The sequence below is a fragment of the Hyperolius riggenbachi genome, chromosome 5 (assembly GCF_040937935.1).
Source record: "Hyperolius riggenbachi isolate aHypRig1 chromosome 5, aHypRig1.pri, whole genome shotgun sequence".
NCBI classification, from domain to species: domain Eukaryota; kingdom Metazoa; phylum Chordata; class Amphibia; order Anura; family Hyperoliidae; genus Hyperolius; species Hyperolius riggenbachi.
Genome location: NC_090650.1, coordinates 449,984,364 through 450,056,452, shown reverse-complemented (window position 1 = coordinate 450,056,452; position 72,089 = coordinate 449,984,364). Strand labels below are relative to the sequence as shown.

The following is a 72,089-nucleotide window of genomic DNA, read 5'->3' as shown; positions in this document are numbered from 1 at the left end:
TACTATACAGGGTTAGGGGTGGAGGGACACTGAGTGAGGGTATTATACAAGGCATGATGAGGGTGAGGATATTACTATACAGGGTTAGGGGTGGAGGGACACTGAGTGAGGGTATTATACAAGGCATAATGAGGGTGAGGATATTACTATACAGGGTTAGGGGTGGAGGGACACTGAGTGAGGGTATTATACAAGGCATAATGAGGGTGAGGATATTACTATACAGGGTTAGGGGTGGAGGGACACTGAGTGAGGGTATTATACAAGGCATGATGAGGGTGAGGATATTACTATACAGGGTTAGGGGTGGAGGGACACTGAGTGAGGGTATTATACAAAGCATGATGAGGGTGAGGATATTACTATACAGGGTTAGGGGTGGAGGGACACTGAGTGAGGGTATTATAAGAGGCATGATGAGGGGCAGGGTATTGTTATACAGGGTGAAGGGTGGAGGGACACTGAGTGAGGGTATTATACAAGGCATAATGAGGGTGAGGATATTACTATACAGGGTTAGGGGTGGAGGGACACCGAGTGAGGGTATTATACAAGGCATGATGAGGGTGAGGATATTACTATACAGGGTTAGGGGTGGAGGGACACTGAGTGAGGGTATTATACAAGGCATAATGAGGGTGAGGATATTACTATACAGGGTTAGGGGTGGAGGGACACTGAGTGAGGGTATTATACAAGGCATGATGAGGGTGAGGATATTACTATACAGGGTTAGGGGTGGAGGGACACTGAGTGAGGGTATTATACAAGGCATGATGAGGGTGAGGATATTACTATACAGGGTTAGGGGTGGAGGGACACTGAGTGAGGGTATTATACAAGGCATAATGAGGGTGAGGATATTACTATACAGGGTTAGGGGTGGAGGGACACTGAGTGAGGGTATTATACAAGGCATAATGAGGGTGAGGATATTACTATACAGGGTTAGGGGTGGAGGGACACTGAGTGACGGTATTATACAAGGCATGATGAGGGGCAGGGTATTGTTATACAGGGTGAGGGGTGGAGGGACACTGAGTGAGGGTATTATACAAGGCATGATGAGGGTGAGGATATTACTATACAGGGTTAGGGGTGGAGGGACACTGAGTGAGGGTATTATACAAGGCATGATGAGGGGCAGGATATTACTATACAGGGTTAGGGGTGGAGGGACACTGAGTGAGGGTATTATACAAGGCATAATGAGGGTGAGGATATTACTATACAGGGTTAGGGGTGGAGGGACACTGAGTGAGGGTATTATACAAGGCATGATGAGGGTAAGGATATTACTATACAGGGTTAGGGGTGGAGGGACACTGAGTGAGGGTATTATACAAGGCATGATGAGGGGCAGGATATTACTATACAGGGTTAGGGGTGGAGGGACACTGAGTGAGGGTATTATACAAGGCATAATGAGGGTGAGGATATTACTATACAGGGTTAGGGGTGGAGGGACACTGAGTGAGGGTATTATACAAGGCATAATGAGGGTGAGGATATTACTATACAGGGTTAGGGGTGGAGGGACACTGAGTGAGGGTATTATACAAGGCATGATGAGGGGCAGGGTATTGTTATACAGGGTGAGGGGTGGAGGGCCGCAGAGTGAGGGTATTATACAAGGCATAATGAGGGTGAGGATATTACTATACAGGGTTAGGGGTGGAGGGACACTGAGTGAGGGTATTATACAAGGCATAATGAGGGTGAGGATATTACTATACAGGGTTAGGGGTGGAGGGACACTGAGTGAGGGTATTATACAAGGCATAATGAGGGTGAGGATATTACTATACAGGGTTAGGGGTGGAGGGACACTGAGTGAGGGTATTATACAAGGCATAATAAGGGGGAGGATATTACTATACAGGGTTAGGGGTGGAGGGACACTGAGTGAGGGTATTATACAAGGCATGATGAGGGTAAGGATATTACTATACAGGGTTAGGGGTGGAGGGACACTGAGTGAGGGTATTATACAAGGCATAATGAGGGTGAGGATATTACTATACAGGGTTAGGGGTGGAGGGACACTGAGTGAGGGTATTATACAAGGCATGATGAGGGTGAGGATATTACTATACAGGGTTAGGGGTGGAGGGACACTGAGTGAGGGTATTATACAAGGCATGATGAGGGGCAGGATATTACTATACAGGGTTAGGGGTGGAGGGACACTGAGTGAGGGTATTATACAAGGCATAATGAGGGTGAGGATATTACTATACAGGGTTAGGGGTGGAGGGACACTGAGTGAGGGTATTATACAAGGCATAATAAGGGGGAGGATATTACTATACAGGGTTAGGGGTGGAGGGACACTGAGTGAGGGTATTATACAAGGCATGATGAGGGTAAGGATATTACTATACAGGGTTAGGGGTGGAGGGACACTGAGTGAGGGTATTATACAAGGCATAATGAGGGTGAGGATATTACTATACAGGGTTAGGGGTGGAGGGACACTGAGTGAGGGTATTATACAAGGCATGATGAGGGTGAGGATATTACTATACAGGGTTAGGGGTGGAGGGACACTGAGTGAGGGTATTATACAAGGCATGATGAGGGGCAGGATATTACTATACAGGGTTAGGGGTGGAGGGACACTGAGTGAGGGTATTATACAAGGCATAATGAGGGTGAGGATATTACTATACAGGGTTAGGGGTGGAGGGACACTGAGTGAGGGTATTATACAAGGCATAATGAGGGTGAGGATATTACTATACAGGGTTAGGGGTGGAGGGACACTGAGTGAGGGTATTATACAAGGCATAATGAGGGTGAGGATATTACTATACAGGGTTAGGGGTGGAGGGACACTGAGTGAGGGTATTATACAAGGCATGATGAGGGTAAGGATATTACTATACAGGGTTAGGGGTGGAGGGACACTGAGTGAGGGTATTATACAAGGCATGATGAGGGGCAGGATATTACTATACAGGGTTAGGGGTGGAGGGACACTGAGTGAGGGTATTATACAAGGCATGATGAGGGGCAGGATATTACTATACAGGGTTAGGGGTGGAGGGACACTGAGTGAGGGTATTATACAAGGCATAATGAGGGTGAGGATATTACTATACAGGGTTAGGGGTGGAGGGACACTGAGTGAGGGTATTATACAAGGCATGATGAGGGGCAGGGTATTGTTATACAGGGTGAAGGGTGAAGGGACACTGAGTGAGGGTATTATACAAGGCATGATGAGGGGCAGGGTATTGTTATACAGGGTGAGGGGTGGAGGGCCGCAGAGTGAGGGTATTATACAAGGCATAATGAGGGTGAGGATATTACTATACAGGGTTAGGGGTGGAGGGACACTGAGTGAGGGTATTATACAAGGCATAATGAGGGTGAGGATATTACTATACAGGGTTAGGGGTGGAGGGACACTGAGTGAGGGTATTATACAAGGCATAATGAGGGTGAGGATATTACTATACAGGGTTAGGGGTGGAGGGACACTGAGTGAGGGTATTATACAAGGCATAATAAGGGGGAGGATATTACTATACAGGGTTAGGGGTGGAGGGACACTGAGTGAGGGTATTATACAAGGCATGATGAGGGTAAGGATATTACTATACAGGGTTAGGGGTGGAGGGACACTGAGTGAGGGTATTATACAAGGCATAATGAGGGTGAGGATATTACTATACAGGGTTAGGGGTGGAGGGACACTGAGTGAGGGTATTATACAAGGCATGATGAGGGTGAGGATATTACTATACAGGGTTAGGGGTGGAGGGACACTGAGTGAGGGTATTATACAAGGCATGATGAGGGGCAGGATATTACTATACAGGGTTAGGGGTGGAGGGACACTGAGTGAGGGTATTATACAAGGCATAATGAGGGTGAGGATATTACTATACAGGGTTAGGGGTGGAGGGACACTGAGTGAGGGTATTATACAAGGCATGATGAGGGGCAGGGTATTGTTATACAGGGTGAAGGGTGGAGGGACACTGAGTGAGGGTATTATACAAGGCATGATGAGGGGCAGGGTATTGTTATACAGGGTGAGGGGTGGAGGGACACTGAGTGAGGGTATTATACAAGGCATGATGAGGGTGAGGATATTACTATACAGGGTTAGGGGTGGAGGGACACTGAGTGAGGGTATTATACAAGGCATGATGAGGGGCAGGATATTACTATACAGGGTTAGGGGTGGAGGGACACTGAGTGAGGGTATTATACAAGGCATGATGAGGGTGAGGATATTACTACACAGGGTTAGGGGTGGAGGGACACTGAGTGAGGGTATTATACAAGGCATGATGAGGGTGAGGATATTACTATACAGGGTTAGGGGTGGAGGGACACTGAGTGAGGGTATTATACAAGGCATAATGAGGGTGAGGATATTACTATACAGGGTTAGGGGTGGAGGGACACTGAGTGAGGGTATTATACAAGGCATGATGAGGGTAAGGATATTACTATACAGGGTTAGGGGTGGAGGGACACTGAGTGAGGGTATTATACAAGGCATAATGAGGGTGAGGATATTACTATACAGGGTTAGGGGTGGAGGGACACTGAGTGAGGGTATTATACAAGGCATAATGAGGGTGAGGATATTACTATACAGGGTGAGGGGTGGAGGGCCGCAGAGTGAGGGTATTATACAAGGCATAATGAGGGTGAGGATATTACTATACAGGGTGAGGGGTGGAGGGCCGCAGAGTGAGGGTATTATACAAGGCATAATGAGGGTGAGGATATTACTATACAGGGTGAGGGGTGGAGGGACACTGAGTGAGGGTATTATACAAGGCATAATGAGGGTGAGGATATTACTATACAGGGTGAGGGGTGGAGGGACACTGAGTGAGGGTATTATACAAGGCATAATGAGGGTGAGGATATTACTATACAGGGTTAGGGGTGGAGGGACACTGAGTGAGGGTATTATACAAGGCATGATGAGGGTAAGGATATTACTATACAGGGTGAGGGGTGGAGGGACACTGAGTGAGGGTATTATACAAGGCATAATGAGGGTGAGGATATTACTATACAGGGTTAGGGGTGGAGGGACACTGAGTGAGGGTATTATACAAGGCATAATGAGGGTGAGGATATTACTATACAGGGTTAGGGGTGGAGGGACACTGAGTGAGGGTATTATACAAGGCATGATGAGGGTGAGGATATTACTATACAGGGTGAGGGGTGGAGGGACACTGAGTGAGGGTATTATACAAGGCATAATGAGGGTGAGGATATTACTATACAGGGTTAGGGGTGGAGGGACACTGAGTGAGGGTATTATACAAGGCATGATGAGGGGCAGGGTATTGTTATACAGGGTGAAGGGTGGAGGGACACTGAGTGAGGGTATTATACAAGGCATAATGAGGGTGAGGATATTACTATACAGGGTTAGGGGTGGAGGGACACTGAGTGAGGGTATTATACAAGGCATGATGAGGGGCAGGGTATTGTTATACAGGGTTAGGGGTGGAGGGACACTGAGTGAGGGTATTATACAAGGCATGATGAGGGTGAGGATATTACTATACAGGGTGAAGGGTGGAGGGACACTGAGTGAGGGTATTATACAAGGCATAATGAGGATGAGGATATTACTATACAGGGTTAGGGGTGGAGGGACACTGAGTGAGGGTATTATACAAGGCATGATGAGGGTGAGGATATTACTATACAGGGTTAGGGGTGGAGGGACACTGAGTGAGGGTATTATACAAGGCATGATGAGGGTGAGGATATTACTATACAGGGTGAGGGGTGGAGGGACACTGAGTGAGGGTATTATACAAGGCATAATGAGGGTGAGGATATTACTATACAGGGTGAGGGGTGGAGGGACACTGAGTGAGGGTATTATACAAGGCATAATGAGGGTGAGGATATTACTATACAGGGTGAGGGGTGGAGGGACACTGAGTGAGGGTATTATACAAGGCATAATGAGGGTGAGGATATTGTTATACAGGGTTAGGGGTGGAGGGACACTGAGTGAGGGTATTATACAAGGCATGATGAGGGTGAGGATATTACTATACAGGGTTAGGGGTGGAGGGACACTGAGTGAGGGTATTATACAAGGCATGATGAGGGTGAGGATATTACTATACAGGGTGAGGGGTGGAGGGACACTGAGTGAGGGTATTATACAAGGCATAATGAGGGTGAGGATATTACTATACAGGGTGAGGGGTGGAGGGACACTGAGTGAGGGTATTATACAAGGCATAATGAGGGTGAGGATATTACTATACAGGGTGAGGGGTGGAGGGACACTGAGTGAGGGTATTATACAAGGCATAATGAGGGTGAGGATATTGTTATACAGGGTTAGGGGTGGAGGGACACTGAGTGAGGGTATTATACAAGGCATGATGAGGGTGAGGATATTACTATACAGGGTTAGGGGTGGAGGGACACTGAGTGAGAGTATTATACAAGGCATAATGAGGGTGAGGATATTACTATACAGGGTTAGGGGTGGAGGGACACTGAGTGAGGGTATTATACAAGGCATAATGAGGGTGAGGATATTACTATACAGGGTTAGGGGTGGAGGGACACTGAGTGAGGGTATTATACAAGGCATAATGAGGGTGAGGATATTACTATACAGGGTTAGGGGTGGAGGGACACTGAGTGAGAGTATTATACAAGGCATAATGAGGGTGAGGATATTACTATACAGGGTTAGGGGTGGAGGGACACTGAGTGAGGGTATTATACAAGGCATGATGAGGGTGAGGATATTACTATACAGGGTGAGGGGTGGAGGGACACTGAGTGAGGGTATTATACAAGGCATAATGAGGGTGAGGATATTACTATACAGGGTTAGGGGTGGAGGGACACTGAGTGAGGGTATTATACAAGGCATAATGAGGGTGAGGATATTACTATACAGGGTGAGGGGTGGAGGGACACTGAGTGAGGGTATTATACAAGGCATGATGAGGGGCAGGATATTACTATACAGGGTTAGGGGTGGAGGGACACTGAGTGAGGGTATTATACAAGGCATAATGAGGGTGAGGATATTACTATACAGGGTGAGGGGTGGAGGGACACTGAGTGAGGGTATTATACAAGGCATAATGAGGGTGAGGATATTACTATACAGGGTTAGGGGTGGAGGGACACTGAGTGAGGGTATTATACAAGGCATAATGAGGGTGAGGATATTACTATACAGGGTTAGGGGTGGAGGGACACTGAGTGAGGGTATTATACAAGGCATAATGAGGGTGAGGATATTACTATACAGGGTTAGGGGTGGAGGGACAATGAGTGAGGGTATTATACAAGGCATGATGAGGTGCAGGGTATTGTTATACAGAGTGAGGGTATTATACAAGGCATAATGAGGGTGAGGATATTACTATACAGGGTTAGGGGTGGAGGGACACTGAGTGAGGGTATTATACAAGGCATGATGAGGGGCAGGGTATTGTTATACAGGGTTAGGGGTGGAGGGACACTGAGTGAGGGTATTATACAAGGCATGATGAGGGGCAGGGTATTGTTATACAGGGTTAGGGGTGGAGGGACACTGAGTGAGGGTATTATACAAGGCATGATGAGGGTGAGGATATTACTATACAGGGTGAGGGGTGGAGGGACACTGAGTGAGGGTATTATACAAGGCATAATGAGGGTGAGGATATTACTATACAGGGTTAGGGGTGGAGGGACACTGAGTGAGGGTATTATACAAGGCATAATGAGGGTGAGGATATTACTATACAGGGTGAGGGGTGGAGGGACACTGAGTGAGGGTATTATACAAGGCATGATGAGGGGCAGGATATTACTATACAGGGTTAGGGGTGGAGGGACACTGAGTGAGGGTATTATACAAGGCATGATGAGGGTGAGGATATTACTATACAGGGTGAGGGGTGGAGGGACACTGAGTGAGGGTATTATACAAGGCATAATGAGGGTGAGGATATTACTATACAGGGTGAGGGGTGGAGGGACACTGAGTGAGGGTATTATACAAGGCATAATGAGGGTGAGGATATTGTTATACAGGGTTAGGGGTGGAGGGACACTGAGTGAGGGTATTATACAAGGCATAATGAGGGTGAGGATATTACTATACAGGGTGAGGGGTGGAGGGACACTGAGTGAGGGTATTATACAAGGCATGATGAGGGGCAGGATATTACTATACAGGGTTAGGGGTGGAGGGACACTGAGTGAGGGTATTATACAAGGCATAATGAGGGTGAGGATATTACTATACAGGGTGAGGGGTGGAGGGACACTGAGTGAGGGTATTATACAAGGCATAATGAGGGTGAGGATATTACTATACAGGGTTAGGGGTGGAGGGACACTGAGTGAGGGTATTATACAAGGCATAATGAGGGTGAGGATATTGTTATACAGGGTTAGGGGTGGAGGGACACTGAGTGAGGGTATTATACAAGGCATAATGAGGGTGAGGATATTACTATACAGGGTGAGGGGTGGAGGGACACTGAGTGAGGGTATTATACAAGGCATGATGAGGGGCAGGATATTACTATACAGGGTTAGGGGTGGAGGGACACTGAGTGAGGGTATTATACAAGGCATAATGAGGGTGAGGATATTACTATACAGGGTGAGGGGTGGAGGGACACTGAGTGAGGGTATTATACAAGGCATAATGAGGGTGAGGATATTACTATACAGGGTTAGGGGTGGAGGGACACTGAGTGAGGGTATTATACAAGGCATAATGAGGGTGAGGATATTACTATACAGGGTTAGGGGTGGAGGGACACTGAGTGAGGGTATTATACAAGGCATAATGAGGGTGAGGATATTACTATACAGGGTTAGGGGTGGAGGGACAATGAGTGAGGGTATTATACAAGGCATGATGAGGTGCAGGGTATTGTTATACAGAGTGAGGGTATTATACAAGGCATAATGAGGGTGAGGATATTACAATACAGGGTTAGGGGTGGAGGGACACTGAGAGGGTATTATACAAGGCATGATGAGGGGCAGGGTATTGTTATACAGGGTTAGGGGTGGAGGGACACTGAGTGAGGGTATTATACAAGGCATGATGAGGGGCAGGGTATTGTTATACAGGGTGAGGGGTGGAGGGACACTGAGTGAGGGTATTATACAAGGCATGATGAGGGGCAGGGTATTGTTATACAGGGTGAGGGGTGGAGGGACACTGAGTGAGGGTATTATACAAGGCATAATGAGGGTGAGGATATTACTATACAGGGTGAGGGGTGGAGGGACACTGAGTGAGGGTATTATACAAGGCATAATGAGGGTGAGGATATTACTATACAGGGTTAGGGGTGGAGGGACACTGAGTGAGGGTATTATACAAGGCATAATGAGGGTGAGGATATTACTATACAGGGTTAGGGGTGGAGGGACACTGAGTGAGGGTATTATACAAGGCATAATGAGGGTGAGGATATTACTATACAGGGTTAGGGGTGGAGGGACAATGAGTGAGGGTATTATACAAGGCATGATGAGGTGCAGGGTATTGTTATACAGAGTGAGGGTATTATACAAGGCATAATGAGGGTGAGGATATTACTATACAGGGTTAGGGGTGGAGGGACACTGAGTGAGGGTATTATACAAGGCATGATGAGGATATTACTATACAGGGTTAGGGGTGGAGGGACACTGAGTGAGGGTATTATACAAGGCATGATGAGGGGCAGGGTATTGTTATACAGGGTTAGGGGTGGAGGGACACTGAGTGAGGGTATTATACAAGGCATGATGAGGGTGAGGATATTACTATACAGGGTTAGGGGTGGAGGGACACTGAGTGAGGGTATTATACAAGGCATGATGAGGGGCAGGGTATTGTTATACAGGGTGAAGGGTGGAGGGACACTGAGTGAGGGTATTATACAAGGCATGATGAGGGGCAGGGTATTGTTATACAGGGTGAAGGGTGGAGGGACACTGAGTGAGGGTATTATACAAGGCATAATGAGGGTGAGGATATTACTATACAGGGTTAGGGGTGGAGGGACACTGAGTGAGGGTATTATACAAGGCATGATGAGGGGCAGGATATTACTATACAGGGTGAAGGGTGGAGGGACACTGAGTGAGGGTATTATACAAGGCATAATGAGGGTGAGGATATTACTATACAGGGTTAGGGGTGGAGGGACACTGAGTGAGGGTATTATACAAGGCATAATGAGGGTAAGGATATTACTATACAGGGTGAGGGGTGGAGGGACACTGAGTGAGGGTATTATACAAGGCATAATGAGGGTGAGGATATTACTATACAGGGTGAGGGGATATCATTATAGTAATATCCTCACCCTCATCATGCCTTGTATAATACCCTCACTCAGTGTCCCTCCACCCCTAACCCTGTATAGTAATATCCTCACCCTCATCATGCCTTGTATAATACCCTCACTCAGTGTCCCTCCACCCCTAACCCTGTATAGTAATATCCTTACCCTCATCATGCCTTGTATAATACCCTCACTCTGCGGCCCTCCACCCCTCACCCTGTATAGTAATATCCTCACCCTCATCATGCCTTGTATAATACCCTCACTCAGTGTCCCTCCACCCCTAACCCTGTATATAGGGTTAGGGATGGAGGGGCAGCAGTGAGGAGTGTATTATTATACAGGGTGAGGGGTGGAAGGACACAGAGTCAGGGTGTTATACAGGGTGGAGGGCAGCAGAGTGATGGGTGTGAGGGGAGTATGATGACACACAGTTAGGGGTGAGGGTATTGCTATACATGGTCCGGGGGGAGGGGCAGCAGTGAGGAGTGTATTATTATACAGGGTGAGGGGTGGAAGGACACAGAGTCAGGGTGTTATACAGGGTGGAGGGCAGCAGAGTGATGGGTGTGAGGGGAGTATGATGACACACAGTTAGGGGTGAGGGTATTGCTATACATGGTCCGGGGGGAGGGGCAGCAGTGAGGAGTGTATTATTATACAGGGTGAGGGGTGGAAGGACACAGAGTCAGGGTGTTATACAGGGTGGAGGGCAGCAGAGTGAGGGGTGTGAGGGGAGTATGATGACACACAGTTAGGGGTGAGGGTATTGCTATACATGGTCCGGGGGGAGGGGCAGCAGTGAGGAGTGTATTATTATACAGGGTGAGGGGTGGAAGGACACAGAGTCAGGGTGTTATACAGGGTGGAGGGCAGCAGAGTGATGGGTGTGAGGGGAGTATGATGACACACAGTTAGGGGTGAGGGTATTGCTATACATGGTCCGGGGGGAGGGGCAGCAGTGAGGAGTGTATTATTATACAGGGTGAGGGGTGGAAGGACACAGAGTCAGGGTGTTATACAGGGTGGAGGGCAGCAGAGTGAGGGGTGTGAGGGGAGTATGATGACACACAGTTAGGGGTGAGGGTATTGCTATACATGGTCCGGGGGGAGGGGCAGCAGTGAGGAGTGTATTATTATACAGGGTGAGGGGTGGAAGGACACAGAGTCAGGGTGTTATACAGGGTGGAGGGCAGCAGAGTGATGGGTGTGAGGGGAGTATGATGACACACAGTTAGGGGTGAGGGTATTGCTATACATGGTCCGGGGGGAGGGGCAGCAGTGAGGAGTGTATTATTATACAGGGTGAGGGGTGGAAGGACACAGAGTCAGGGTGTTATACAGGGTGGAGGGCAGCAGAGTGAGGGGTGTGAGGGGAGTATGATGACACACAGTTAGGGGTGAGGGTATTGCTATACATGGTCCGGGGTGAGGGGCAGCAGAGTGAGGAGGGTATTATTATACAGGGTCCGGGGTGGAGGGCAGCACAGTCCCTGGCCCTGTCACTGCTCCGCTCTCCGCCCGTCTCCCGGGTGACCTTCAGCATCTCCCCTCCTCTGTGGCCCCTCCCCCTGCTCCGCCAGCCCCTCCCCCCGGCTCCCAGCACCCCCCGGTCCCCGGGTACCTGTGGCGGCTGTGGCCAGGCCGCCCTCCCCCCAAGCAGCTGTCCCGCCCGCAGCGACCTCCGCAACACCAAACACGCCGCCGCCATCTTCTCCCAACGGAAGTCCCGCCTCCGCCGCAGCAGCCGGCTATGACGTCACTTCCCGCCGCCATCTTACCGCTCCTAGCGGAGGTCGGGTGCTCCTCCTGACGTCACACATCCGGTCACATGACGCCGCGCGGCTTCGGCTCTGTGCTGACTGATGCGCCTGCGCAGAACCCTCCTGGCTGCGGGAGCGATGGCGCATGCGCGGTACTGCCGCCCTGGCAATGGAGCCCGGCTGAGAGAGAATCACAGCATTACCGACACTTTATTCTGCCTAAACTGTTCTAAACAGCCGGGGAAGAGCTCTGCATGATAATAACAACCCATACCTCCCAACATGCCTAAATAAGGCCACACCCCTAAGCACACCCCCAACACACACCCCTAGTCACAAAGTTTGTGAAGATTTTTTTTTTTAAATTAAAATCTATCCCCTTAGATTTTTTAATACATATTCCCAGGCGCATCGCTAGCGCTATTTGTCCGTGGCCCGTGCCACGAATATGGCTCTAGGGTGCCACGAATATATATATATATATATATATATATATATATATATATATATATATGAGTGCCCTACTTCGGTGCCCCGAATGTCTAGGTAAACGCGGCCGCCGTTCGCTCTTGCGTCATCAGTGCTCGCCGCTCCCGACATTCCTGTTTGTCTGTCTTTGGCTGACTGTCTGCCCCCTGCCCAATCACAAGCGGAGCACCTGGCAGGGGGCTGGAGAGAGCATGGTAGCTCCGCCCCCTGCACGATGCATATGCGCCGTTCGGGCGAGTCCGACTTCTTTTACCCGCACATGGCGCCATCCTGGCGTCTGGCTGCCACCTGCCAGCCCGCACCTCACCACCGCCCACAAGTGCCCACATTAGAGTGACCAAATTTTTGTGGGTCCAACCTGGGACAGGGAGGGGGGGTGCGGAGAGGGGGCGGCGCGTGCAGCATTGTATGGGCGGAGCTAACGTAATGATGTAACAGCGAGGCATAAGAAAGCAGTGTTTACGCCATGATGTGGACAAACGAGACTTTGCATCATGGGTGTGCAGAAACTGTGTGATGCTAATAGTATACTGTAACCACAAAGCAGCAAACATAGCCATCTATGACCGTTAAATAATAAATGCAGTAACAGTTACCCCGGACACCAGAAAATAAACACAATGGGCAACATGTCAGTACAAAATAAACGCAATGCGGGCAACATGTCAGTATAAAATAAATGCAATGCGGGCAACATGTCAGTACAAAATAAACGCAATGCGGGCAAACATGTCAGTACAAAAGAAACGCAATGCGGGCAAACATGTCAGTACAAAATAAATGCAATGCGGGCAAACATGTCACTACAAAATAAACGCAATGCGGGCAACATGTCAGTACAAAATAAAGCAATGCGGGCAAACATTTCACCAGAAAATTAACGCAATGCGGGCAAACATGTCAGTACAAAATAAACGCAATGCGGGCAAACATGTCAGTACAAAATAAACGCAAAGCGGGCAAACATGTCAGTACAAAATAAACGCAATGCGGGCAACATGTCAGTACAAAATAAACGCAATGTGGGCAAACATTTCACCAGAAAATTGCGTTTATTTTGTACTGATATGTTTGCCCGCATTGCGTTTATTTTGTACTGACATGTTTGCCCGCATTGCGTTTATTTTGTACTGACATGTTTGCCCGCATTGCGTTTATTTTGTGCTGACATGTTGTCCATTGCGTTTATTTTCTGGTGTCTGGGGTAACTGTTACTGCATTTATTATTTAATGGTCATAGATGGCTATGTTTGCTGCTTTGTGGTTTTGGTATACTATTAGCATCGCACAGTTTTATTTGTGTCTTCAGTACAGGGCTACGGGTGCCATCTTGCCGTAGCCCTGCCAGCGTGGGAGATATGCAGGGGGAAGGTGGTCCCGGGAGGAGCGCGCCAGAGGCCGGAGACTTCTGCCAGGTGAGTAAATGCTTTTTTTCCAGGTAAACTTTGCCTGCCTTGCGTTTCTTGTCTGGTGAAATGTTTGCCCACATTACGTTTCTTTTCTGGTGAAATGTTTGCCCGCAGTGCGTTTCTTTTCTGGTGAAATGTTTGCCCGCAGTGCGTTTCTTTTCTGGTGAAATGTTTGCCCGCATTGCGTTTGTTTTCTGGTGAAATGTTTGCCCGCATTGCGTTTCTTTTCTGATGAAATGTTTGCCTGCATTGCATTTCTTTTCTGGTGAAATGTTTGCCCGCATTGCGTTTCTTTTCTGGTGAAATATTTGCCCGCATTGCGTTTCTTTTCTGGTGAAATATTTGCCCGCATTGTGTTTCTTTTCTGGTGAAATGTTTGCCCGCATTGCGTTTCTTTTCTGGTGAAATGTTTGCCCGCATTGTGTTTCTTATCTGGTTAAATGTTTGCCCCCATTGCGTTAATTTTCTGGTGAAATGTTTGCCCGCATTGCGTTTTTTTTCTGGTGAAATGTTTGCCCGCATTGCGTTTTCTTTTCTGGTGAAATGTTTGCCCGCATTGCGTTTATTTTCTGGTGAAATATTTGCCCGCATTGCGTTTCTTTTCTGGTGAAATATTTGCCCGCATTGCATTTATTTTCTGGTGAAATATTTGCCCGCATTGTTTCTTTTCTGGTGAAATGTTTGCCCGCATTGCGTTTCTTTTCTGGTGAAATGTTTGCCCGCAGTGTGTTTCTTATCTGGTTAAATGTTTGCCCGCATTGCGTTAATTTTCTGGTGAAATGTTTGCCCGCATTGCGTTTTTTTTCTGGTGAAATGTTTGCCCGCATTGCGTTTTCTTTTCTGGTGAAATGTTTGCCCGCATTGCGTTTATTTTCTGGTGAAATGTTTGCCCGCATTGCGTTTATTTTGTACTGACATGTTGCCCGCATTGCGTTTATTTTCTGGTGACATGTTTGCCCGCATTGCATTTATTTTGTACTGACATGTTTGCCCGCATTGCGTTCATTTTGTACTGACATGTTTGCCCGCATTGCGTTTATTGTCTGGTGAAATGTTTGCCCGCATTGCGTTTATTTTCTGGTGAAATGTTTGCCCGCATTGCGTTTATTTTGTACTGACATGTTGCCCGCATTGCGTTTATTTTCTGGTGAAATGTTTGCCCGCATTGCGTTTATTTTGTACTAACATGTTGCCCGCATTGCGTTTATTTTGTACTGATATGCTTGCCCGCATTGCGTTTATTTTGTACTGACATGTTTGCCCGCATTGCGTTTATTTTGTACTGACATGTTTGCCCACATTGCGTTTATTTTGTACTGACATGTTTGCCCGCATTTCGTTTATTTTGTACTGACATGTTTGCCCGCATTGCATTTATTTTGTACTGACATGTTGCCCGCATTGCGTTTATTTTGTACTGACATGTTGCCCGCATTGCATTTATTTTGTACTGACATGTTTGCCCGCATTGCGTTTATTTTGTACTGACATGTTTGCCCACATTGCGTTTATTTTGTACTGACATGTTTGCCCGCATTGCGTTTATTTTGTACTGACATGTTGCCCGCATTGCGTTTATTTTGTACTGACATGTTTGCCCGCATTTCGTTTATTTTGTACTGACATGTTGCCCGCATTGTGTTTATTTTGTACTGACATGTTTGCCCGCATTTTGTTTATTTTGTACTGACATTTTGCCCGCATTGCGTTTATTTTGTACTGACATGTTTGCCCGCATTGCGTTTATTTTGTACTGACATGTTGCCCGCATTGCGTTTATTTTGTACTGACATGTTTGCCCGCATTGCGTTTATTTTGTACTGACATGTTTGCCCGCATTGCGTTTATTTTGTACTGACATGTTGCCCGCATTGCGTTTATTTTGTACTGACATGTTGCCCGCATTGCGTTTATTTTGTACTGATATGTTGCCCGCATTGCGTTTATTTTGTACTGACATGTTGCCCGCATTGCGTTTATTTTGTACTGACATGTTTGCCCGCATTGCGTTTATTTTGTACTGACATGTTTGCCCGCATTGCGTTTATTTTGTACTGATATGTTTGCCCGCATTGCGTTTATTTTGTACTGACATGTTTGCCCGCATTGCGTTTATTTTGTACTGACATGTTGCCCGCATTGCGTTTATTTTGTACTGACATGTTTGCCCGCATTTCGTTTATTTTGTACTGACATGTTGCCCGCATTGCGTTTATTATGTACTGACATGTTTGCCCGCATTGCGTTTATTTTGTACTGACATTTTTGCCCGCATTGCGCTTATTTTGTACTGACATGTTTGCCCGCATTGCGTTTATTTTGTACTGACATGTTTGCCCACATTGCGTTTATTTTGTACTGACATGTTGCCCGCATTGCGTTTATTTTGTACTGACATGTTTGCCTGCATTGCGTTTATTTTGTACTGACATGTTTGCCTGCATTGCGTTTATTTTGTACTGACATGTTTGCCTGCATTTCGTTTATTTTGTACTGATATGTTGCCCGCATTGCGTTTATTTTGTACTGACATGTTGCCCGCTTTGCGTTTATTTTGTACTGACATGTTTGCCCGCATTGCGTTTATTTTGTACTGACATGTTTGCCCGCATTGCGTTTATTTTGTACTGACATGTTGCCCGCATTGCGTTTATTTTGTACTGATATGTTGCTCGCATTGCGTTTATTTTGTACTGACATGTTGCCCGCATTGCGTTTATTTTGTACTGACATGTTTGCCCGCATTGCGTTTATTTTGTACTGACATGTTTGCCCGCATTGCGTTTATTTTGTACTGACATGTTTGCCCGCGTTGCGTTTATTTTGTACTGACATGTTTGCCTGCATTGCGTTTATTTTGTACTGACATGTTGCCCACATTGCGTTTATTTTGTACTGACATGTTTGCCCGCATTTCGTTTATTTTGTACTGACATGTTTGCCCACATTGCGTTTATTTTGTACTGACATGTTGCCCGCATTGCGTTTATTTTGTACTGACATGTTTGCCCGCATTGCGTTTATTTTGTACTGACATGTTTGCCCGCATTGCGTTTATTTTGTACTGACATGTTTGCCTGCATTTCGTTTATTTTGTACTGATATGTTGCCCGCATTGCGTTTATTTTGTACTGACATGTTGCCCGCTTTGCGTTTATTTTGTACTGACATGTTTGCCCGCATTGCGTTTATTTTGTACTGACATGTTTGCCCGCATTGCGTTTATTTTGTACTGATATGTTGCCCGCATTGCGTTTATTTTGTACTGACATGTTGCCCGCATTGCGTTTATTTTGTACTGACATGTTGCCCGCATTGCGTTTATTTTGTACTGACATGTTGCCCGCATTGCGTTTATTTTGTACTGACATGTTTGCCCGCATTTTGTTTATTTTGTACTGACATTTTGCCCGCATTGCGTTTATTTTGTACTGACATGTTTGCCCGCATTGCGTTTATTTTGTACTGACATGTTGCCCGCATTGCGTTTATTTTGTACTGACATGTTTGCCCGCATTGCGTTTATTTTGTACTGACATGTTTGCCCGCATTGCGTTTATTTTGTACTGACATGTTGCCCGCATTGCGTTTATTTTGTACTGACATGTTGCCCGCATTGCGTTTATTTTGTACTGATATGTTGCCCGCATTGCGTTTATTTTGTACTGACATGTTGCCCGCATTGCGTTTATTTTGTACTGACATGTTTGCCCGCATTGCGTTTATTTTGTACTGACATGTTTGCCCGCATTGCGTTTATTTTGTACTGATATGTTTGCCCGCATTGCGTTTATTTTGTACTGACATGTTTGCCCGCATTGCGTTTATTTTGTACTGACATGTTGCCCGCATTGCGTTTATTTTGTACTGACATGTTTGCCCGCATTTCGTTTATTTTGTACTGACATGTTGCCCGCATTGCGTTTATTATGTACTGACATGTTTGCCCGCATTGCGTTTATTTTGTACTGACATTTTTGCCCGCATTGCGCTTATTTTGTACTGACATGTTTGCCCGCATTGCGTTTATTTTGTACTGACATGTTTGCCCACATTGCGTTTATTTTGTACTGACATGTTGCCCGCATTGCGTTTATTTTGTACTGACATGTTTGCCTGCATTGCGTTTATTTTGTACTGACATGTTTGCCTGCATTGCGTTTATTTTGTACTGACATGTTTGCCTGCATTTCGTTTATTTTGTACTGATATGTTGCCCGCATTGCGTTTATTTTGTACTGACATGTTGCTCGCTTTGCGTTTATTTTGTACTGACATGTTTGCCCGCATTGCGTTTATTTTGTACTGACATGTTTGCCCGCATTGCGTTTATTTTGTACTGACATGTTGCCCGCATTGCGTTTATTTTGTACTGATATGTTGCTCGCATTGCGTTTATTTTGTACTGACATGTTGCCCGCATTGCTTTTTTTTTGTACTGACATGTTTGCCCGCATTGCGTTTATTTTGTACTGACATGTTTGCCCGCATTGCGTTTATTTTGTACTGACATGTTTGCCCGCGTTGCGTTTATTTTGTACTGACATGTTTGCCTGCATTGCGTTTATTTTGTACTGACATGTTGCCCGCATTGCGTTTATTTTGTACTGACATGTTTGCCCGCATTTCGTTTATTTTGTACTGACATGTTTGCCCACATTGCGTTTATTTTGTACTGACATGTTGCCCGCATTGCGTTTATTTTGTACTGACATGTTTGCCCGCATTGCGTTTATTTTGTACTGACATGTTTGCCCGCATTGCGTTTATTTTGTACTGACATGTTGCCCGCATTTCGTTTATTTTGTACTGATATGTTGCCCGCATTGCGTTTATTTTGTACTGACATGTTGCCCGCTTTGCGTTTATTTTGTACTGACATGTTTGCCCGCATTGCGTTTATTTTGTACTGACATGTTTGCCCGCATTGCGTTTATTTTGTACTGATATGTTGCCCGCATTGCGTTTATTTTGTACTGACATGTTGCCCGCATTGCGTTTATTTTGTACTGACATGTTGCCCGCATTGCGTTTATTTTGTACTGACATGCTTGCCCACATTGCGTTTATTTTGTACTGACATGTTTGCCCGCATTGCGTTTATTTTGTACTGATATGTTGCCCGCATTGCGTTTATTTTGTACTGACATGTTGCCCGCATTGCGTTTATTTTGTACTGACATGTTGCCCGCATTGCGTTAATTTTCTGGTGAAATGTTTGCCCGCATTGCGTTTATTTTCTGGTGAAATGTTTGCCCGCATTGCGTTTATTTTGTACTGACATGTTGCCCGCATTGCGTTTATTTTGTACTGACATGTTTGCCTGCATTGCGTTTATTTTGTACTGACATGTTTGCCCGCATTGCGTTTATTTTGTACTGACATGTTTGCCCGCATTGCGTTTATTTTGTACTGACATGTTTGCTCGCATTGCGTTTATTTTATACTGACATGTTTGCCCGCATTGCATTTATTTTATACTGGCATGTTGCCCGCATTGCATTTATTTTGTACTGACATGTTTGCCCGCATTGCGTTTATTTTGTGCTGACATGTTGTCCATTGCGTTTATTTTCTGGTGTCCGGGGTAACTGTTACTGCATTTATTATTTAATGGTCATAGATGGCTATGTTTGCTGCTTTGTAGTTACGGTATTCTATTAGCATCACACAGTTTCTGCACACCCATGATGCAAAGTCTCGTTTGTCCACATCATGGCGTAAACACTGCCTTCTTATGCGTCGCTGTTACATCATTACGTTAGCTCCACCCATACAATGTCATGGCCACGCCCATTTGTCGCCGCGGCGCGCGGCGCTGTGCGCTCCTCAGTCATCCCCACTTTTCGCCACCCACCCCCCTCCCAGGTTGGACCCACAAAAATCTGGTCACTCTACCTTAGCCTAGCATTCATTTGAATGATAAAGTTATGCTGTGTGTGGGGAGGGCTGTGCATAGGCTTACTGCGCACCTCCTGTGGCCTAGTGTTGGCCTAGGAGGCACGGATCTACGCAGCTCTGATCATGTGCGTAGCCTGGGAGTTCTAATTGATGGGGATTTAAACTTCAGAACTCAAATCTCTGCTGTGGTGAAATCATCTTATTTTCACCTGAAGAACATTGCAAAAACCAAGCACCTCATACCCCCAGAAGATCTGCCAACCTTAGTCCACGCCTTCATCACATCCCGACTGGACTACTGCAATGCTCTCTACACTGGCCTTCCAAAAAAGGTCTTGTACCGTCTACAGCTGATACAGAATACTGCTGCCAGACTGCTAACCAACCAACCCCGTCACTGCCACATAACGCCAGTCCTGCACTCCCTTCACTGGCTACCTATAGAATGGAGGGTCCAATTCAAGATCGCCCTACTGACATTTAAATCCCTGAATAATCTAGGCCCTGGATACATGAAAGATATGTTGCAGCTACGTAGCAATCCCCGCATTCTCAGATCCACAGGTTCTAATAATCTAGTCATACCCAGAGTCCACTTGGAAACTTTTGGTCCCAGAGCCTTCTGTCATGCTGCCCCTATGTTTTGGAACTCCTTACCTCAACAGATCAGGGCAGCTCCATCCCTGGACGTGTTTAAATCCAGACTGAAAATCCACCTGTTCAGTTTGGCATTTGCATTAATATAACTTTTGTTGTGTGAATACTTCATCCTACTAATTACTGAATCTGAGAGAGCCTAAGCGCTTTGAGTCCTATGGGAGAAAAGCGCTATAGAAATGTTATTGTATTGTATTGTATAGTGTTGCCCTTGGTCTGCCTGCAGTATTCTTATATCCTGGTTGACATGTGTAGTATTTCCTATTGGGCTGCCTATGACCACTGACCACACTTGCAGGGGACCAAATACTGTGTGCCAGTCGCACTAGAAGCCTATACTGCATATAGGTTTGCCAGGTCGGCTGATGGAGAAAACCGGACAGGGGGTGGAGTTAGGGGTGGAGTCAGAAGCACACTTTTATGTAGAGTGGGGCTAAGCAATGGGCTTTTTTTAAAAAAAATTTATAGTATTTATATCGCACTGACATCTTCTGCAGCACATTACAGAGTACATAGCCATGTCACTAACTGTCCTCACCAGTAGTACTGGTCCAGTGCACATAAGAGACAGTTTTTCACCAGTAACTGCACATAAGAGACAGCTTTTCACCAGTAAATGCACATTATAAGAGACACCTTTTCGCCAGTAAATGCACAAGAGACAGCTTTTCCCCAGTAAATGCACATAATAAGACACAGCTTTTCACCAGTAAATGCACATAATAAGAGACAGCTTTTCACCAGTAAATGCACAAAAGAGACAGCTTTTCACCACTAAATGCACATAATGACAAACAGCCAGTGTTCCCAGTATATGTAGCCAGGGATATATGTGCCCAGTATAAGTAGCCAGGGATATATGTGCCCAGTATATGTAGCCAGGGGGTATATATGTCCCAGTATATGTAGGCAGGGGTGTAAATGTCCCAGTATACGTAGGCAGGGGTATATATGTCCCAGTATATATAGCCAGGGGGTATATGTGCCCAAAATAGGTAGCCAGGGGGTATATGTGCCCAGAATAGGTAGCCAGGAGCTATATGTGCCCAGAATAGGTAGCCAGGGGCTATATGTGCCCAGAATAGGTAGCCAGGGGCTATATGTGCCCAGAATAGGTAGCCAGGGGCTATATGTGCCCGGAATAGGTAGCCAGGGGCTATATGTGCCCGGAATAGGTAGCCAGGGGGTATATGTGCCCGGAATAGGTAGCCAGGGGCTATATGTGCCCGGAATAGGTAGCCAGGGGGTATATGTGCCCAGAATAGGTAGCCAGGAGCTATATGTGCCCAGAATAGGTAGCCAGGGGCTATATGTGCCCAGAATAGGTAGCCAGGGGCTATATGTGCCCGGAATAGGTAGCCAGGGGCTATATGTGCCCAGAATAGGTAGCCAGGGGCTATATGTGCCCGGAATAGGTAGCCAGGGGCTATATGTGCCCGGAATAGGTAGCCAGGGGGTATATGTGCCCGGAATAGGTAGCCAGGGGCTATATGTGCCCGGAATAGGTAGCCAGGGGGTATATGTGCCCAGAATAGGTAGCCAGGAGCTATATGTGCCCAGAATAGGTAGCCAGGGGCTATATGTGCCCGGAATAGGTAGCCAGGGGCTATATGTGCCCAGAATAGGTAGCCAGGGGGTATATGTGCCCGGAATAGGTAGCCAGGGGCTATATGTGCCCGGAATAGGTAGCCAGGGGCTATATGTGCCCGGAATAGGTAGCCAGGGGGTATATGTGCCCAGAATAGGTAGCCAGGGGGTATATGTGCCCAGAATAGGTAGCCAGGGGGTATATGTGCCCGGAATAGGTAGCCAGGGGCTATATGTGCCCAGAATAGGTTAGGTAGCCAGGTGCCCCCCGCCCGCCCCCCCCCCCCCCCCACAAGGGGGGGGAACAGTGCAGCAGAGAGAGAGCTGGGAGCAGCGGTGGAGAAGGGGGGCAATCTCCCCCCCCCCCCTTCCCTCACCTTAGGGTGCTCTCTCTCCCCCGCTGTCTCCTCCAATATGATGTCCAGGCTGGCGGGTGGCTGCGAGCGGAACTTACCTCTGTGTCGCAGGCGCCGGAAGTTCGGGTCCCGCAGCCGCTGAGATTCGACTCAAAAAAGATCCGGATCAAAGATTCGAATCATTCATGAGCCGGACAACACTATTCAGACTGATTTGTGTTGTCCGGCTCATGAATGATTCGGATCTTTGATCCGGATCTTTTTTGAGTCGAATCTCAGCGGCTGCGGGACCCGAACTTCCGGCGCTGGAGCGACACAGAGGTAAGTTCCGCCCGCAGCCACTCGCCAGCCTGCACATCATCCTGGAGGAGACAGCGGGGGAGAGAGAGCACCCTAAGGTGAGGGAAGGGGGGGGAGATTGCCCCCCTTCTCCACCGCTGCTCCCAACTCTCTCTCTGCTGCGCTGTTCTCCTCCTGTGCTGCGGGGGGGGCTCTAAACCGGACAACTTAACTGTCCGGTTTAGCATGCCTTTTTGCACCGGACACAGCGCACAAAAACCGGACTGTCCGGTGTAAAACCGGACACCTGGCAACCCTAACTGCATATGGTAAGCCTGTGTACACCTCCCCACACATGGCATCAATTTGAATTGTAAATGAGCACTAAGGTAGCCTAAAGGATTCCAGAGATCAGAGGCAGAGCCCAGTGTTCTCTGATAAAGAAAAAAAAAAAAACATGCTGGGATGGGGGTCATGGGTCTTACTGCTCACTCTGTTTCAACCTGTGTGGCTCTGTTTCCCCCTTTCAACCCCCCTGTTGTGGCTCCTGACCAGCCTGTCTAGTATGGAAAGACTGTGCTGCACATGCGCAGTATTTCCTTCTTCTGGCCTGTATCTTTCCTGGCCATGCCCACTTGATCCCGCCCTCTGCACTGCAGTAGGGAAGATGGAGGAATTTTCACAGAGCTGAAGAAATTAAATACTGTGCATGTGTGGTGTACAGTATAAGCTGTTACTCTGTGTATGTACTGATAGTAAACTAGCTGAAGTGTGTGCTGATCTCTGCTACCACCTGTATGTACAGTATAAGCTGTTACTCTGTGCCTGTACTGATAGTAAACTAGCTGCAGTGTGTGCTGATCTCTGCTGCCTCCAGTATGTACAGTATAAGCTGTTACTCTGTGCCTGTACTGATAGTAAACTAGCTGCAGTGTGTGCTGATCTCTGCTGCCTCCAATATGTACAGTATAAGCTGTTACTCTGTGCCTGTACTGATAGTAAACTAGCTGCAGTGTGTGCTGATCTCTGCTGCCTCCAGTATGTACAGTATAAGCGGTTACTCTGTGCCTGTACTGATAGTAAACTAGCTGCAGTGTGTGCTGATCTCTGCTGCCTCCAGTATGTACAGTATAAGCTGTTACTCTGTGCCTGTACTGATAGTAAACTAGCTGCAGTGTGTGCTGATCTCTGCTGCCTCCAGTATGTACAGTATAAGCTGTTACTCTGTGCCTGTACTGATAGTAAACTAGCTGCAGTGTGTGCTGATCTCTGCTGCCTCCAGTATGTACAGTTTAAGCTGTTACTCTGTGTATGTACTGATAAGCTAGCTGCAGTGTGTGCTGATCTCTGCTGCCTCCAATATGTCCAGTATAAGCTGTTTTCTGTGCATGGACTGATAGTAAACTATCTGCAGTGTGTGCTGATCTCTGCTACCTCCAGTATGTACAGTATAAGCTGTTACTCTGTGCCTGTACTGATAGTAAACTATCTGCAGTGTGTGCTGATCTCTGCTACCTCCAGTATGTACAGTATAAGCTGTTACTCTGTGCCTGTACTGATAGTAAACTATCTGCAGTGTGTGCTGATCTCTGCTACCTCCAGTATGTACAGTATAAGCTGTTACTCTGTGCCTGTACTGATAGTAAACTAGCTGCAGTGTGTGCTTATCTCTGCTACCTCCAGTATGTACAGTATAAGCTGTTACTCTGTGCCTGTACTGATAGTAAACTAGCTGCAGTGTGTGCTGATCTCTGCTGCCTCCAGTATGTACAGTATAAGCTGTTACTCTGTGCCTGTACTGATAGTAACCTAGCTGCAGCATGTGCTGATCTCTGCTGCCTCCAATATGTCCAGTATAAGCTGTTTTCTGTGCATGGACTGATAGTAAACTATCTGCAGTGTGTGCTGATCTCTGCTACCTCCAGTATGTACAGTATAAGCTGTCACTCTGTGCCTGTACTGATAGTAAACTATCTGCAGTGTGTGCTGATCTCTGCTACCTCCAGTATGTACAGTATAAGCTGTTACTCTGTGCCTGTACTGATAGTAAACTAGCTGCAGTGTGTGCTGATCTCTGCTACCTCCAGTATGTACAGTATAAGCTGTTACTCTGTGCCTGTACTGATAGTAAACTAGCTGCAGTGTGTGCTGATCTCTGCTGCCTCCAATATGTACAGTATAAGCTGTCACTCTGTGTCTGTACTGATAGTAAACTAGCTGCAGTGTGTGCTGATCTCTGCTACCTCCAGTATGTACAGTATAAGCTGTTACTCTGTGCCTGTACTGATAGTAAACTATCTGCAGTGTGTGCTGATCTCTGCTACCTCCAGTATGTACAGTATAAGCTGTCACTCTGTGTCTGTACTGATAGTAAACTAGCTGCAGTGTGCTGATCTCTGCTGCCTCCAATATGTACAGTATAAGCTGTTACTCTGTGCCTGGACTGATAGTAAACTAGCTTCAGGATGTGCTGATCTTTGCTACCTCCAGTATGTACAGTATAAGCTGTTACTCTGTAGCTGTACTGATAGTAAACTAGCTGCAGTGTGTGCTGATCTCTGCTGCCTCCAGTATGTACAGTATAAGCTGTTACTCTGTACCTATACTGATAGTAAACTAGCTGCAGCGTGTGCTTATCTCTGCTGCCTCCAATATGTCCAGTATAAGCTGTTTTCTGTGCATGGACTGATAGTAAACTATCTGCAGTGTGTGCTGATCTCTGCTACCTCCAGTATGTACAGTATAAGCTGTCACTCTGTGTCTGTACTGATAGTAAACTAGCTGCAGTGTGCTGATCTCTGCTGCCTCCAATATGTACAGTATAAGCTGTTACTCTGTAGCTGTACTGATAGTAAACTAGCTGCAGTGTGTGCTGATCTCTGCTGCCTCCAGTATGTACAGTATAAGCTGTTACTCTGTGCCTGGACTGATAATAACCTAGCTGCAGTGTGTGCTGATCTCTGCTGCCTCCAGTATGTACAGTATAAGCGGTTACTCTGTGCCTGTACTGATAGTAAACTAGCTGCAGTGTGTGATCTCTGCTGCCTCCAGTGTGTACAGTATAAGCTGTTACTCTGTGCCTGTACTGATAGTAAACTAGCTGCAGTGTTTGCTGATCTCTGCTGCCTCCAGTATGTACAGTATAAGCTGTTACTCTGTGCCTGTACTGATAGTAAGCTGACTGCAGTGTGTGCTGATCTCTGCTACCCCCAGTATGTACAGTATAAGCTGTTACTCTGTGCCTGTACTGATAGTAACCTAGCTGCAGTGTGTGCTAATCTCTGCTACCTCCAGTATGTACAGTATAAGCTGTTACTCTGTGGCTGTACTGACAGTAAACTAGCTGCAGTGTGCGCTGATCTCTGCTGCCTCCAGTATGTACAGTATAAGCTGTTACTCTGTGCCTGTACTGATAGTAAACTAGCTGCAGTATGTGCTGATCTCTGCTGCCTACAGTATGTACAGTATAAGCTGTTACTCTGTGCCTGTACTGATAGTAAGCTGGCTGCAGTGTGTGCTGATCTCTGCTACCCCCAGTATGTACAGTATAAGCTGTTACTCTGTGCCTGTACTGATAGTAACCTAGCTGCAGTGTGTGCTGGTCTCTGCTGCCTCTAGTATGTACAGTATAAGCTGTTACTCTGTGGCTGTACTGACAGTAAGCTAGCTGCAGTGTGTGCTGATCTCTGCTACCTCCAGTATGTACAGTATAAGCTGTTACTCTGTGGCTGTACTGACAGTAAGCTAGCTGCAGTGTGTGCTGATCTCTGCTGCCTCTAGTATGTACAGTATAAGCTGTTACTCTGTGGCTGTACTGACAGTAAGCTGGCTGCAGTGTGTGCTGATCTCTGCTACCCCCAGTATGTACAGTATAAGCTGTTACTCTGTGCCTGTACTGATAGTAAACTAGCTGCAGTATGTGCTGATCTCTGCTGCCTACAGTATGTACAGTATAAGCTGTTACTCTGTGCCTGTACTGTGTGTGCGGATCTACCTCCAGTGTGTACAGTATAAGGAGTTATTCTGTGCCTTTACTGATTGTAAACCAGCTGTATTGTGTGCTGATCCCTGCTACTTACAGTATGCACAGTATTAGCTGTAAAGCCTGGTACACACATACAATTTTGATTAGTCAATTTTAGCTCTGTTCATCAAATTCATTGTCTGTTGGCCCACTTACTGCACGGGGGTGGTAAAATTGTGGGCCAGTGATTGACCAATCAAAATTGTATGTGTGTATACATCTTTGATCTATGCCTATACTGATTGTAAATTATCCAAATAAAGGACAGGGGGCTCCATCCAATATTTCGATGGGCAGGCCCGTTATCTGTAGCTTACACCGCTGCTAAGTTCATGTACATTTGGCCCGACCCATGGCCACGCCCACTCACAACATGGCCACGCCCATTTTTACCCTTCACCTAGGGCCCACAGGTGCCCCCGATCTCCAAGGACCCTAGGTACGCCCCTGCATATTCCCCTCATATACCCTACGGGGGGAGGGGGGGTGGCCGTGAGTGGGGAGGAGAGGGGAGGATGGGTGCGACTGTAGAAGGCAAAAAAAAAATGATCGTGGCGCCAGCCGTGCCGAAGTGGGATGTGGGATGCCGGCGTTACATTTCTACCTCCCTTGGAATCTGCCCCCCTGCTAGCAGAGTGCACAGCTGAGCGGATCGCTCTGTCATCTTACCGGCATCTGGCTTCCTGTGACGTCACAGGAAGCAGAGTGAAGTCAGATGTCGGTACGCATAGATGGACGCCGGTAAGACGACAGCGCACTCCACCCCGAGACTTGGGGAGGTCATAGCAGGAGAGCCCCCCAAATCGGGACAGTCCCGCAGGATTCGGGACATTTGGGGGGCATGAGAATCTTCTTAAATCCTGGGTAGTCGTGGCAATTTAGCATCATTTTCTAGAACTGCACTACAGATAAGTTCAAATCCATCCCTAAACTGCTGAGAGCAGTTCTACAAATAGTGCAGAATGCAGGCTAGGCATGATTTGTGAAGTGCTTCTCCCCCTGCTGAATTCCTCCTCAGAGCCTGCTGGTATTAAAGGACAACTGAATTGAGAGGGATACGGAGGCTGCCATATTTATTTCCATCTAAGCAATGCCAGTTGCCTGGCAGCCCTGCTGATCCTCTGCCTCTAATACTACCAGCCATAGCCCCTGAACAAGCATGTAGCAAATCAGGGGTTTCTGACATTAAAGTCAGATCTGACAAGACTAGCTGCATGCTTGTTTCTGGTGTTATTCAGACACTACTGCAGAGAAATAGACCAGAAGGGCTGCCAGGCAACTGGTATTGATTAAAAGGAAATAAATATGGCAGCCTCCGTATACCTCTTACTTCAGTTCCCCTTTAATACAGCAGGTGTGTTGGTTCATTCAGCAACAGCAATTCTCACACACTGCACTGTCTGAGAACTTCCTGGCTCCTCCTATTCTACAACAGTTTTAGAAGGAATCTGCACTCTAGTGATTTCTTAAGATGCCTGAGACAGTTCTGCACGGATTCCTAAAAATCTACCAATATTTTGTCTCAGACACTCTGGATAAATGTCCCCAGAGGCTGCTAGAGGCGGAGCTGCTGTGAAGGACACAGAGGATGCCAGGGCTGGAGGCAGAGCTGCGGGAGGGACACAGAGGCTGCCGGGGCTGGAGGCGGAGCTGTGGCGAGGCACAGAGAGGCTGCCGGGGCTGGAGGCGGAGCTATGGCGAGGGAGACAGAGGCTGCCGGGGCTGGAGGCAGAGCTGCGGGAGGGACACAGAGGCTGCCGGGGCTGGAGGCGGAGCTGTGGCAAGGCACACAGAGGCTGCTGGGGCTGGAGGCGGAGCTATGGCGAGGGACACAGAGGCTGCCGGGGCTGGAGGCGGAGCTATGGCGAGGGAGACAGAGGCTGCCGGGGCTGGAGGCGGAGCTGCGGCGAGGGACGCAGAGGCTCCCGGGACTGGAGGCGGAGCTGCGGCGAGGGACACAGAGGGGGCTGGAGGCGGAGCTGTGGCGAGGGACGCAGAGGCTCCCAGGACTGGAAGCGGAGCTGCGGGCGAGGGACACAGGGGGCTGAAGGCAGAGCTGCAGCGAGGGACACACAGTCTGCCTGGGCTGGAGGCGGAGCTGCGGCGAGGGACACACAGGCTGCTGGAGGCGGAGCTGCGGCTAGGGACACGCCGGGGCTGGAGGCGGAGCTGCGACGAGGGACACAGAAGCTGCCGGGGCTGGAGGCGGAGCTATGGTGAGGGAGACAGAGGCTGCCGGGGCTGGAGGCGGAGCTGCGGCGAGGGACGCAGAGGCTCCCGGGACTGGAGGCGGGGCTGCGGCGAGGGACACAGAGGGGGCTGGAGGCAGAGCTGTGGCGAGGGACGCAGAGGCTCCCAGGACTGGAGGCAGAGCTGCAGCGAGGGACACAGAGGCTGCCGGGGTTGAGGCGGAGCTGCGGCGAGGGACACACAGTCTGCCGGGGCTGGAGGCGGAGCTGCGGCGAGGGACACACAGGCTGCTGGAGGCGGAGCTGTGGCTAGGGACACGCCGGGGCTGGAGGCGGAGCTGCGACGAGGGACACAGAGGCTGCCGGGGCTGGAGGCGGAGCTGTGGCCAGGGACACAGAGGCTGCCAGGGCTGGAGGCGGAGCTGCGGTGAGGGACACAGAGGCTGCCGGGGCTGGAGGAGGAAGCTGCGGGAGGGACACACCGGTTTCCGGGGCTGGAGGCGAAGCTTCGGTGAGGGACACAGAGGCTGCCGGGGCTGGAGGCGGAGCTGCGGCAAGGGACACAGAGGCTGCCGGGGCTGGTGGCGGAGCTGCGGCAAGGGACGTACAGGCTGCTGGGCTGGAGGCGGAGCTGTGGCGAGGGACACAGATGCTGCCGGGGCTGGTGGCGGAGCTGCGGCAAGGGACGTACAGGCTGCTGGGCTGGAGGCGGAGCTGTGGCGAGGGACACAGAGGCTGCCGGGGCTGGAGGCGGAGCTGCGGCGAGGGACACAGAGGCTGCCGGGGCTGGAGGCGGAGCTGCGGCGAGGGACACACAGGCTGCCGGGGTTGGAGGCGGAGCTGCGGTGAGGGACACACAGGCTGCTGGGCTGGAGTGCGGAGCTGTGGCGAGGGACACAGAGGCTGCCGAGGCAGGAGGCGGAGCTGAGGCAAGGGACACAGAGGCTGCCGGGGCTGGAGGCGGAGCTGCGGCGAGGGACGTACAGGCTGCTGGGCTGGAGGCGGAGCTGTGGCGATGGACACAGAGGCTGCTGAGGCTGGAGGCGGAGCTGCGGCGAGGGACACAGTGGCTGCCGGGGCTGGAGGTGGATCTGCGGCAAGGGACACACAGGCTGCCGGGGCTGGAGGTGGAGCTGCGGCGAGGGACACACAGGCTGTCGGGGATGGAGGCGGAGCTGCGGCGAGGGACGTACAGGCTGCTGGGCTGGAGGCGGAGCTGTGGCGAGGGACACAGAGACTGCCGGGGCTGGAGGCGGAGCTGCGGCGAGGGACAAAGAGGCTGCCGGGGCTGGAGGCGGAGCTGCGGCGAGGGACACACAGGCTGCCGGGGTTGGAGGCGGAGCTGCGGTGAGGGACACACAGGCTGCCGGGGCTGGAGTCGGAGCTTCAGCGAGGGACACAGAGGCTGACTGGGCTGGAGGCGGAGCTGAGGCAAGGGACACAGAGGCTGACGGGGCTGGAGGCGGAGCTGCAGCAAGGGTCGTACAGGCTGCTGGGCTGGAGGCGGAGCTGTGGCGATGGACACAGAGGCTGCCGAGGCTGGAGGCGGAGCTGCGGCGAGGGACACAGTGGCTGCCGGGGCTGGAGGTGGATCTGCGGCGAGGGACACACAGGCTGCCGGGGCTGGAGGTGGAGCTGCGGCGAGGGACACACAGGCTGCTGGGGCTGGAGGTGGAGCCGCGGCGAGGGACACAGAGGCTGCCGGGGATGGAGGCGGAGCTGCGGCGAGGGACGTACAGGCTGCTGGGCTGGAGGCGGAGCTGTGGCGAGGGACACAGAGGCTGCCGGGGCTGGAGGCAGAGCTGCAGCGAGGGACAGAGGGGGCTGGAGGCGGAGCTGCGGCGAGGGACACAGAGGCTGCCGGGGCTGGAGGTGGAACTGCAGCGAGGGACACACAGGCTGCCGGGGTTGGAGGCGGAGCTGCGGTGAGGGACACAGAGGCTGACTGGGCTGGAGGCGGAGCTGAGGCAAGGGGCACAGAGGCTGCCGGGGCTGGAGGCGGAGCTGCGGCAAGGGTCGTACAGGCTGCTGGGCTGGAGGCGGAGCTGTGGCGAGGGACACAGAGGCTGCCGAGGCTGGAGGCGGAGCTGCGGTGAGGGACACACAGGCTGCCGGGGCTGGAGGCGGAGCTGTGGCGAGGGACACACAGGCTGACTGGGCTGGAGGCGGAGCTGAGGCAAGGGGCACAGAGGCTGCCGGGGCTGGAGGCGGAGCTGCGGCAAGGGTCGTACAGGCTGCTGGGCTGGAGGCGGAGCTGTGGCGAGGGACACAGAGGCTGCCGAGGGTGGAGGCGGAGCTGCGGCGAGGGACACAGTGGCTGCCGGGGCTGGAGGTGGAGCTGCGGCGAGGGACACACAGGCTTCCGGGGCTGGAGTCGGAGCTGCAGCGAGGGACACAGAGGCTGACTGGGCTGGAGGCGGAGCTGAGGCAAGGGACACAGAGGCTGCCGGGGCTGGAGGCGGAGCTGCGGCAAGGGTCGTACAGGCTGATGGGCTGGAGGCGGAGCTGTGGCGAGGGACACAGAGGCTGCCGAGGCTGGAGGCGGAGCTGCGGTGAGGGGCACACAGGCTGCCGGGGCTGGAGTCGGAGCTGCGGTGAGGGGCACACAGGCTGCCGGGGCTGGAGTCGGAGCTGCGGTGAGGGGCACACAGGCTGCCGGGGCTGGAGTCGGAGCTGCAGCGAGGGACACAGAGGCTGCCTGGGCTGGAGGCGGAGCTGAGGCAAGGGACACAGAGGCTGCCGGGGCTGGAGGCGGAGCTGCAGCGAGGGACACAGAGGCTGACTGGGCTGGAGGCGGAGCTGAGGCAAGGGACACAGAGGCTGCCGGGGCTGGAAGCGGAGCTGCAGCGAGGGACACAGAGGCTGCCGGGGCTGGAGTCGGAGCTGCAGCAAGGGACACAGAGGCTGACTGGGCTGGAGGCGGAGCTGAGGCAAGGGACACAGAGGCTGCCGGGGCTGGAAGCGGAGCTGCAGCGAGGGACACAGAGGCTGACTGGGCTGGAGGTGGAGCTGTGGCAAGGGACACAGAGGCTGACTGGGCTGGAGGCGGAGCTGAGGCAAGGGACACAGAGGCTGCCTGGGCTGGAGGCGGAGCTGCAGCGAGGGACACAGAGGCTGACTGGGCTGGAGGCGGAGCTGAGGCAAGGGACACAGAGGCTGCCGGGGCTGGAAGCGGAGCTGCAGCGAGGGACACAGAGGCTGCCGGGGCTGGAGTCGGAGCTGCAGCAAGGGACACAGAGGCTGACTGGGCTGGAGGCGGAGCTGAGGCAAGGGACACAGAGGCTGCCGGGGCTGGAAGCGGAGCTGCAGCGAGGGACACAGAGGCTGACTGGGCTGGAGGTGGAGCTGTGGCAAGGGACACAGAGGCTGACTGGGCTGGAGGCGGAGCTGAGGCAAGGGACACAGAGGCTGCCGGGGCTGGAAGCGGAGCTGCGGCGAGGGACACAGAGGCTGCCTGGGCTGGAGGCGGAGCTGAGGCAAGGGACACAGAGGCTGCCGGGGCTGGAGGCGGAGCTGCAGCGAGGGACACAGAGGCTGACTGGGCTGGAGGCGGAGCTGAGGCAAGGGACACAGAGGCTGCCGGGGCTGGAAGCGGAGCTGCAGCGAGGGACACAGAGGCTGACTGGGCTGGAGGTGGAGCTGTGGCGAGGGACACACAGGCTGCCGGGGCTGGAGGCGCAGCTGCAGCGAGGGACACAGAGGCTGACTGGGCTGGAGGCGGAGCTGAGGCAAGGGACACAGAGGCTGCCGGGGCTGGAGGCGGAGCTGCAGCGAGGGACACAGATGCTGCTGAGGCTGGAGGCGGAGCTGAGGCAAGGGACACAGAGGCTGCCGGGGCTGGAGGCGGAGCTGCAGCGAGGGACACAGAGGCTGACTGGGCTGGAGGCGGAGCTGAGGCAAGGGACACAGATGCTGCTGAGGCTGAAGGAAGCCCCAGGTGAATAGAGCCTTTTTTTTTGCTCGGCTGTATCTTTTAACCACTTGAGGACCACAGGCTTACATCCCCCTAGTGGCCAGGCCACGTTTTACAATTCAGGACTGCAGCTTTACCAGGAAGCAAACTTCAGCCACACGTCCTCATATTTTATGGGTTTGGAGGAATGTGTGAGAGGAGTCGTGTCTTGCGGGAGCATTAGGATTAATCTGACACATTGGGCTCTATTCATAAAAGGCTTTGCGGTAAAACAAATGTTGGAGGGAAAAACACTGCATCAGTATTTTAAACGTTTGTGTGCTAATTCATAAAAATGTTTACAGTTGTGATAAAAGGTCAGGGATTTCCCGAACTAGGCAGGCGGTAGGCAGGCTCTAGGCTGGCTCTTGGCTGGCTCTAGGCTGGCTCTTGGCTGGCTCTAGGCTGGCTCTAGGCTGGCTCTTGGCTGGCTCTAGGCTGACTCTAGGCTGGCTCTTGGCTGGCTCTAGGCTGGCTCTTGGCTGGCTCTAGGCTGGCTCTAGGCTGGCTCTAGGCTGGCTCTAGGCTGGCTCTAGGCTGGCTCTAGGCTGACTCTAGGCTGGCTCTAGGCTGACTCTAGGCTGGCTCTAGGCTGACTCTAGGCTGGCTCTAGGCTGGCTCTAGGCTGACTCTAGGCTGGCTCTAGGCTGGCTCTAGGCTGGCTCTAGGCTGGCTCTAGGCTGACTCTAGGCTGGCTCTAGGCTGACTCTAGGCTGGCTCCAGGCTGGCTCTTGGCTGGCTCTAGGCTGGCTCTAGGCTGGCTCTAGGCTGACTCTAGGCTGACTCTTGGCTGGCTCTAGGCTGGCTCTAGGCTGGCTCTAGGCTGGCTCTTGGCTGACTCTAGGCTGGCTCTAGGCTGGCTCTAGGTTGACTCTAGGCTGGCTCTAGGCTGGCTCTTGGCTGGCTCTAGGCTGACTCTATAGGCTGGCTCTAGGCTGGCTCTAGGCTGGCTCTAGGCTGACTGTAGGCTGGCTCTAGGCTGGCTCTTGGCTGGCTCTAGGCTGACTCTAGGCTGGCTCTATAGGCTGGCTCTAGGCTGGCTCTAGGCTGGCTCTAGGCTGACTCTAGGCTGGCTCTAGGCTGACTGTAGGCTGGCTCTAGGCTGGCTCTTGGCTGGCTCTAGGCTGACTCTAGGCTGACTCTAGGCTGGCTCTAGGCTGGCGGTAACATGAGCAGCTGCCTGAGGTGATACATTTTCTCCATGCAGAGACAGCATTACAATAAAACAGGTAGCCCCAGCTTCCCTTTACATGTGCATTTTTTTTTAAAACTGCCTCTATTTGCCCTGAATCTGCGCTGAATCTGTCTATTAGTCTTTCTAAACAATCTATTTAATTGCTGCAGCTTAGAAGAACTTCCAGAAATGTTACACATGCAGGCTTTCTGATGTGAAATATATCTGAAAATGGGTACCCAAGGGCAGGGGCGTACCTAGGGTCCTTGGAGATCGGGGGCACCTGTGGGCCCTAGGTAAAGGGTAAAAATGGGTGTGGCCATGCGGTGAGTGGGCGTGGCCATGGGTGGGGCCAAATGTACATGAACTTAGCAGCGGTGTAAGCTACAGATAACGGGCCTGCCCATCGAAATATTGGATGGAGCCCCCTGTCCTTTATTTGGATAATTAACAATCAGTATAGGCATAGATCAAAGATGTATACACACATACAATTTTTATTGGTCAATCACTGACCCCCAATTTTACCACCCCCGTGCAGTAAGTGGGCCAACAGACAATAAATTTGATGAACAGAGCTAAAATTGACTAATCAAAATTGTATGTGTGTACCAGGCTTTACAGCTAATACTGTGCATACTGTAAGTAGCAGGGATCAGCACACAATACAGCTGGTTTACAATCAGTAAAGGCACAGAATAACTCCTTATACTGTACACACTGGAGGTAGATCCGCACACAGTGCAGGCACTAGAGAACAGCGTATACTGTACATACTGTAGGCAGCAGAGATCAGCACATACTGCAGCTAGTTTACTATCAGTACAGGCACAGAGTAACAGCTTATACTGTACATACTGGAGGCAGCAGAGATCAGCGCACACTGCAGCTAGCTTACTATCAGTACAGGCACAGAGTAACAGCTTATACTGTACATACTGGAGGTAGCAGAGATCAGCACACACTGCAGCTAGCTTACTGTCAGTACAGCCACAGAGTAACAGCTTATACTGTACATACTGGAGGTAGCAGAGATTAGTACACACTGCAGCTAGGTTACTATCAGTACAGGCACAGAGTAACAGCTTATACTGTACATACTGTGGGTAGCAGAGATCAGCACACACTGCAGCCAGCTTACTATCAGTACAGGCACAGAGTAACAGCTTATACTGTACATACTGGAGGCAGCAGAGATCAGCAAACACTGCAGCTAGTTTACTATCAGTACAGGCACAGAGTAACAGCTTATACTGTACATACTGGAGGCAGCAGAGATCAGCGCACACTGCAGCTAGCTTACTGTCAGTACAGGCACAGAGTAACAGCTTATACTGTACATACTGGAGGCAGCAGAGATCACACACTGCAGCTAGTTTACTATCAGTACAGGCACAGAGTAACCGCTTATACTGTACATACTGGAGGCAGCAGAGATCAGCACACACTGCAGCTAGGTTATTATCAGTCCAGGCACAGAGTAACAGCTTATACTGTACATACTGGGGGTAGCAGAGATCAGCACATACTGCAGCTAGTTTACTATCAGTACAGGCACAGAGAAACAGCTTATACTGTACATACTGGAGGCAGCAGAGATCAGCACACACTGCAGCTAGTTTACTACCAGTACAGGCACAGAGTAACAGCTTATACTGTACATACTGGAGGCAGCAGAGATCAGCACACACTGCAGCTAGTTTACTATCAGTACAGCTACAGAGTAACAGCTTATACTGTACATACTGGAGGCAGCAGAGATCAGCACATCCTGCAGCTAGTTTACTATCAGTCCAGGCACAGAGTAACAGCTTATACTGTACATACTGGAGGTAGCAGAGATCAGCACACGCTGCAGCTAGTTTACTATCAGTACAGGCACAGAGTAACAGCTTATAATGTACATACTGGAGGCAGCAGAGATCAGCACACACTGCAGCTAGGTTACTATGAGTACATGCACAGGAGTAACAGCTTATACTGTACATACTGGAGGCAGCAGAGATCAGCACACGCTGCAGCTAGTTTACTATCAGTACAGGCACAGAGTAACAGCTTATACTGTACATACTAGTGGTAGCAGAAATCAGCACACGCTGCAGCTAGTTTACTATCAGTACAGGCACAGAGTAACAGCTTATACTGTACATACTGGGGGTAGCAGAGATCAGCACATCCTGCAGCTAGTTTACTATCAGTACAGGCACAGAGTAACAGCTTATACTGTACATACTGGAGGCAGCAGAGATCAGCACACACTGCAGATAGTTTACTATCAGTCCATGCACAGAACACAGCTTATACTGGACATATTGGAGGCAGCAGAGATAAGCACATGCTGCAGCTAGCTTATCAGTACATACACAGAGTAACAGCTTATACTGTACATACTGGAGGCAGCAGAGATCAGCACACACTGCAGCTAGTTTACTATCAGTACAGAGTAACAGCTTATACTGTACATACTGGAGGCAGCAGAGATCAGCACACACTGCAGCTAGTTTACTATCAGTACAGCTACAGAGTAACAGCTTATACTGTACATATTGGAGGCAGCAGAGATCAGCACACTGCAGCTAGTTTACTATCAGTACAGACACAGAGTGACAGCTTATACTGTACATACTGGAGGTAGCAGAGATCAGCACACACTGCAGATAGTTTACTATCAGTCCATGCACAGAAAACAGCTTATACTGGACATATTGGAGGCAGCAGAGATAAGCACACGCTGCAGCTAGTTTACTATCAGTACAGGTACAGAGTAACAGCTTATACTGTACATACTGGAGGCAGCAGAGATCAGCACACACTGCAGCTAGTTTACTATCAGTACAGCTACAGAGCAACAGCTTATACTGTACATACTGGAGGTAGCAAAGATCAGCACATCCTGAAGCTAGTTTACTATCAGTCCAGGCACAGAGTAACAGCTTATACTGTACATATTGGAGGCAGCAGAGATCAGCACACTGCAGCTAGTTTACTATCAGTACAGACACAGAGTAACAGCTTATACTGTACATACTGGAGGTAGCAGAGATCAGCACACACTGCAGATAGTTTACTTTCAGTACAGGCACAGAGTAACAGCTTATACTGTACATACTGGAGGTAGCAGAGATCAGCACACACTGCAGCTAGTTTACTATCAGTACAGACACAGAGTGACAGCTTATACTGTACATACTGGAGGCAGCAGAGATCAGCACACACTGCAGCTAGTTTACTATCAGTACAGGCACAGAGTAACAGCTTATACTGTACATACTGGAGGTAGCAGAGATCAGCACACACTGCAGCTAGTTTACTATCAGTACAGGCACAGAGTAACAGCTTATACTGTACATACTGGAGGTAGCAGAGATCAGCACACACTGCAGATAGTTTACTATCAGTACAGGCACAGAGTAACAGCTTATACTGTACATACTGGAGGTAGCAGAGATCAGCACACACTGCAGATAGTTTACTATCAGTCCATGCACAGAAAACAGCTTATACTGGACATATTGGAGGCAGCAGAGATCAGCACATGCTGCAGCTAGGTTACTATCAGTACAGGCACAGAGTCACAGCTTATACTGTACATACTGGAGGCAGCAGAGATCAGCACACACTGCAGCTAGTTTACTATCAGTACAGGCACAGAGTAACAGCTTATACTGTACATACTGGAGGTAGCAGAGATCAGCACACACTGCAGATAGTTTACTATCAGTACAGGCAGGGTCCCCAACCGTCCCGGATTCGTCGGGACCGTCACGGGTTGGGGGAGGGGTCCCGCTGTCCCGGGATACCCCCCCCCCCTTGTGTCCCGGCAGGCAGAGGTGAGGTGTGAGGAGAGAAAGAAATGATCAAGGCACCAGCCGCAAAACAGTGTACTAATGCAGCGGTGAGCAGAGCGGACATCACTCCTTCCTCCCTCCCTCTCCCTGAGTCCCCGGCCATCATGAAATGCAGAGATCGTTCGCAGCGGCCAGCGGGTGTTTTGTTTACATGCTGTTCGGTGACCGGCTTCCTAGTACTTCCTGTTTTCGCGAAACAGGAAGTAGGAAGCCGGCCGCTGGAACGGTATGTAAACTAAACACCCGCTGGCCGCTGCGCACGACCTCTGCATTTCATGATGGCCGGGGACTCAGGGAGAGGGAGGGAGGAAGGAGTGATGTCCGCTCTGCTCACCGCTGCATTAGTACACTGTTTTGCGGCTGGTGCCTCGATCATTTCTTTCCTCTTCTGCCTACATATACTGGGGACATATACACCCTGGCTACATATACTGGGGACATATACACCCTGGCTACATATACTGGGCATGTATACCCCTGGCTACATATACTGGGCATGTATACCCCTGGCTACATATACTGGGCATGTATACCCCTGGCTACATATACTGGGGACATATACACCCTGGCTACATATACTGGGCATGTATACCCCTGGCTACATATACTGGGCATGTATACCCCTGGCTACATATACTGAGCATGTATACCCCTGGCTACATATACTGGGGACATATACACCCTGGCTACATATACTGGGCATGTATACCCCTGGCTACATATACTGGGCATGTATACCCCTGGCTACATATACTGGGCATGTATACCCCTGGCTACATATACTGGGGACATATACACCCTGGCTACATATACTGGGGACATATACACCCTGGCTACATATACTGGGCATGTATACCCCTGGCTACATATACTGGGCATGTATACCCCTGGCTACATATACTGGGCATGTATACCCCTGGCTACATATACTGAGCATGTATACCCCTGGCTACATATACTGGGCATGTATACCCCTGGCTACATATACTGGGCATGTATACCCCTGGCTACATATACTGAGCATGTATACCCCTGGCTACATATACTGGGCATGTATACCCCTGGCTACATATACTGGGGACATATACACCCTGGCTACATATACTGGGCATGTATACCCCTGGCTACATATACTGGGGACATATACACCCTGGCTACATATACTGGGCATGTATACCCCTGGCTACATATACTGGGCATGTATACCCCTGGCTACATATACTGGGGACATATACACCCTGGCTACATATACTGGGCATGTATACCCCTGGCTACATATACTGGGGACATATACACCCTGGCTACATATACTGGGCATGTATACCCCTGGCTACATATACTGGGGACATATACACCCTGGCTACATATACTGGGCATGTATACCCCTGGCTACATATACTGGGGACATATACACCCTGGCTACATATACTGGGCATGTATACCCCTGGCTACATATACTGGGCATGTATACCCCTGGCTACATATACTGAGCATGTATACCCCTGGCTACATATACTGGGCATGTATACCCCTGGCTACATATACTGGGGACATATACACCCTGGCTACATATACTGGGCATGTATACCCCTGGCTACATATACTGGGCATGTATACCCCTGGCTACATATACTGAGCAATGTATACCCCTGGCTACATATACTGGGCATGTATACCCCTGGCTACATATACTGGGGACATATACACCCTGGCTACATATACTGGGCATGTATACCCCTGGCTACATATACTGGGCATGTATACCCCTGGCTACATATACTGAGCATGTATACCCCTGGCTACATATACTGGGCACATATCCCCCTGGCTACATATACTGGGGACATATACACCCTGGCTACATATACTGGGGACATATACACCCTGGCTACATATACTGGGCATGTATACCCCTGGCTACATATACTGAGCATGTATACCCCTGGCTACATATACTGGGCATGTATACCCCTGGCTACATATACTGGGGACATATACACCCTGGCTACATATACTGGGCATGTATACCCCTGGCTACATATACTGGGGACATATACACCCTGGCTACATATACTGGGCATGTATACCCCTGGCTACATATACTGGGGACATATACCCCTGGCTAAATATACTGGGGACATATACCCCCCTGGCTACATATACTGGGGACATATACCCCCCGGCTACATATACTGGGCATGTATACCCCTGGCTACATATACTGGGGACATATACCCCCTGGCTACATATACTTATTATTATTATTTTTATTATTTATTGTATTTATAAAGCGCCAACATATTACGCAGCGCTGCACAATAGATAAATGGGGTAACATACAGGTAGAACATACGGAAACTCACAACAAAACAAGATCATGCAAATGATTTGATAACAATACAGTGTCATAGGTCAAGATAGAGACTGTTCGAGTCTACAAGAAGGGTGGTTGTGAGTAAGATTGCATAATCAAGATGGATACATTAGGGAGGAGGGCCCTGCCAGAGGCTTACAATCTAAAGGGTGGGGTGGAGACAATAGGTGCGTCTTTTGAGAGGGGGTCTAACAGAACATATTATGATACTGGTGTAGGGGGGTATGCGAGCGTGAAGAGGTGAGTCTTGAGAGCTTGTTTGAAGGTATTAAAGGTGGGGGCGAGTCTGACGGCTGGTGGGAGAGAGTTCCAGAGAGTAGGGGCAGCCCTGGCTACATATACTTGGGACATATACCCCTTGGCTACATATACTGGGGACATATACTCCCTGGCTACATATACTGGGGACATATACCCCTGGCTACATATACTGGGCATACATACCCCTGCCTACATATACTGGGGACATATACACCTGGCTATATATACTGGGGACATATACACCTGGCTACATATACTGGGGACAAATGCCTCTGGCTACATATAATGGGACATATACCCCTGCCTACATATACTGTGGACATATACCTCAGGCTACATATACTGGGGACAAATGCCTCTGGCTACATATAATGGGACATATACCCCTGCCTACATATACTGTGGACATATACCTCAGGCTACATATACTGGGGACATATACACCTGACTACATATACCATAGCTCCCAACTGTCACTTTTTTTTTCCCTTTAAATTGATAGAATACTAATTTTAAAATGTTAATATGAAGGAAAATGAGCCAGGATAGAAAGGACCAGTGTGGTTTGAATTATAAAACAACATATTTTTCTTATGAAATCTTTATGGTATGCGTGACTAGAGGCGTGGTGAGGGCGTGGCCAGGGGTGTGGCAGGGGCGTGGCTTAAGTGTCCCTTTTTCTCATCTCAAAAAGTTGGGAGGTATGGTACAGGCACAGAGTAACAGCTTATACTGTACATATTGGAGGCAGCAGAGATCAGCACACACTGCAGCTAGTTTACTGTCAGTACATACACAGAGTAACAGCTTATACTGTACATACTGGAGGCAGCAGAGATCAGCACACACTGCAGCTAGTTTACTATCAGTACAGGCACAGAGTAACAGCTTATACTGTACATACTGGAGGCAGCAGAGATCAGCACACACTGCAGCTAGGTTACTATCAGTACAGGCACAGAGTAACAGCTTATACTGTACATACTGGAGGTAGCAGAGATCAGCACACACTGCAGCTAGCTTATCAGTACATACACAGAGTAACAGCTTATACTGTACATACTGGAGGTTGCAAAGATCAGCACACACACTGCAGCTAGTTTACTATCAGTACAGCTACAGAGTAACAGCTTATACTGTACATACTGGAGGCAGCAGAGATCAGCACACACTGCAGCTAGTTTACTATCAGTACAGGCACAGAGTAACAGCTTATACTGTACATATTGGAGGCAGCAGAGATCAGCACACACTGCAGCTAGTTTACTATCCGTACAGTTGCAGAGTTTCGGCTTATACTGTACATACTGGAGGAAGCAGAGATCAGCACACACTGCAGCTAGTTTACTATCAGTACAGGCACAGAGTAACAGCTTATACTGTACATACTGGAGGTAGCAGAGATCAGGACACGCTGCAGCTAGTTTACTATCAGTACAGGCACAGAGTAACAGCTTATACTGTACATATTGGAGGTAGCAGAGATCAGCACACAGTGCAGCTAGTTTACTATCAGTACAGGCACAGAGTAACAGCTTATACTGTACATACAGGTGGTAGCAGAGATCAGCACACACTTCAGCTAGTTTACTATCAGTACATACACAGAGTAACAGCTTATACTGTACACCACACATGCACAGTATTTAATTTCTTCAGCTCTGTGAAAATTCCTCCGTCTTCCCTACTGCAGAGGGCGGGATCAAGTGGGCATGACCAGGAAAGATACAGGCCAGAAGAAGGAAATACTGCGCATGTGCAGCACAGTCTTTCCATACTAGACAGGCTGGTCAGGAGCCACAACAGGGGGGTTGAAAGGGGGAAACAGAGCCACACAGGTTGAAACAGAATGAGCAGTAAGACCCATGACCCCCATCCCAGCATGTTTTTTTTTTTTTTTTTATCAGAGAACACTGGGCTCTGCCTCTGATCTCTGGAATCCTTTAGGCTACCTTAGTGCTCATTTACAATTCAAATTGATGCCATGTGTGGGGAGGTGTACACAGGCTTACCATATGCAGTATAGGCTTCTAGTGCGACTGGCACACAGTATTTGGTCCCCTGCAAGTGTGGTCAGTGGTCATAGGCAGCCCAATAGGAAATACTACACATGTCAACCAGGATATAAGAATACTGCAGGCAGACCAAGGGCAACACTATACAATACAATACAATAACATTTCTATAGCGCTTTTCTCCCATAGGACTCAAAGCGCTTAGGCTCTCTCAGATTCAGTAATTAGTAGGATGAAGTATTCACACAACAAAAGTTATATTTCTGCAAATGCCAAACTGAACAGGTGGGTTTTCAGTCTGGATTTAAACACGTCCAGGGATGGAGCTGTCCTGATCTGTTGAGGTAAGGAGTTCCAAAACATAGGGGCAGCATGACAGAAGGCTCTGGGACCAAAAGTTTCCAAGTGGACTCTGGGTATGACTAGATTATTAGAACCTGTGGATCTGAGAATGCGGGGATTGCTACGCAGCTGTAACATATCTTTCATGTATCCAGGGCCTAGATTATTCAGGGATTTAAATGTCAGTAGGCCGATCTTGAATAGGACCCTCCATTCTATAGGTAGCCAGTGAAGGGAATGCAGGACTGGCGTTATGTGGCAGTGACGGGGTTGGTTGGTTAGCAGTCTGGCAGCAGTATTCTGTATCAGCTGTAGACGGTACAAGACCTTTTTTGGAAGGCAAGTGTAGAGAGCATTGCAGTAGTCCAGTCGGGATGTGATGAAGGCGTGGACTAAGGTTGGCAGATCTTCTGGGGGTATGAGGTGCTTGATTTTTGCAATGTTTTTCAGGTGAAAATAGGATGATTTCACCACAGCAGAGATTTGAGTTCTGAAGTTTAAATCCCCATCAATTAGAACTCCCAGGCTACGCACATGATCAGAGCTGCGTAGATCCGTGCCTCCTAGGCCAACACTAGGCCACAGGAGGTGCGCAGTAAGCCTATGCACAGCCCTCCCCACACACAGCATAACTTTATCATTCAAATGAATGCTAGGCTAAGGTAGAGTGACCAGATTTTTGTTGGTCCAACCTGGGAGGGGGGTGGGTGGCGAAAAGTGGGGATGACTGAGGAGCACACAGCGACGCGGCGAAAAATGGGCGTGGCCATGACATTGTATGGGTGGAGCTAATGTAATGATGTAACAGCGACGCATAAGAAAGCAGTGTTTACGCCATGATGTGGACAAACGAGACTTTGCATCATGGGTGTGCAGAAACTGTGCGATGCTAATAGTATACCGTAACCACAAAGCAGCAAACATAGCCATCTATGACCATTAAATAATAAATGCAGTAATAGTTACCCCGGACACCAGAAAATTAACGCAATGGACAACATGTCAGCACAAAATAAACGCAATGCGGGCAACATGTCAGTATAAAATAAATGCAATGCGGGCAACATGTCAGTATAAAATAAACGCAATGCGGGCAACATGTCAGTACAAAATAAACGCAATGCGGGCAACATGTCAGTACTAAATAAACGCAATGCGGGCAAACATGTCAGTACAAAATAAACGCAATGCAGGCAAACATGTCAGTACAAAATAAACGCAATGCAGGCAAACATGTCAGTACAAAATAAATGCAATGCGGGCAACATGTCAGTACAAAATAAACGCAATGCGGGCAACATGTCAGTACAAAATAAACGCAATGCGGGCAAACATGTCAGTATAAAATAAATGCAATGCGGGCAAATATGTCAGTATAAAATAAACGCAATGCGGGCAAACATGTCAGTATAAAATAAACGCAATGCGGGCAACATGTCAGTACAAAATAAACGCAATGCGGGCAACATGTCAGTACTAAATAAACGCAATGCGGGCAAACATGTCAGTACAAAATAAACGCAATGCAGGCAAACATGTCAGTACAAAATAAACGCAATGCAGGCAAACATGTCAGTACAAAATAAATGCAATGCGGGCAACATGTCAGTACAAAATAAACGCAATGCGGGCAACATGTCAGTACAAAATAAACGCAATGCGGGCAAACATTTCACCAGAAAATTAACGCAATGCGGGCAAACATGTCAGTACAAAATAAACGCAATGCGGGCAACATGTCAGTACAAAATAAACACAATGCGGGCAACATATCAGTACAAAATAAACGCAATGCGGGCAAACATGTCAGTACAAAATAAACGCAAAGCGGGCAACATGTCAGTACAAAATAAACGCAATGCGGGCAACATATCAGTACAAAATAAACGCAATGCGGGCAAACACGTCAGTACAAAATAAACGCAATGCGGGCAAACATGTCAGTACAAAATAAACGCAATGCGGGCAAACATGTCAGTACAAAATAAACGCAATGTGGGCAAACATGTCAGTACAAAATAAACGCAATGCGGGCAACATGTCAGTACAAAATAAACGCAATGTGGGCAAACATGTCAGTACAAAATAAACGCAATGCGGGCAAACATGTCAGTACAAAATAAACGCAATGCGGGCAAACATGTCAGTACAAAATAAACGCAATGCGGGCAACATGTCAGTACAAAATAAACAAAATGTGGGCAAACATGTCAGTACAAAATAAACGCACTGCGGGCAAACATGTCACTACAAAATAAATGCAATGCGGGCAACATGTCAGTACAAAATAAACGCAATGCGGGCAAACATGTCAGTACAAAATAAACAAAATGTGGGCAAACATGTCAGTACAAAATAAACGCAATGCGGGCAACATGTCAGTACAAAATAAACGCAATGCGGGCAAACATGTCAGTACAAAATAAACGCAATGCGGGCAAACATGTCAGTACAAAATAAACGCAATGCGGGCAAACATGTCAGTACAAAATAAACGCAATGCGGGCAACATGTCAGTACAAAATAAACGCAATGCGGGCAACATGTCAGTACAAAATAAACGCAATGTGGGCAAACATGTCAGTACAAAATAAACGCAATGCGGGCAAACATGTCAGTACAAAATAAACGCAATGCGGGCAACATGTCAGTACAAAATAAACGAAATGCGGGCAAACATGTCAGTACAAAATAAACGCAATGCGGGCAACATGTCAGTACAAAATAAATGCAATGCGGGCAAACATGTCAGTACAAAATAAACGCAATGTGGGCAAACATGTCAGTACAAAATAAACGCAATGCGGGCAACATGTCAGTACAAAATAAACGCAATGCGGGCAACATGTCAGTACAAAATAAACGCAATGCGGGCAACATGTCAGTACAAAATAAACGAAATGCGGGCAAACATGTCAGTACAAAATAAACGCAATGCGGGCAACATGTCAGTACAAAATAAATGCAATGCGGGCAAACATGTCAGTACAAAATAAACGCAATGTGGGCAAACATGTCAGTACAAAATAAACGCAATGCGGGCAACATGTCAGTACAAAATAAACGCAATGCGGGCAACATGTCAGTACAAAATAAAAACGCAATGCGGGCAAACATGTCAGTACAAAATAAACGCAATGCGGGCAAACATGTCAGTACAAAATAAAAACGCAATGCGGGCAAACATGTCAGTACAAAATAAATGCAATGCGGGCAACATGTCAGTACAAAATAAAAACGCAATGCGGGCAAACATGTCAGTACAAAATAAACGCAATGCGGGCAAACATGTCAGTACAAAATAAACGCAATGCGGGCAAACATGTCAGTACAAAATAAACGCAATGCGGGCAAACATGTCAGTACAAAATGAACGCAATGTGGGCAAACATGTCAGTACAAAATAAACGCAATGCGGGCAAACATGTCAGTACAAAATAAACGCAATGCGGGCAAACATATCAGTACAAAATAAACGCAATGCGGGCAACATGTCAGTACAAAATAAACGCAATGCGGGCAAACATTTCACCAGAAAATAAACGCAATGCGGGCAAACATTTCACCAGACAATAAACGCAATGCGGGCAAACATGTCAGTACAAAATGAACGCAATGCGGGCAAACATGTCAGTACAAAATAAACGCAATGCGGGCAAACATGTCACCGGAAAATAAACGCAATGCGGGCAACATGTCAGTACAAAATAAACGCAATGCGAGCAAACATTTCACCAGAAAATAAACGCAATGCGGGCAAACATTTCACCAGAAAAGAAAACGCAATGCGGGCAAACATTTCACCAGAAAAAAAACGCAATGCGGGCAAACATTTCACCAGAAAATTAACGCAATGCGGGCAAACATTTAACCAGATAAGAAACACAATGCTGGCAAACATTTCACCAGAAAAGAAACGCAATGCGGGCAAACATTTCACCAGAAAAGAAACGCAATGCGGGCATATATTTCACCAGAAAAGAAACGCAATGCGGGCAAATATTTCACCAGAAAAGAAACGCAATGCGGGCAAACATTTCACCAGAAAAGAAACGCAATGCGGGCAAACATTTCATCAGAAAAGAAACGCAATGCGGGCAAACATTTCACCAGAAAAGAAACGCAATGCGGGCAAACATTTCATCAGAAAAGAAACGCACTGCGGGCAAACATTTCACCAGAAAAGAAGCGCAATGCGGGCAAACATTTCACCAGAAAAGAAACGCACTGCGGGCAAACATTTCACCAGAAAAGAAACGCACTGCGGGCAAACATTTCACCAGAAAAGAAACGTAATGTGGGCAAACATTTCACCAGACAAGAAACGCAAGGCGGGCAAAGTTTAGCATATCTCCCACGCTGGCAGGGCTACGGCAAGATGGCACCCGAAGCCCTGTACTGGAGACACAAATAAAACTGTGTGATGCTAATAGTATACCGTAACCACAAAGCAGCAAACATAGCCATCTATGACCATTAAATAATAAATGCAGTAACAGTTACCCCAGACACCAGAAAATAAACGCAATGGACAACATGTCAGCACAAAATAAACGCAATGCGGGCAAACATGTCAGTACAAAATAAACGCAATGCGGGCAAACATGTCAGTACAAAATAAACGCAATGCGGGCAAACATATCAGTACAAAATAAACGCAATGCGGGCAACATGTCAGTACAAAATAAACGCAATGCGGGCAAACATTTCACCAGAAAATAAACGCAATGCGGGCAAACATTTCACCAGACAATAAACGCAATGCGGGCAAACATGTCAGTACAAAATGAACGCAATGCGGGCAAACATGTCAGTACAAAATAAACGCAATGCGGGCAAACATGTCACCAGAAAATAAACGCAATGCGGGCAACATGTCAGTACAAAATAAACGCAATGCGGGCAAACATTTCACCAGAAAATAAACGCAATGCGGGCAAACATTTCACCAGAAAAGAAAACGCAATGCGGGCAAACATTTCACCAGAAAAAAAACGCAATGCGGGCAAACATTTCACCAGAAAATTAATGCAATGCGGGCAAACGTTTAACCAGATAAGAATTACAATGCGGGCAAACATTTCACCAGAAAAGAAACGCAATGCGGGCAAACATTTCACCAGAAAAGAAACGCAATGCGGGCAAATATTTCACCAGAAAAGAAACGCAATGCGGGCAAACATTTCACCAGAAAAGAAGCGCAATGCGGGCAAACATTTCACCAGAAAAGAAACGCACTGCGGGCAAACATTTCACCAGAAAAGAAACGCACTGCGGGCAAACATTTCACCAGAAAAGAAACGTAATGTGGGCAAACATTTCACCAGACAAGAAACGCAAGGCGGGCAAAGTTTAGCATATCTCCCACGCTGGCAGGGCTACGGCAAGATGGCACCCGAAGCCCTGTACTGGAGACACAAATAAAACTGTGTGATGCTAATAGTATACCGTAACCACAAAGCAGCAAACATAGCCATCTATGACCATTAAATAATAAATGCAGTAACAGTTACCCCAGACACCAGAAAATAAACGCAATGGACAACATGTCAGCACAAAATAAACGCAATGCGGGCAAACATGTCAGTACAAAATAAACGCAATGCGGGCAAACATGTCAGTACAAAATAAACGCAATGCGGGCAAACATATCAGTACAAAATAAACGCAATGCGGGCAACATGTCAGTACAAAATAAACGCAATGCGGGCAAACATTTCACCAGAAAATAAACGCAATGCGGGCAAACATTTCACCAGACAATAAACGCAATGCGGGCAAACATGTCAGTACAAAATGAACGCAATGCGGGCAAACATGTCAGTACAAAATAAACGCAATGCGGGCAAACATGTCACCAGAAAATAAACGCAATGCGGGCAACATGTCAGTACAAAATAAACGCAATGCGGGCAAACATTTCACCAGAAAATAAACGCAATGCGGGCAAACATTTCACCAGAAAAGAAAACGCAATGCGGGCTAACATTTCACCAGAAAAAAAACGCAATGCGGGCAAACATTTCACCAGAAAATTAATGCAATGCGGGCAAACGTTTAACCAGATAAGAATTACAATGCGGGCAAACATTTCACCAGAAAAGAAACGCAATGCGGGCAAACATTTCACCAGAAAAGAAACGCAATGCGGGCAAATATTTCACCAGAAAAGAAACGCAATGCGGGCAAATATTTCACCAGAAAAGAAACGCAATGCGGGCAAACATTTCACCAGAAAAGAAACGCAATGCGGGCAAACATTTCATCAGAAAAGGAACGCAATGCGGGCAAACATTTCACCAGAAAAGAAACGCAATGCGGGCAAACGTTTCATCAGAAAAGAAACGCACTGCGGGCAAACATTTCACCAGAAAAGAAACGCAATGCGGGCAAACATTTCACCAGAAAAGAAACGCACTGCGGGCAAACATTTCACCAGAAAAGAAATGTAATGTGGGCAAACATTTCACCAGACAAGAAACGCAAGGCGGGCAAAGTTTACCTGGAAAAAAAGCATTTACTCACCTGGCAGAAGTCTCCAGCCTCTGGCGCGCTCCTTCCGGGACCACCTTCCCCCTGCATATCTCCCACGCTGGCAGGGCTACGGCAAGATGGCACCCGAAGCCCTGTACTGGAGACACAAATAGTCTCCAGTACAGGGCTTCGGCAGCCATCTTGCCGTAGCCCTGCTCGCCTGCCGGTGTCGGAACAGACACCGGAAGCAGGAGGCTGGAGCGGGGCTGCGGGCAATGAACTGGCACGGCGTCTATAGACGCCGCTGCCAGTTCATGAAGATAGAGTGGCCAGAGTCCCGAGGCCAAGACGTCCCGCTGCTGAAAGCGGGACGTTTCCCGGGACCTCATTAAGCCTGGGACAGCGGACCCCGAATCCGGGACGCGTCCCGGGGAATCCGGGACGTCTGGTCACTAGCTAAGGCAAGGCATCCAATAAAGCTGCTGTACCACCAGTCTATGGTACCAGACTATCCAATATAACTATGTACACTACCAGTGAATAGACACAGGCTAACAGCACAGTAGACAGGCCCAGCCAGTCCCAGGTGCTGTTTGGCTAGTGTGGCTACAGGCTACTACTGGGCTGGCTTCTGGCTGTCTGCCTGGCCTCACTCTTCCCCAACCCTCCTACCACTTGCATTTGCTGGCAGTGTCTGCAGTGCAGATTACTTACTTGTAAAGTTTGGGTTCAGCTGCAGGCTGCCTGGTGCAGTGGTGCCCTCTCTCTGGTATCTGGCTGGTGGCACTGGCTGCAGGCAGGCACCTTTTCCCAAGGTGGAGGAAGCAGTATGTGGCTGTGGGGGCTGGGTGGGGCCCGAATCTGTGGTGGCAGCAGGCTAGGGAAAGCGAGCCAGGTTGAGGTATTCTGTCATCGTGCTGGTCTGGTGGCACTGGCACTTGTGGTAGAGTGACCAGACTCCCGGATTGCCCGGGACGCGTCCCGGATTCGGGGTCCGCTGTCCCAGGCTGCATGAGATCCCAGGAAACGTCCCACTTTCAGCAGCGGGACGTCCCGGCCTCGGGACTCTGGTCACTCTATCCTCATGAACTGGCAGCCAGTTCATTGCCTGCAGCCCCGCTCCAGCCTCCTTCTTCCGGTGTCTGTTCCGACACCGGCAGGCAAGCAGGGCTATGGCAAGATGGCTGCCGAAGCCCTGTACTGGAGACTATTTGTGTCTCTAGTACAGGGCTTCGGGTGCCATCTTGCCGTAGCCCTGCCAGCGCGGGAGACGAGCAGGAGGAAGGTGGTCCAGGGAACAGCGCGCCAGAGGCCGGAGACTTCTGCCAGGTGAGTAAATGCTTTCTTTTCCAGGTGAAATGTGCTCCCATTACGTTTCTTTTCTGGTGAAATGTTTGCCCGCATTGCGTTTCTTTTCTGGTGAAATGTTTGCCCGCATTGCGTTTCTTTTCTGGTGAAATGTTTGCCCGCATTGCGTTTACTTTCTAGTAAAATGTTTGCCCGCATTGCGTTTATGTTCTGGTGAAATGTTTGCCCGCATTGCGTTTCTTTTCTTGTGAAATGTTTGCCCGCATTGCGTTTGTTTTCTGGTGAAATGTTTGCCCGCATTGCATTTCTTTTCTGGTGAAATGTTTGCCCGCATTGTGTTTCTTTTCTGGTGAAATGTTTGCCCGCATTGCGTTTCTTTTCTGGGGAAATGCTTGCCCGCCTTGCATTTCTTTTCTGGTGAAATGTTTGCCCGCGTTGCGTTTCTTTTCTGGTGAAATGTTTGCCCGCATTGCGTTTCTTTTCTGGTGAAATGTTTGCCCGCATTGCGTTTCTTTTCTGGGGAAATGCTTGCCCGCTTTGCGTTTCTTTTCTGGTGAAATGTTTGCCCGCATTGCGTTTACTTTCTAGTGAAATGTTTGCTCGCATTGCGTTTACTTTCAAATGAAATGTTTGCTCGCATTGCGTTTCTTTTCTGGGGATATGTTTGCTCGCATTGCGTTTCTTTTCTGGGGATATGTTTGCCCGCATTGCGTTCATTTTCTGGTTAAATGTTTGCCCGCATTGCGTTAATTTTCTGGTGAAATGTTTGCCCGCATTGCAGTAATTTTCTGGTGAAATGTTTGCCCACATTGCGTTTATTTTGTACTGACATGTTGCCCGCGTTGCGTTTATTTTGTACTGACATGTTTCCCGCATTGCGTTTATTTTGTACTGACATGTTTGCCCGCATTGCGTTTATTTTGTACTGACATGTTTGCCCGCATTGCGTTAATTTTCTGGTGAAATGTTTGCCCACATTGCGTTTATTTTCTGGTGAAATGTTTGCCCGCATTGCGTTTATTTTGTACTGACATGTTGCCCGCATTGCATTTATTTTGTAGTGACATGTTTGCCCGCATTGCATTTATTTTGGACTGACATGTTTGCCCGCATTGCGTTTCTTTTGTACTGACATGTTTGCCCGCATTGCGTTTATTTTGTACTGACATGTTTGCCCGCATTGCATTTATTTTGTACTGACATGTTGCCCGCATTGCGTTTATTTTGTACTGACATGTTGCCCGCATTGCATTTATTTTATACTGACATGTTGCCCGCATTGCGTTTATTTTGTACTGACATGTTGCCCGCATTGCGTTTATTTTGTGCTGACATGTTGCCCATTGCGTTTATTTTCTGGTGTCCGGGGTAACTGTTACTGCATTTATTATTTAACGGTCATAGATGGCTATGTTTGCTGCTTTGTGGTTACAGTATACTATTAGCATCACACAGTTTCTGCACACCCATGATGCAAAGTCTCGTTTGTCCACATCATGGTGTAAACACTGCTTTCTTATGCCTCGCTGTTACATCATTACGTTAGCTCCGCCCATACAATGTCATGGCCACGCCCATTTTTTGCCGCGGAGCGCGCACTTTTCGCCGCGGCGCGCTGCACGCGCCGCCCCCTCCCCGCACCCCCCCTCCCTGTCCCAGGTTGGACCCACAAAAATTTGGTCACTCTAATGTGGGCACTTGTGGGCGGTGGTGAGGTGCGGGCTGGCAGGTGGCAGCCAGACGCCAGGATGGCGCCATGTGCGGGTAAAAGAAGTCGGACTCGCCCGAACGGCGCATATGCATCGTGCAGGGGGCGGAGCTACCATGCTCTCTCCAGCCCCCTGCCAGGTGCTCCGCTTGTGATTGGGCAGGGGGCAGACAGTCAGCCAAAGACAGACAAACAGGAATGTCGGGAGCGGCGAGCACTGATGACGCAAGAGCGAACGGCGGCCGCGTTTACCTAGACATTCGGGGCACCGAAGTAGGGCACTCATATATATATATATATATATATATATATATATATATATATATATATATATATATATATATTCGTGGCACCCTAGAGCCATATTCGTGGCACGGGCCACGGACAAATAGCGCTAGCGACGCGCCTGCCCAAGGGGTTAAAATACAGCCTGGATATTCAGGGAAGCCTTGCTTGTTCCGCTCTCACTGCTGCTGCCTGGGAGGTCTGTCCCCATTAGCTTTGCTCTTATCCGCAGGTTTATCACCTTTTCTAAGCAGATGGTATTCTCCTTCCCAATTCCGCCTGCTCTAATCTTTATGAATTGACATTTAGTGACATGTGTTGAGATAATCACCACATAAGGCGGTAATTTCCCGCACTGCTCGGGAATATCGGCTTTTCATGCAGGAACAGCTTTTATGAATGGACATTTTGCTAAGTGCTCACTAAAGTCAGCTGTTTTCAGCATTACTGCATGCGGGAATGCTTTATGAATGGAGGACATTCTGGGAAGTTTTAAGGCAGGAGTAATAAAGGTTCTCTGCAACCCTTCATAGTAAACACTCATGTCATACCCAGAGTCCACCTGAAAACTTCTGATCCTAGAGCCTTCTGTCATGCTGCTCCTATGTTATGGAACTCCTTACCTCAGCAGATCAGGACAGCTCCATCCCTGGACTTCTTTAAATCCAGACTGAAAACTCATTTGTATAGTTTGGCATTTGCAGAAACATGATTTTTGTTGTCCGAATACTTCATCCCAAAACCAACAACTAAATTTGAGAGAGCCTAAGCGCTTTGAGTCCTATGGGAGAAAAGCGCTATAGAAATGTTATTGTTATGTTGGATATGTGTGAATTCCTAACACCTTACTGAATGCAAATATGCAATCCATTTCCAGATGTGACTAACGCGCATGGAGAAATTGTTTTCTGCCAGATTTTGTCCTTTCTGACAGGGGGCTGGAGTTCCCCCCTCTGGCAAGGGGGGCATCAGCTCTTATATCAGCCCCTCCCATTATTAGGATGAGGTCTTCAAAGCGGACCTGAACTCAGAACTTCCTCTATGCTCTAAGGGCCTGTTTACATTAGCGCGGAAACCGGGCCGAATCTACAGTTTCCCTGCAGGCAAATCGCTCGGGGAAGAGACACTACCGCATTGTCTGATCAGTGGTGCTCAGCAGAGCTCGAATATTCGAGTAGCTCGAATATTCAAGCTCTTTTTCAGCTATCCGAGCTCGGTATTCGAGCTCCGAATAGCTGTAGCTATTCGAATGGGCTATCCGAGTACACTCGAATAGCCCATTCACTATTCGAGCTATTCGAGCAAACGGCGCTATTCGAGCTCGGTACCGAGCTCGAATAGCGTCATAGCCCAGATTGATGTCCTTAGAGCCAATCAGAGGGCTCCCAGGCCCTCTGACGGCAGCCAATCACAGAGGGGGACCCTGGCCAGCCCCTACCCTATAAATAGCGGCCGCCATGTTCCGTTTCTCCATGCTTGCCTGAGACTTGTACAGAGAGAGAGTTGCTCCTTTGTGCTTTGGCTTAGCAAGTGCTCTATTGTGATCATTTACCTAGCGTTTTTGCTCACCTACACCTGCCATATACACCTATATTGTTGTTAGCTAGATAGACATTGTATTTTAGTTAGTAGCTTGTGTGTTACATTAGAGACAGGCAGCTGCTGCAAGCTTACAGGTTTAGGCCTCAGGGGGGCCTTGCCTCTGTGGGCAGCTGTCCTCTGTTTATTTCTCTCATCTATACCAGTATTTCTGCTGTCCTTTACTAATAGTATTGTAGTTATACTGTACTAGGAGTAGGACACTCACTGACTGTCACTGTTTATAGGCTACTAGCTAGCTCCTGCGTGTGTGCACTCACTCACTGTCTGTGTGTACACACACTCTATTTCCTTCTGATTACTGATAGATTATTGTTAGTTAGTTGTACTTACTGTTACTACTTACTCTTACTGTACTAGGAGTCTAGGACACTCAGTCAGACAGTCACTGTGTTCATAGGCTACTAGCTCCTGCGTGCGGTCACTCACTGTCTGAGTGTACACACACCACCCACACTCCATTTCCTTCTGATCGTTGATTGATTATGGTAATTAGTTAGTTGTACTTACTGTTACTACTTACTCTTACTGTACTAGGAGTCTAGGACACTCAGTCACTGTGTTCATAGGCTACTAGCTCCTGCGTGCGGTCACTCACTGTCTGAGTGTACACACACCACCCACACTCCATTTCCTTCTGATCGCTGATTGATTATTGTAATTAGTTAGTTCTACTTACTGTTACTACTTACTCTTACTGTACTAGGAGTCTAGGACACTCAGTCACTGTGTTCATAGGCTACTAGCTCCTGCGTGCGGTCACTCACTGTCTGAGTGTACACACACCACCCACACTCCATTTCCTTCTGATCGCTGATTGATTATTGTAATTAGTTAGTTGTACTTACTGTTACTACTTACTCTTACTGTACTAGGAGTCTAGGACACTCAGTCACTGTGTTCATAGGCTACTAGCTCCTGCGTGCGGTCACTCACTGTCTGAGTGTACACACACCACCCACACTCCATTTCCTTCTGATCGCTGATTGATTATTGTAATTAGTTAGTTCTACTTACTGTTACTACTTACTCTTACTGTACTAGGAGTCTAGGACACTCAGTCACTGTGTTCATAGGCTACTAGCTCCTGCGTGCGTGCACTCACTGTCTGAGTGTACACACACCACCCACACTCCATTTCCTTCTGATCGCTGATTGATTATTGTAATTAGTTAGTTCTACTTACTGTTACTACTTACTCTTACTGTACTAGGAGTCTAGGACACTCAGTCACTGTGTTCATAGGCTACTAGCTCCTGCGTGCGGTCACTCACTGTCTGAGTGTACACACACCACCCACACTCCATTTCCTTCTGATCGCTGATTGATTATTGTAATTAGTTAGTTCTACTTACTGTTACTACTTACTCTTACTGTACTAGGAGTCTAGGACACTCAGTCACTGTGTTCATAGGCTACTAGCTCCTGCGTGCGTGCACTCACTGTCTGAGTGTACACACACTAAATTTACTTGTGATTACTACTGATTATTGTAACTGCTAGTTGTACTTCCTGACTGTTACTACTTACTTACTGTACTAGGGGACACTCACTCAGTCACCTCACCAACCAACCCACTCCATTAAAGTACCCCACTTTTCACCCGCCCTTTTACAAAACTTTTGTCTATACGCCCAAAACATTGAAGATGTCTGGAAGTGGCAGCCAGCGCGGTTTGGGCAAGGGGAAGGGCAGCAAGGGAATCAGGAGGAGAGGGAGCAGCATTGTGGCAAGCCGCGGCCGCGGGCGCGCCACCATGCACAGTTCCGCAGCAGCAGCAGCAGCGTCAGTGGCTAACATTCCTCCCATAGCCACTGGCCGTGGACGCCTTGGGCGCCGCCCAGCAGGAGCATCTGCAACTCACGCTGCAGAGACACAGCAGCAGCAGCGTGTAGCACCTGCTCCCATTTTCCTCCAGCCGGGTCGGAAACGTCCCATTGAGGAAAAGGATGCAGACACTGTGGTGCAACTCATGACGGAGGATGAGCAGCCCGCCATCAGCTCTGCATCCGAGGCCTCCACCCTCACCACCACCACCACCCCTGTTCGCAGCAGCCGCCCAGCAGGGTCTGGGGAGGAGGCCAGTTCACCGTCACTCGCCGACCTGTCATTCAGCAGTCTTTTGACCCCAGGCATCATGAGTAAATTGTCTGCTGTTGTTGGCGATCTTGAGGAGGAGATGCTGATGGGCACTTTGGGGAATGAGGGATTGGACAGCAAGACTGTGGCGACAGTCAAGCAGCCCATCCATGCATCAGGAGAGGAGTTTGGGGGGTCCTCATCCCAGCAGGACATGTTTCAGGAGGGGGAGGATGATGATGACCCGGTGACAGACAGAGACTGGGTGCCACCACCTCCAGGGGATGTCGTCCTCAGCAGCTCTGAGGAGGAGGAGGAGGATGCTCTTGTGGGCCTTGCAAGGAGGCGCATCATTGCAAGCATTGGCAGCAGCAGTAGGCAGGTCCCACAGCCTGCTGGTGTCTCAGGCTCAGCAGCAGCAGCATCTGCCAGTACCACCACCAGCCGCACCCAAGCCCCCCCCCCCCCCCAACCACCACAGGGAGACAGGCAGCAGCGCTTCCATGCCGTAGGGGGATGTTTAAGTCACCAATCTGGCGATATTTCACCATGCCCACTGTGTACAGCAAGTACGCCACTTGCAACCACTGTCAGCGGAAGTTGAGCAGAGGTGCAGACCCCTTAAAGTTCTGCACCAGCTCGCTCATCAACCACCTTGCGGCTAAACATTTCCACCAGCATGAGGAGTTCCAGAGGCTGAAGGCATCTGGTGCTGGCAGTGGCACCACACCCATCACTGCACAGCCTTCAGCAGCAGCAGCAGCAGCAACAGCAGCCACCCGCCCTCCTGCTCCTCCAGCAGCACCAGCAGGAGTGCGGAAACGCACTGCTCCTCCCCCCTCTGCAACTCCTGCCGCCGACACTGAGGCCTGTTCTGGCAGCCAGTCCTCAGTGGCCTCCTCCGCTGTGTCTGCTGATTCCCGTGTCAGCAAAAGGCCACGCCAGAGCCTTTTGAGCGAGTCCTTCCAGGGGGTGGTTAGGGCTCTGCCTCCCAGCAGCCGTCGCGTGCGGCAGCTGAACGGCTTGCTGGCACGGGCCATGTGCTCCCAACTCCTGCCGTACACGCTCGTGCAGGAGGGGAGCGACATTCGTGCGCTGCTTGCTTGCGCAGCCCGAGACTGGCAGCTCCCCAGCAGACACTTCTTTGCCCGCAAGGCCATTCCTGCACTGCACCGCTTTGTGATGGCCAATGTGGAGCGAGGGCTGGAGCACGCGGTTGGTGAAAGGGTCCACGTCACCATGGACTCCTGGAGCAGCCGCTTCGGGACAGGCCGCTACCTGTCCTTCACTGTCCACTGGGTCAGCTTGGTGGAAGGGGGTGAGGATGGGAGAGCAGCAGCGGGCACAGCAGCAGCAGCAACACAGTGGGTGGTGCCACCCCGCAGGCTCAGGGGAACTGCAGCAGGTTCCTCCGATCCTCTGCCATCCTCCGGCACACCTGGCCAAACCCCCCGCCTCAGCAGCAGCGTGAAGGCCCGCCACTGCCAAGCGCTGCTGCACTTGGTCAGCCTTGGGAAGACCAAGCTGACGGCAACCCATGTGTTGGCCAAACTCCAGGAGCAGGAGAGGATTTGGCTGACCCCCAGAGGCCTCAGAGTCGGAGAGGTGGTGGCCGACAATGGGGCCAATCTGGTTGCCGCAATAGACAGGGGAAACCTGACCCACATCCCCTGTCTTGCCCACGTGCTGAACCTGGTGGTGCAGAAGTTCCTGCGCACCTACCAGGGGATGGGCGAACTGCTGGAAACGGCAAGGAATGTTGTGCGTCACTTCCGGCGCTCGGCTGCAGCCTGTGCGAGCCTGGAAGACGTGCAAAAGGAGCTGGATCTGCCACGCCATCGGCTGATCCTTGACGTTCCGACTCGCTGGAACTCCACCCTGGCGATGTTGGAGCGTCTGGTTGAACAGAGGCGCGCTGTCAAACAGTACCTTGCCCTGGCCACTGTTTCCGCAGCTCAGAGAAGGGACAAGACCAGCAACATCCCGTCCATCGTCCCCGATGATGACTGGAGGCACATGCAGCAGGTGTGCTTTGTGCTGGCTCCCTTCCTGCAGGCCACAAACATGGTGAGCAGGGACCATGCTATGGTCTGCGAGTGGGTGCCCCTGGTTTCTCTGCTGAACAGGGCCCTCGATGCTTTGCTGGAACAGGGAGCGGCAGCCTTGGACCAGCAGGAGCGGCAACCAGCTGCGCAGTCCACCTCTGAGGGGGAGGAGGAGGAGGACTTGGTGGAGGTCCCTGACCTGGCTGCTGATGAGGGGGATCAGCACAGCGCAGCTGAGTTGGTGCGGGGGTGGAGAGAGGATGAGGCGGCAGAGGAGGAGGATGAGGACAGCACTGACGTCGATGTGCCAGCAGACGTGGCCCGCCTCTTCCCAATGGCAGCGCACATGCTGACGTGCCTGCGCAGGGACCCCAGGGTGATCCAGATGAAGCAGAGGGAGGAGATCTGGATCAGCATGATGTTGGACCCACGCCTCAAGGGGAAGTTGAGCCAGTTCCTGCCGCCTGCAGGAGGAGACCCAGCGCAACAAATAAGGAGCTTGCAGCAGGCCCTTGTTGAGCGCTTGGAGGAAGCCTTCCCCCAGCCTTCCGCCCCCACTGTCCAGCAGCCAGCACAGAGGCAGCAGCAGGTGCCTGCATCCAGCAGCAGCAAGCGCCCCACAGACCTGCTGTCTCTCAGCCACGAGCTCTACAGGACTGTAGAGGCTCCGGCAGCAGTGACTAGAGAGGAGATGCATGCAGCAGCATCCTCCTCCGGTCACAGCCAGCGCCTGACCCGCATGGTGGCTGACTACATGGGGTCGTACAGCGGGCTTGACAGCGATGCCCCTGTTGATCCCATGGAGTATTGGGTCAAGCGCATGGAGATCTGGAGCGAGCTGGCGCAGTACGCCCTGGAAGTGCTGTCCTGCCCCCCTTCCAGCGTGCTGTCCGAGCGCTGCTTCAGTGCAGCTGGTGGCGTGGTCACCGAGAAACGCTCACGTCTGTCTCACAAGTCTGTGGACAGACTGACGTTTCTCAAGATGAACCAGGCGTGGGTGGAAGGCGAGTTCCTGGCCCCTGTTGTCGGCGAGAGGGGGACATGAACTGGCTGCCGGAACCATCGTTAATGTGCCTTACCACCCTTTACCACCTCCTGGCTCCTGCTCACTAAGCCAGCCTGGTTCACTTTGACTATTACGTCGCCTGCAGCCACACATTTTACACCTACAGTGGGCTGCTGTGTACTGCCCTTCTGCTGTCTGTCTGTGTTTCCCACTGCCAGGGTACACAGCATTACCTTCTTCTGCTGCCACTCTGCCACCAGCTATTACGTCAAACAATAGCTATATTGGTTGTAAAACCAAAAACCAAAAAACCATTAAAAAAAAAAAAAGGTTTAATTTTTCTGAGGTGCCCGGGTTGAAAACTGTGTTGTCCCAGTTGTGTATTGGACACAATGTGGGCTGCACGACCGCTGTCTGGGACCTCCTGTTGTGTTTATTTACAGCCCTGGTATCACCGCTAGGTACCAGGGCTATTATGTCATGCTGCCTACCTGCTGCCACACTCACACTGCTCCTCCACACCTCCTCCTGCTGCTGCTGCTGCTGTCTGTCTGTGTTTCCCACTGCCAGGGTACACAGATGATTTACCTTCTGCTGCCACTCTGCCACCAGCTATTACGTCAAACAATAGCTGCTCGCCTACTCCTCCATTCCTCCTCCTGCTGCTGCTGTCTGTCTGTGTTTCCCACTGCCAGGGTACACAGCATTACCTTCTTCTGCTGCCACTCTGCCACCAGCTATTACGTCAAACAATAGCTATATTGGTTGTAAAACCAAAAACCAAAAAACCATTAAAAAAAAAAAAAGGTTTAATTTTTCTGAGGTGCCCGGGTTGAAAACTGTGTTGTCCCAGTTGTGTATTGGACACAATGTGGGCTGCACGACCGCTGTCTGGGACCTCCTGTTGTGTTTATTTACAGCGCTGGTATCACCGCTAGGTACCAGGGCTATTATGTCACGCTGCCTACCTGCTGCCACACTCACACTGCTCCTCCACACCTCCTCCTGCTGCTGCTGCTGCTGTCTGTCTGTGTTTCCCACTGCCAGGGTACACAGATGATTTACCTTCTGCTGCCACTCTGCCACCAGCTATTACGTCAAACAATAGCTGCTCGCCTACTCCTCCATTCCTCCTCCTGCTGCTGCTGTCTGTCTGTGTTTCCCACTGCCAGGGTACACAGCATTACCTTCTTCTGCTGCCACTCTGCCACCAGCTATTACGTCAAACAATAGCTATATTGGTTGTAAAACCAAAAACCAAAAAACCATTAAAAAAAAAAAAAGGTTTAATTTTTCTGAGGTGCCCGGGTTGAAAACTGTGTTGTCCCAGTTGTGTATTGGACACAATGTGGGCTGCACGACCGCTGTCTGGGACCTCCTGTTGTGTTTATTTACAGCCCTGGTATCACCGCTAGGTACCAGGGCTATTATGTCACGGCGAGCTGCCTGCCTCATTGACTGCCTGCTGCCACACACTCATCCTCCTCCTCCTGCTGCTGAATTTACCTCCTGCTGTCTTTGTGTTTCCACTGCCAGGGAGCACATACAATGGCGCTTCCAACATGCGTGCGCCCACCAGCTATTTGTTACGCTCAAAAATAGCTGCATTTCTTTAAAAAAAAATTGAAAAGAGAAATACGTGAAGATGATGAAGAAGAAGATGAAAAAGAAGAAGAAGATAAAGAAGAAGAAGATGAAGAAGATGAAGAAGAAGAAGATGAAGAAGAAGATGAAGAAGAAGATGAAGAAGAAGATGAAAAAGAAGATGAAAAAGAAGAAGAAGATGAAGAAGATGAAGAAGAAGAAGATGAAGAAGAAGAAGATGAAGAAGAAGAAGAAGAAGATGAAGAAGATGAAGAAGAAGAAGATGAAGAAGATGAAGAAGAAGAAGATGAAGAAGAAGAAGATGAAGAAGAAGAAGATGAAGAAGAAGAAGAAGATGAAGAAGAAGAAGATGAAGAAGATGAAGATGAAGAAGAAGATGAAGATGAAGAAGAAGATGAAGAAGAAGATGATGATGAAGAAGAAGAAGAAGAAGATGATGAAGAAGAAGAAGAAGAAGAAGAAGAAGAAGAAGAAGATATAGAAGAAGAAGATCTAGAAGAAGAAGAAAGATAAAGAAGAAGAAGAACAAGTATATACAGTAACACTACTGAACAAAATTTAGGACACAACTTCTCTTTCCACCTTTTTTTTTAAAGGAACATCCCCACATAATCACTTGCTGTTGTTACTTGGAAAAAAAGATGTTTCTTGCATCATTCACCCTCAAAACAAGTGTTGGAAGCTATTTAAGGCCAATTCGAATAGTCAGCTCGAATAGTGAGCTCGAATACCGACTCGAATAGTGAGCTCGAAGTCCGAGGTCGAATCGAATAGTAAAAATTATTCGACTCGAATATTCGACTGACCTCGAATAATTTACTATTCGAATTCGACCAAACTCGAATTTTAAATAGGGGTATTTGAGCATCACTATGTCTGATCTCTGATCCATGCTAGACCTCTCTGTCCTCAGAAGAGACACACTACCGCATAGTCTGATCTCTGATCCATGCTAGACCTCTCTGTCCTCAGAAGAGACACACTACCCCATTGTCTGATCTCTGATCCATGCTAGAACTCTCTGTCCTCAGGAGAGACACACTACCGCATTGTCTGATCTCTGATCCATGCTAGAACTCTCTGTCCTCAGAAGAGACACACTACTGCATTGTCTGATTTCTGATCCATGCTAGAGCCTTCTGTCCTCAGAAGAGACACACTACCGCATTGTCTGATCTCTGATCCATGCTAGAACTCTCTGTCCTCGGAAGAGACACTACCGCATTGTCTGATCTCTGATCCATGCTAGAGCTCTCTGTCCTCAGAAGAGAGACACTACTGCATCGTCTGATCTCTGATCCATGCTAGAACTCTCTGTCCTCAGAAGAGACACACTACCGCACTGTCTGATCTCTGATTCATGCTAGAACTCTCTGTCCTCAGAAGAGAGACACTACTGCATCGTCTGATCTCTGATCCATGCTAGACCTCTCTGTCCTCAGAAGAGAGACACTACTGCATCGTCTGATCTCTGATCCATGCTAGAACTCTCTGTCCTCAGAAGAGACACTACCGCTTTGTCTGATCTCTGATCCATGCTAGAACTCTCTGTCCTCAGAAGAGACACACTACCGCATTGTCTGATCTCTGATCCATGCTAGAACTCTCTGTCCTCGGAAGAGACCCACTACCCCATTGTCTGATCTCTGATCCATGCTAGAACTCTCTGTCCTCAGGAGAGACACACTACCGCATTGTCTGATTTCTGATCCATGCTAGAGCTCTCTGTCCTCAGAAGAGACACACTACCGCATTGTCTGATCTCTGATCCATGCTAGAGCTCTCTGTCCTCAGAAGAGACACACTACCGCACTGTCTGATCTCTGATCCATGCTAGAGCTCTCTGTCCTCAGAAGAGACACACTACCGCATTCTCTGATCTCTGATCCATGCTGGAACTCTCTGTCCTCAGAAGAGACACACTACCGAATTGTCTGATCTCTGATCCATGCTAGAACTCTCTGTCCTCGGAAGAGACCCACTACCCCATTGTCTGATCTCTGATCCATGCTAGAACTCTGTGTCCTCAGGAGATACACACTACCGCATTGTCTGATCTCTGATCCATGCTGGACCTCTCTGTCCTCAGAAGAGACACACTACTGCATTGTCTGATCTCTGATCCATGCTAGAACTCTCTGTCCTCAGGAGAGACACACTACCACATTGTCTGATCTCTGATCCATGCTAGAGCTCTCTGTCCTCAGGAGAGACACACTGCCGCATTGTCTGATTTCTGATCCATGCTAGAGCTCTCTGTCCTCAGAAGAGACACACTACCACATTGTCTGATTTCTGATCCATGCTAGACCTCTCTGTCCTCAGAAGAGACACACTACCGCATTATCTGATCTCTGATCCATGCTAGAGCTCTCTGTCCTCAGAAGAAACACTACTGCACTGTCTGATCTCTGATCCATGCTAGAGCTCTCTGTCCTCAGAAGAGACACACTACCACATTGTCTGATCTCTGATCCATGCTAGAACTCTCTGTCCTCAGAAGAGACACACTACCGGATTGTGTGATCTCTGATCCATGCTAGAGCTCTCTGTCCTCAGAAGAGACACTCTACCGCATTGTCTGATCTCTGATCCATGCTAGACCTCTCTGTCCTCAGAAGAGACACACTACCGGATTGTGTGATCTCTGATCCATGCTAGAGCTCTCTGTCCTCAGGAGAGACACACTACCGCATTGTCTGATCTCTGATCCATGCTAGACCTCTCTGTCCTCAGGAGAGACACACTACCGCATTGTCTGATCTCTGATCCATGCTAGAGCTCTCTGTCCTCAGAAGAGACACACTACCGCATTGTCTAATTTCTGATCCATGCTAGAGCTCTCTGTCCTCAGAAGAGACACACTACCGCATTGTCTGATCTCTGATCCATGCTGGAACTCTCTGTCCTCAGAAGAGACACTACCGCATTGTCTGATCTCTGATCCATGCTAGAACTCTCTGTCCTCAGAAGAGACCCACTACCCCATTGTCTGATCTCTGATCCATGCTAGACCTCTCTGTCCTCAGAAGAGACACACTACCACATTGTCTGATTTCTGATCCATGCTAGAACTCTCTGTCCTCAGAAGAGACACACTACCGCATTGTCTGATCTCTGATCCATGCTAGAACTCTCTGTCCTCGGAAGAGACACACTACCGCATTGTCTGATCTCTGATCCATGCTAGAACTCTCTGTCCTCGGAAGAGACACTACCGCATTGTCTGATCTCTGATCCATGCTAGAGCTCTCTGTCCTCAGAAGAGAGACACTACTGCATCGTCTGATCTCTGATCCATGCTAGAACTCTCTGTCCTCAGAAGAGACACACTACCGCACTGTCTGATCTCTGATTCATGCTAGAACTCTCTGTCCTCAGAAGAGAGACACTACTGCATCGTCTGATCTCTGATCCATGCTAGACCTCTCTGTCCTCAGAAGAGAGACACTACTGCATCGTCTGATCTCTGATCCATGCTAGAACTCTCTGTCCTCAGAAGAGACACTACCGCTTTGTCTGATCTCTGATCCATGCTAGAACTCTCTGTCCTCAGAAGAGACACACTACCGCATTGTCTGATCTCTGATCCATGCTAGAACTCTCTGTCCTCGGAAGAGACCCACTACCCCATTGTCTGATCTCTGATCCATGCTAGAACTCTCTGTCCTCAGGAGAGACACACTACCGCATTGTCTGATTTCTGATCCATGCTAGAGCTCTCTGTCCTCAGAAGAGACACACTACCGCATTGTCTGATCTCTGATCCATGCTAGAGCTCTCTGTCCTCAGAAGAGACACACTACCGCACTGTCTGATCTCTGATCCATGCTAGAGCTCTCTGTCCTCAGAAGAGACACACTACCGCATTCTCTGATCTCTGATCCATGCTGGAACTCTCTGTCCTCAGAAGAGACACACTACCGAATTGTCTGATCTCTGATCCATGCTAGAACTCTCTGTCCTCGGAAGAGACCCACTACCCCATTGTCTGATCTCTGATCCATGCTAGAACTCTGTGTCCTCAGGAGATACACACTACCGCATTGTCTGATCTCTGATCCATGCTGGACCTCTCTGTCCTCAGAAGAGACACACTACTGCATTGTCTGATCTCTGATCCATGCTAGAACTCTCTGTCCTCAGGAGAGACACACTACCACATTGTCTGATCTCTGATCCATGCTAGAGCTCTCTGTCCTCAGGAGAGACACACTGCCGCATTGTCTGATTTCTGATCCATGCTAGAGCTCTCTGTCCTCAGAAGAGACACACTACCACATTGTCTGATTTCTGATCCATGCTAGACCTCTCTGTCCTCAGAAGAGACACACTACCGCATTGTCTGATCTCTGATCCATGCTAGAGCTCTCTGTCCTCAGAAGAAACACTACTGCACTGTCTGATCTCTGATCCATGCTAGAGCTCTCTGTCCTCAGAAGAGACACACTACCACATTGTCTGATCTCTGATCCATGCTAGAACTCTCTGTCCTCAGAAGAGACACACTACCGGATTGTGTGATCTCTGATCCATGCTAGAGCTCTCTGTCCTCAGAAGAGACACTCTACCGCATTGTCTGATCTCTGATCCATGCTAGACCTCTCTGTCCTCAGAAGAGACACACTACCGGATTGTGTGATCTCTGATCCATGCTAGAGCTCTCTGTCCTCAGGAGAGACACACTACCGCATTGTCTGATCTCTGATCCATGCTAGACCTCTCTGTCCTCAGGAGAGACACACTACCGCATTGTCTGATCTCTGATCCATGCTAGAGCTCTCTGTCCTCAGAAGAGACACACTACCGCATTGTCTAATTTCTGATCCATGCTAGAGCTCTCTGTCCTCAGAAGAGACACACTACCGCATTGTCTGATCTCTGATCCATGCTGGAACTCTCTGTCCTCAGAAGAGACACTACCGCATTGTCTGATCTCTGATCCATGCTAGAACTCTCTGTCCTCGGAAGAGACCCACTACCCCATTGTCTGATCTCTGATCCATGCTAGACCTCTCTGTCCTCAGAAGAGACACACTACCACATTGTCTGATTTCTGATCCATGCTAGAACTCTCTGTCCTCAGAAGAGACACACTACCGCATTGTCTGATCTCTGATCCATGCTAGAACTCTCTGTCCTCGGAAGAGACCCACTACCCCATTGTCTGATCTCTGATCCATGCTAGAACTCTCTGTCCTCAGAAGAGACACACTACCACTGTAATGATCTGCTCAGCTGCCTGTGCAGGCAGGCAGCTTTTTGACCATTGTTTAGGTTTGCATGCTGCAGGACTCTGGAAAGGAGAGCTTCTGTCAGTTTTGCAGCTTGTGCTTGCTGAGGAATTTGCATACGTTGTCATGCAAATTGCCTGGTCACATTCATTGGAGGCGTGTACAATAAGTACTATGTGTTTCCCACAATGCTTGGCTGGTCACAAGGATTTCTTCCTGTGAAACACTCCTGGAGGAGTGTCAGCCTTACTCTTTGTTTGAAGTTCAGCTTAGAGTAATTTCTGAAACTGCGCTAGGCAGGTTCCCCTAGTGCAGTTAGGATTGCTTATCTGTTTTGTTTGTTCTGTTGCTATTGTCCTGTCCCAGCGGTGGTCGACAGGAAATCGTTCTGATCTCTGTTCTTGGAGTATAGCTGGTGCAGCGGTTGCTACCAGCTATCTCTTCTGATCTGTCTCTCTTGGATCGCACTAGCATCTTGCGCTAGCGCTGTGGATCCTTCTGTTCTGTCTCCTTGGATCGCGCTAGCCACTTTCCGCTAGTGCTGTGGATCCTTCTGTTCTGCCTTCCTGGATCGCACTAGCATCCTGCGCTAGTGCTGTGGATCCTTCTGTTCTGCTACTCTGTCTGCCTGGATCGCACTAGCATCTTGTGCTAGCGCTGTGGATCCTTCTGTTCTGTCTCCTTGGATCGCGCTAGCCACTTTCCGCTAGTGCTGTGGATCCTTCTGTTCTGCCTTCCTGGATCGCACTAGCATCCTGCGCTAGTACTGTGGATCCTTCTGTTCTGTCTTCCTGGATCGCGCTAGCCACTTTCGCTAGTGCTGTGGATCCTATCTCTCGCTTGTCCCTGTTTTCGTGTGTCTGTCTTGTCTGCTACGAACACTTGCTGGAGGCTCGGTGAGGTAACCGTTAAGCAAGCGCTCGCGTCCTCTGTTACATGTTTGTCTGTCGATGGTTAGTTAGGCGTGCTTGTCTCTATTGTGCTTATCACGTGGAGACCGCGCATGAACGCGTGCACTGTTGCGAATGAGTGCGGTGTTCGCGTTCAGTTAGCATTTGTTATTTTCCATATCTCCTCATTGTATGATTTGCTGTGCCTTTGCTATCCTCGTATTCTGTTCTGATCTGCCTTGTGTCACTTTTGGCAATCGCCTTTCTTGCGGTTGCGTTTCTGTTTCATACCTGCTGTGGTGTGTGCACCGTCGCGGGTTGGCGACTAGTTTGGTGCACACACATACAACCTGTCCCTTTGCTCATTCTCATTCGCAATCGCTTCTCTTGCGATTGCGTTCTGCGCTTCGTACAATTCCTGTCTGGCATTTGTGGAGGTACGGAGTATTGGTTCCTCTGCACTCCCCAACGCCATCTGCCGACAGGAATTTTCCTCTACGGGTGCGTAGCACCTTTTGCTGGGTTCCTGCAATTATACGCTTGTGGAGGATTTCCGCCGTATCAGCGCACGCGTTGTGCACTGATCACGGAGAAAGCTCCACAATCGTTACAACCACATTGTCTGATTTCTGATCCATGCTCGAGCTCTCTGTCCTCAGGGGAGACACACTACCACATTGTCTGATCTCTGATCCATGCTAGACCTCTCTGTCTTCAGAAGAGACACACTACCACATTGTCTGATTTCTGATCCATGCTAGAGCTCTCTGTCCTCTGGAGAGACACACTACCACATTGTCTGATCTCTGATCCATGCTAGACCTCTCTGTCTTCAGAAGAGACACACTACCGCATTGTCTGATTTCTGATCCATTTTGGACCTCTCTGTCCTCAGGAGAGACACACTACCGTATTGTCTGATTTCTGATCCATGCTAGAACTCTCTGTCCTCAGAAGAGACACACTACCACATTGTCTGATTTCTGATCCATGCTAGAACTCTCTGTCCTCAGAAGAGACACACTACCGCATTGTCTGATTTCTGATCCATGCTAGAGCTCTCTGTCCTCAGAAGACACACTACTACATTGTCTTATCTCTGATCCATGCTGGAACTCTCTGTCCTCAGAAGAGACACTACCGCATTGTCTGATCTCTGATCCATGCTGGAACTCTCTGTCCTCAGAAGAGACACACTACCGCATTGTCTGATCTCTGATCCATGCTAGAACTCTCTGTCCTCAGAAGAGACACACTACTGCATTGTATGATCTCTGATCCATGCTAGACCTCTCTGTCCTCAGAAGAGACACACTACCACATTGTCTGATCTCTAAACCATGCTAGACCTCTCTGTCCTCAGAAGAGACACACTACCGCATTGTCTGATCTCTGATCCATGCTAGAACTCTCTGTCCTCAGAAGACACACTACTGCATTGTCTGATCTCTGATCCATGCTGGAACTCTCTGTCCTCAGAAGAGACACTACCGCATTGTCTGATCTCTGATCCATGCTAAAACTCTCTGTCCTCAGAAGAGACACTACCGCATTGTCTGATCTCTGATCCATGCTGGAACTCTCTGTCCTCAGAAGAGACACTACCGCATTGTCTGATCTCTGATCCATGCTAGACTTCTCTGTCCTCAGAAGAGACACACTACCGCATTGTCTGATCTCTGATCTATGCTAGACCTCTCTGTCCTCAGAAGAGACACACTACCACATTGCCTGATCTCTGATCCATGCTAGACCTCTCTGTCCTCAGAAGAGACACACTACCACTGTAATGATCTGCTCAGCTGCCTGTGCAGGCAGGCAGCTTTTTGACTATTGTTTAGGTTTGCATGCTGCAGGACTCTGGAAAGGAGAGCTTCTTTCAGTTTTGCAGCTTGTGCTTGCTGAGGAATTTGCATACGTTGTCATGCAAATTGCCTGGTCACATTCATTGGAGGCGTGTACTATAAGTACTATGTGTTTCCCACAATGCTTGGCTGGTCACAAGGATTTCTTCCTGTGAAACACTCCTGGAGGAGTGTCAGCCTTACTCTTTGTTTGAAGTTCAGCTTAGAGTAATTTCTGAAACTGCGCTAGGCAGGTTCCCCTAGTGCAGTTAGGATTGCTTATCTGTTTTGTTTGTTCTGTTGCTATTGTCCTGTCCCAGCGGTGGTCGACAGGAAATCGTTCTGATCTCTGTTCTTGGAGTATAGCTGGTGCAGCGGTTGCTACCAGCTATCTCTTCTGATCTGTCTCACTTGGATCGCACTAGCATCTTGCGCTAGCGCTGTGGATCCTTCTGTTCTGTCTCCTTGGATCACGCTAGCCACTTTCCGCTAGTGCTGTGGATCCTTCTGTTCTGCCTTCCTGGATCGCACTAGCATCCTGCGCTAGTGCTGTGGATCCTTCTGTTCTGCTACTCTGTCTGCCTGGATCGCACTCGCCTAGCGCTAGTGCTGTGGATCCTTCTGTTCTGCTACTCTGTACCTGGATCGCACTAGCATCCTGCGCTAGTACTGTGGATTCTTCTGTTCTGTCTTCCTGGATCGCGCTAGCCACTTTCGCTAGTGCTGTGGATCCTATCTCTCGCTTGTCCCTGTTTTCGTGTGTCTGTCTTGTCTGCTACGAACGCTTGCTGGAGGCTCGGGAGGTAACCGTTAAGCAAGCGCTCGCGTCCTCTGTTACATGTTTGTCTGTCGATGGTTAGTTAGGCGTGCTTGTCTCTATTGTGCTTATCACGTGGAGACCGCGCATGAACGCGTGCACTGTTGCGAATGAGTGCGGTGTTCGCGTTCAGTTAGCATTTGTTATTTTCCATATCTCCTCATTGTATGATTTGCTGTGCCTTTGCTATCCTCGTATTCTGTTCTGATCTGCCTTGTGTCATTTTTGGCAATCGCCTTTCTTGCGGTTGCGTTTCTGTTTCATACCTGCTGTGGTGTGTGCACCGTCGCGGGTTGGCGACTAGTTTGGTGCACACACATACAACCTGTCCCTTTGCTCGTTCTCATTCGCAATCGCTTCTCTTGCGATTGCGTTCTGCGCTTCGTACAATTCCTGTCTGGCATTTGTGGAGGTACAGAGGATTGGTTCCTCTGCACTCCCCAACGTCATCTGCCGACAGGAATTTCCCTCTACGGGTGCGTAGCACCTTTTGCTGGGTTCCTGCAATTATACGCTTGTGCAGTGATGCTCGGATACCCCTTTTTATTATTCGAGTTTGGTCGAATTCGAATAGTAAATTATTCGAATTCGGTCGAATATTCGAGTCGAATATTTTTTACTATTCGATTCGACCTCGGACTTCGAGCTCACTATTCGAGTCGGTATTCGAGCTCATTATTCGAGCTGATTATTTGAATTGGCCTTAAATAGCTTCCAACACTTGTTTTGAGGGTGAATGATGCAAGAAACATCTTTTTTTCCAAGTAACAACAGCAAGTGATTATGTGGGGATGTTCCTTTAAAAAAAAAGGTGGAAAGAGAAGAGAAGTTGTGTCCAAAATTCTGTTCAGTAGTGTATATTCTTCTTCCTCTTCTTCTTCTTTATCTTCTATATCTTCTTCGTCTTCTTCTTCTTCTATATCTTCTTCTTCTTCTATATCTTCTTCTTCTTCTTCTTCATTTTCTTCTTCTTCTTCTATATCTTCTTCTTCTATATCTTCTTCTTCTTCTTCTTCTTCTTCTTCTATATCTTCTTCTTCTTCTTCTTCTTCTTCTTCTTCTTCTATATCTTCTTCTTCTTCTTCTTCTATCTTCTTCTTCTTCTTCTTCTTCTTCTTCTTCTTCTTCTTCTTCTTCTTCATCTTCTTCTTCTTCATCTTCTTCATCATCTTCTTCTTCATCGTCTTCTTCTTCTTCTTCATCTTCTTCATCTTCTTCATCTTCATCTTCTTCATCTTCTTCTTCATCTTCTTCATCTTCTTCATCTTCTTCTTCTTCATCTTCTTCTTCTATATCTTCTTTTTCTATATCTTCTTTTTCTATATCCTCGTCTTATTATTATTTTTCTATTTCGTCTTCTTCTTTTTCTATATCTTCTTCTTCTTCTATATCGTATTCTTCTTCTTCACTTATTTCTCTTTTATATTTTTTTTTTAAAGAAATGCAGCTATTTTTGAGCGTAATAAATAGCTGGTGACGCACGCATGTTAGAAGCGCCATTGTATGTGCTCCCTGGCAGTGGAAACACACAGACAGCATGAGGTAAATTCAGCAGCAGCAGCAGGAGGAGGAGGATGATTGTGTGGCAGTAGGCAGTCAATGAGGCAGGCAGCGAGACATAATAGGCTGTGTGGTACCTAGCGGTGGTACCAGGCCGTAAATACACAGCATGAGGTTCCAGACAACGGTCGTGAAGCCCACATCATGTCCAATACACAACTGGGACAACACAGTTTTCAACCCGGACACCTCTAAAAATAATATCACAAAGTATTAATAAAAAGATTATATATTTTTTTTGTTTTTTTAAAGAAATGCAGCTATTTTTGAGCGTAATAAATAGCTGGTGGCGCACGCATGTTGGAAGCGCCATTGTATGTGCTCCCTGGCAGTGGAAACACACAGACAGCAGGAGGTAAATTCAGCAGCAGGAGGAGGAGGATGAGTGTGTGGCAGCAGGCAGTCAGGTAGGTAGGCAGCGTGACATAATAGCCCTGGTACCTAGCGTTGATACCAGGGCTGTAAGTAAACACAACAGGAGGTCCCAGACAGCGGTCGTGCAGCCCACATCGTGTCCAATACACAACTGGGACAACACAGTTTTCAACCCGGGCACCTCAAAAAAATTAAACCTTTTTTTTTTTAATGGTTTACTGTTTTTTTTTTTTTTTACAGCAAATTACACAGATATAGCTATTGTTGGACGTAATAGCTGGTGGCAGAGTGGCAGCAGAAGGTAATTCTGTGTACCCTGGCAGT

At 48.8% G+C, this 72,089-nt stretch overlaps 2 protein-coding genes across 2 annotated transcripts in view; both read right to left on the bottom strand.

Annotated features, from left to right (window-relative positions):
* CYC1 (cytochrome c1) overlaps positions 1–12,064 on the bottom strand; it is a 67,897-nt gene extending 55,833 nt beyond the window's left edge. The window contains exon 1 of the mRNA XM_068235016.1: positions 11,941–12,064. Within this exon, the coding sequence (XP_068091117.1) occupies positions 11,941–12,027 (87 nt within the window). The 5' untranslated portion in view covers positions 12,028–12,064. The remainder of the gene's footprint in view (positions 1–11,940) is intronic.
* A 16,928-nt stretch (positions 12,065–28,992) lies between these two features.
* LOC137519506 (proline-rich protein 36-like) lies at positions 28,993–33,103 on the bottom strand. The gene is made up of 4 exons (XM_068238462.1): positions 33,021–33,103; positions 30,867–31,685; positions 29,787–30,730; positions 28,993–29,684 (listed from the first exon to the last, which is right to left on the bottom strand). The coding sequence occupies exons 1-4, from the start codon at positions 33,101–33,103 to the stop codon at positions 28,993–28,995; spliced, it is 2,538 nt and encodes an 845-aa protein (XP_068094563.1).
* Positions 33,104–72,089: the final 38,986 nt, after the last annotated feature.

Coding starts and splice junctions, on each gene's coding strand:
- LOC137519506 (XM_068238462.1), bottom strand. CDS start 33,103: ATGCTCCCGCAAGACACGACTCCTCTCACACATTCCTCCAAACCCATA. Junction 30,731..30,866: donor GCCTCCAACCCCGGCAGCCT/GTGTGTCCCTCG, acceptor CCCTCGCCACAG/CTCCGCCTCCAGCCCAGCAG. Junction 29,685..29,786: donor GCCTCCAACCCCGGCAGCCT/GTGTGTCCCTCG, acceptor CCCTCGCCACAG/CTCCGCCTCCAGCCCAGCAG.